This window comes from Vicugna pacos, unplaced genomic scaffold, assembly GCF_048564905.1.
Source record: "Vicugna pacos unplaced genomic scaffold, VicPac4 scaffold_203, whole genome shotgun sequence".
Classification (NCBI taxonomy): domain Eukaryota; kingdom Metazoa; phylum Chordata; class Mammalia; order Artiodactyla; family Camelidae; genus Vicugna; species Vicugna pacos.
The window spans coordinates 349,931-420,161 of record NW_027328882.1 but is presented as its reverse complement, the minus strand read 5'-3'; the positions used below and the strand labels follow the sequence as shown (position 1 = coordinate 420,161).

Below are 70,231 nucleotides of genomic sequence, written 5' to 3'. Positions count from 1 at the left end.
TTCAGGATAAAACCTCTTTTGCTCTCCCATACACACAAGCAGCTGCAGAACAGAAAGTAACATTTGTTTTGTTAGAGGTTTTACAGGGGCCCCATGGGCTGACCCACAACTGCAAAAACAAAGAATTCCTGCACCAAGGACTTTGCACCAACCACCCACAACCCCTCTCCTTTTTAGCGTAAAAGGAGCCTGAATTCTCACTCGGAGAAGGTGGCTCTCCAGGACATTAGCCTGCCATCTTCTCGGTCAGCTGGCTTTCCAAATCAACTCACTATTCTTTACCCCGACACCGCGTCTCCCGATTTCTTGGCCTGTCGTGCGACTTGCGGAATGAGTGTGGACTTGGAAACACAGGGAAGGAAAGCCAAGTCAGGACTCTCACCCTCTGCCTCTGCTCAGAATACCACCAACGGGTTGCTGGGACAGTGGACGGAAAACTGAGGCTGCAACACGACCATGAGCACTGGGCCTGGGTGGGAGAGATGGCGGGTGCTGTCCGAAGCGCACCCGGCCTCCTTCCGAGTCACATCACACCCACGTCCCCAGACCCAGGGAGGCCTGGAGCCCCACACAGCAGAGCGCCTCCAAACCTGCAGATGCCCAGTGACCGGTCCACTGTGCACCCTCTGGCGCCCTCCTCCCCGCTCCTCCTCCTTCTGCCCCGCTGGCTCAGCCCTGGTCCCACCACATCCTCACCCAGGGCCAGCACTGCTGCAGGAACACCCTCGGCAGGCCGCCCAGCCTCACGCCCTCAGGTCCGCACACCTGGTTGGTGCAGCTCTGCCCCTTTCCAGCCCTCACCACCGACTCTCCAACCGCCTGCTCTCCCGCCCTCCGCCCCCAGTCCTACAGAGCGCCTCCTCTGGTCACGGCATCCTGCCCTCCAGGGTCGACAGGGCCTGCACAATCCTGGGCCTGCACACAACTGGGCCTGCACACTCCTGGACCTGCGCACTCCTGGACCTACGCACACCTGGGCCTGCAGGAACCTGGGCCTGTACACTCCCGGGCCCGTTCCGTATTGTATCTGCACACTTCTGGGCCTGCACGCTCCTGGACCTGCGCACACCTGGGCCTGCACGAACTTTGGCCTGTACACTCCTGTATCTGCTCACTCTTGTGACTGCATACTCCTGGGCCTGTACAACCCTGGGCCTTCTCTCTCCTGGGCCTGCCCCAGTTCGGCCGGCACTCTCCTGGAGCTGCACACTCCTGGGCCTGACCTATCGTACGCCTGCACAGTCCTGGATCTGCACACTTCTGGACCTGCTCCCTCCTGTGCCATCACCCTTCTGGGACTGCACACTTGTGCGCCTGCACACCCCTGTGCCTGACACACCTGGGCCTGCACGCTCCTCGGCCTGCACACTCCTCTTGTCTGCACACTCCTGGGCCTCACCTATCCTACGCCTGCACAGTCCTGGATCTGCACACTTCTGGGCCTGCTCCCTCCTGTGCCATCACACTTCTGGGACTGCACACTTGTGCGCCTGCACACTCCTGTGCCTGACACACCTGGGCCCGTACGCTCCTGGGCCTGTACACTCCTGGGCCAGCCCTGGCCTGGGCCTGAATACTAATGGGCCTGCACACTCCTGGGACTGTACCCTCCTGGGCCAGCACACTCCTCTGTCTGCACACTCCTGGGCCTGCACAACCCAGAGCCTGCACACACCTGGGCTGAACACTCCTGTGCCAGTACACTCGTGTGCCTGCTCCCTCCCGTGTCTGCACATTCCTGGGCCTGTACAGTCCTGGGTCTGCACACTCTTTGGCCTGCACACTCCTTGGCCTGTTCCGTATTGTGTCTGCACACTACTGGGTCGGCACACCCTAGAGCCTGCACACTCCTGGGCATGCCCTCTCCTGGGCCTGCACTCTCTTCGGCCTGAACACTCCTAAGCTTGCACACTCCTGGACTTGTACACTCCTGGGCCTGCCCTGGCCTGGGCCTGCACACTAATAGGCCTGACACTCCTGGGAATGCACACTCCTGGGCCTGCACACTCCTCTGTCTGCACACTCCTGGGCCTGCCCCATTTGGCCCTGCCCTCTCCTGTGACGGCCCTCACCTGTCCTGCACACACCTGGGCCTGAACACTACAGGCCCTGCACACATCTGGCCCTCTACCCTCCAGGGCCTGCCTTCTACTGGGACCGAACAATCCCTCGTCTGCACACTCCTGGGGCCTGCACGCTCCTGGGCCTTTCCGTGCCTGGGCCTGCCCCCAATTCGGCTGGCCCTCTCCTGGACCTGCACACTCTTGGGCCTGCACACTCCTGGGACTGCACACTCCTGGGACTGCACTCTCCTTGGCCTGCACACTCTTGGGCCTTCTTCCTCCCGTGCCTGCACACTCATAGGCCTGTTCCAACCTGTGCCGGCACACCTCTGGGTCTGCACACTACTGTGATGCATACTCCTGGGCCTGCACACTCCTGGACTTGTACACTCCTGGGCCTGCCCACTAATGGGCCTGCACACTCCTGGAAATGTACCATCCTGGGCCTGCACACTCCTCTGTCTGCACACTCCTAGGCCTGCACACTCCTGGGCCTGCACATCCCAGAGCCTGCACACACCTGGGCCTCTACACTCCTGGGCCAGTACACTCGAGTACCTGCTCTACCCCGTGTTTGCACACCCCTGAGACTGCACAGTCCCAGGTCTGCACACTCTTTGGCCTGCACACTCCTAGGCCTGTTCCGTCTTGTGTCTGCAGACCTCTGGGGCTGCACACTCCAGGGCCTACACACACCTGGGCCTGCACGAATCTGGGCCTGTTCACTCCTGGGCCTGCACACTCCTGTCTCTGCACACTCCTGGCCTTGGATACTCCTGGGACAGTACACTCCTGGGACTGACCTGCCCTGGGCCTGCACTCTCCTGGCCCTGGACAAGCTTCTGTCTGCACACACCTGGGGCTGCACACTCCTGGGCCTGCACACTCCTGGGCCTGCCCTCTCCTGGGCCTACACTCTCCTTGGCCTGCACACTCCTGGGCCTGCTCCCTCCTGTGCCGGCACACTCCTGGGCCTACTCCCACTTGTGCCTGCACACTCCTAGGCCTGTTCCCACCTGTGCCGGCACACTCCTGGGACTACACACTCCTATGTCTGCACACCCCTGGGCCTGCACACTCCTGGACCTGTACACTCTTGGGCCTGCACAATAATGGGCCTGCACACTCCTGGAAATGCACCCTCCTGGGCCTGCACACTCCTCTGTCTGCACACTACTAGGCCTGCACACTCCAGGGCCTGCTGACTTCTGTGTCTGCACACTCTTGGGCCTGCCTTCTCCTGGGCCCGCACAATCCCTCGTCTGCACACTCCTGGGCCTGTACGTTCCTGGGCCTTTCCTCGCCTGGGCCGCCCCCAATTAGACCCGCCCTCTCCTTGACCTGCACACTCCTGGGCCTGCACACTCCTGGGCCTGCACACTCCTGGGCATGCCCTCTCTTCGGCCTGTACACTCCTGGACCTGCACACTCCTGGACTTGTACACACCTGGGCCTGCCCTGGCCTGGGCCTGCACACTAATGGGCCTGAACACTCCTGTGCCTGCACACTCCTGGGCCTTTCCTTGCCTGCACCTGCCCCCAATTTGGCAGAACCCGGTCCCAGTATCCATCCAACCTGCAGGGGACTGTGTGGGAATCACACAAGGATGTGTGACCAGAAGGCAAAAAAAAAGCAGGGAGCCACTGTGGGGCAGCGCACCCTAGAGGCCTAGATGGGGCACTGGGCCTGAATCTGACATGACAGAACGACCTAGGAGGTCGCATGCCAGAATGGACGATATCAGAGTTGTGTTTAATTTCAACCCGCCGACAGGGAGCTGGGAAGCAGGCGGCAAGGAGGGTGACTTTCCCCAGATCCCAGGGCAGACCCCGGCCTGTGTGGGGTGTGCCCTGCTCCCCACAAGCCCTCTGTGGGGCCCTTCCTTTGCTGAGTCTGTGCATGAGCTCCCTGTGATGCCAGCCCGCAGAGGTGACAGGTGCAGTAGGTGTTTGTGGTTCTAGAGACATGATGGCTTTCCTAGGAAGCAGGGTCCTGAATGATCCCCACTGGGCCAATGGGGGATTGGGGAGACCCTGAGAAGCAGGTGGCTTGTCCAGGGTGACAGCACTGCTGGCGGGGGAGCCGGGTCTGAACCCAGCTGTGTCGTCAGAGCTGTGACCCTGGCTGCATCCAGGCCTCCCCAGGGCAATAGGAGGGGCCGAGTTGGTGTCACTGGGTGGACATGGCATGGGGTGGGAAGTGAGCCATCAGCAGCCCAGAGAGGCCCTTGGGGAGCTTTGTGTAAGGAGGAAGCTTGGGGAAGGGGACCCCAGGAAGTGACCTCACTTCCCTGGCAACAGAGCCCAACAGAACTTGGGACCCAGGTCACCAGGCACCCGCTGTGTAGAGAAGGACACTTCTCAACTGACTTGGCTGGTGAACTCAGCTCAGCTCAGACATGTTTTGTTGCATCCCAAGATCCCGAGGTCGCGGCCCCCGGAAAGCCCGCAGCAACGGCCTTTGCCAACAGTGCCGACAGTGGGTCGGGTCTCACCCCAGGCGCCTCTGGCCTTTTGGCCAGAGGGACCGAAAGGTAACACAGGGAGGCCCAGGGCAGGCCCGCCCAGGCCGGGTCACCACTCAGACCCCACCCGGGTGGCCCCACGGCCCCTTCCTGACTGGTGGCGGTGGGGCAGTCATGTTGGGGGGGGGTCCTGCCTCAAGCAAGAGCAGGCTGAGGAAGGGTCAGAGGCCTGGGGGGCCGATCACGTCCCCAGCCTGGGTCCAAGTGGGCTGGCTGGGATGTGGAGAACCGGGGCAGGGCCCTGCTGCCCGAGGTGGCGCCCATGCCCTAGGGTGTGTCTCTTGCCTCCCGGGTGACTGAGATGACCAAGGTCCCAGTCGGATCTGGCAGCAGAGGGTCGAGTGGGGCAGAAGCAGGAGTGGTCCTGGCCGGGCAGGGCTCTGAGACCTCCGGACCGGGCCGGCTGCCGGTCACTGTCATTGCAGAGCCAGACACCGCAGGATCCGGGGAACCAGGACACTCATGCCACCTCTCCAAGTGAGGGGCTGGTGTGCCACACTGTGGAAGGCCAGCACAGGCTCCAGAAGAGTCTGGGTATGAAGGGCTCCCCACCACCACGGCCTCCTGCCCAGACATCGCCCAGGTCTCTCCCCAGGATCTTGCCCAGGGCTGAGGGGCAGCTCAGCACCCCCGGCTCTGACCTGGAGCACCGTGCCCACCTCCTGGGGATTCAGGTAGAGGACCAGGAGCCCCCCGAAGCAGAGCCCAAAGGTGAGAAGGGCGGGGCCGGTGTGGGTGTGTAGGTGAGGGAGGGCGGAGGGCTGGGCCACACAGGGAGGCATCCCCAAAGTCTGTAGTTGGGACCAGAGCAAAGACTGGCCTCAGACCACCTGTCTGGAAGAATTCAGTCACAGAACAAGTGCCTGTGGGCACTTGCTCAGTGGGAGCTGCCTGCAAAGCTCTGGGAAGATTTCTGTCCTTGAAAAGGCACGTGGAAAGGGAGGCATGTGGGTACCTTTTTCCAGGTTGTGCCTGAGCAGAACCACTAGACTTAAAGCTCTCTCCACGTCCAACAGTTACAGGTCCAGAGCAGGCAGAGGCAGGGGAAGACGCCAGAAAACAAAAACAGGACCACCAGGGTCCAGCACGAGACCGCGAACACCCTCCAGCTGCTCCTGCTGAACATGAAGATCCTGCTGCTCCAGCTGCATATGAAGAGCCTGCCGCTCCTGCTGATCTTGCCACTCCCGAAGAGCCTGCAGCTCCTACTGATCTTGCCGCTCCTGAACAGCCTGCAGCTCCTAAAGAGCCCGCCGCTCCTGAAGCGCCTGCCATTCCTGCTGATCTAGCTGCTCCTGAAGAGCCTGCTGCTCCTGCTCATCTAGCCGCTCCTGAACAGCCTGCAGCTCCTGAAAAGCCTGCAGCTCCTGAAGAGCCTGCCGCTCCTGCTGATCTTGCCACTCCTGAAGAGCCTGCTGCTCCTGCTGCTCTAGCCGCTCCTGAAGAGCCCGCCACTCCTGAAGAACCTGCCGCTCCTGCTGATCTAGCCGCTCCTGAAGAGCCCGCCATTCCTGCTGATCAAGCCGCTCCTGAAGAGCCTGCCGCTTCTGCTGATCTAGCCGCTCCTGAAGAGCCTGCCGCTCCTGAAGAGCCCGCCGATCCTGAAGAGCCTGCTGTTCCTGCTGATCTAGCCGCTCCTGAAGCGCCTGCCATTCCTGCTGATCTAGCCACTCCTGAAGAGCCCGCTGCTCCTGCTAATCTAGCCGCTCCTGAACAGCCTGCAGCTCCTGAAGAGCCTGCCGCTCCTGCTGATCTTGCCACTCCTGAAGAGCCTGCCGCTCCTGCTGCTCTAGCCGCTCCTGAAGAGCCCGCCACTCCTGAAGAACCTGCCGCTCCTGCTGATCTAGCCGCTCCTGAAGAGCCTGCCGCTCCTGCTGATCTTGCCACTCCTGAAGACCCTGCAGCTCCTGCTGATCTTGCCACTCCTGAAGAGCCTGCAGCTCCTGCTGATCTTGCCGCTCCTGAAGAGCCCGCTACTCCTGAAGAGCCCGCCGCTCCTGCTGATCTTGCCACTCCTGAAGAGCCTGCAGCTCCTACTGATCTTGCCGCTCCTGAACAGCCTGCAGCTACTGAAGAGCCCGACGCTCCTGAAGAACCTGCCGCTCCTGCAGATCTAGCCGCTCCTGAAGAGCCCGCCATTCCTGCTGATCTAGCCGCTCCTGAAGCGCCTGCCGCTCCTGCTGATCTAGCCACTCCAGAAGAGCCCGCTGCTCCTGATCATCTAGCCGCTCCAGAACAGCCTGCAGCTCTTGAAAAGCCTGCAGCTCCTGAAGAGCCTGCCGCTCCTGCTGCTCTAGCCGCTCCTGAAGAGCCCGCTGCTCCTGCTGATCTAGCCGCTCCTGAAGAGCCCGCCGCTCCTGAAGAGCCCGCCGGTCCTGCTGATCTAGCCGCTCCTGAAGAGCCTGAAGCTCCTGAAGAGCCTGCCGCTCCTGCTGATCTTGCCACCCCTGAAGAGCCTGCAGCTCCTGCTGATCTTGCCGCTCCTGAAGAGCCCGCCGCTCCTGAAGAACCTGCCGTTCCTGCTGATCTAGCCGCTCCTGAAGAGCCTGCCGCTCCTGCTGATCTTGCTGCTCCTGAAAAGCCTGCAGATCCTGCACCTGCACCTGCGCCGCTGGGCAGTGGAGAACCATTTCGGGCATCATCACCCCTTAGGGCTGAGCCCCCTCTGCCCCCTCCTACACCTTCTCCAAAATCCCACCATGAATCCCCTCCCCTACCCGAAGTTGACTTCCCTACCCCTGAATTTGCTTTTGTTTTGTTCTTCTTTAGTTTAGTTTATTTGTTTTACATCATTTATGGCATTCTATAGTTTTCCATTTCCCACTTCCTTTAATAAAATACAGATTTTTTCCCTTTTAAACTGCATTTCAGGAACATTAAGTGCATTCCCATGCTGTCCGACCATCACTACCATGTAGTTTTATGCTATTTATGCCCGTGAAGTACATCCCACCACGGCCTCAAACCCCTCATCTGAGGACGGACTGATGCCTGAAATGGTGGGAGATGACAGGTGTGGGCACGTTGCTGGGATCAGAGTTGATCCCAGGGAACCCACTGTATTGATGGGCAGCAGGTTCAGTGTCCAGGTGCTCTGTTCCGGGGAGGGCGGCTAGAGATGTGCAGAGTCCCCTCCCAGCGGTCCCCGTGCCTGTGTTGGGAACTGACCATCAAGGGGGGCCTGGTGAATGAACCGGACGCTAGAAAGGGACACCCCTAACTCCCCCAATTTGGAAGGCGGGGCTCCTTCTCCCTGCTGAGTGATGTGGCAACTGAGAATATCACACCCCCCACGCCCTAGCAGAAACTTCTCCTCTCACAGAGCCCACCCTCCCATGGGTCCCACTTTCCCCTGAACCCAGAGGCAGAGCCCCTCTGCCAGACAAGGGATGGGTAGGAGGGGTGGCTGCAACCTTACGGGAGTGGGCGTGCACCGTGCTTGACCCCTGAGCTCCCAGCTGTGCAGCAGAGGCCCAGGGAGGACTTGCCAGGGAGGGCCGCAGGGCAGGGGCAGGGCTGAGTTCTGCATGAATCCTGACTATGCGGGGGCCGAGGGACCTGGTTTTGAGCCACGTCCTGGGTCTGGGCACGATGCCTTGTGATCCCACAAGGGAGACCTCTCTGCTCTCATTGTTCAGATGGGAAGACTTGAGCCTGCCCACCTGAAGCGACGCCCTGCTTCCCCAATTGGGGAGGAGGCTGAGTTGGACTGGGCCCCACAATCTTCAAGGAAGATTGCTCTCCCCAAGGTTGGCTCTCTGGGTATAAACCTGGGCAAGGGAGTCCTGACTACCCCCTGCGCCTGCTCTGTGCTGGTAACCTCAGTACACAGAAGCCTTGAGTCTCAGTCCACCCAGGAACCAAACGTTCACCCGCCTACAGCAGAGACAACTGAGGCTCAAAGAGGAAGGTCTGCCCTGGAGATGGTGTGGAGGCCCAAGTCTCAGAAGACAGGTGAAGCCAGGGTCTCAAGGATACTGCACAAACAGGACTTCACTCTGAACTGGGAATGTTGTGGAAAGACCCTGGGGGCCAGGGTGGAGGAGATGGGAAGCAGACCAGAGCCCGGGGGAAGGCAGGGAGCCCCAGGAATGCCTCCATGCCCTCGGCACAGGGCAGGGGAGCAGCTCTGAAGATATGACAGCCGAGGCTGCCCAGGGGGCCTTCATCACTACCACTTTGCTCGGATGACCTCAACAGCCCCATGACCACACCCATTTGACAGATGCAGACAGACACCAAGTTAGCCACCAGGCTGACAAGGAGAGGAGCTGGGATCAAATCCAGGATCAGATTCCAAGTGCTCCGCTCGCTGGCCCCAGACTAAGCCTGCCTGCCAAAACCGACCCCAGGGCCTCCCGCCTGGCACTCTATATATACCTCAGTGGGCTCCCCTGCTGAGCCATCCCATCCCATCCCATCACACTGAGACAAAAGCACAGAGGCCTGGGGTCCAGGAGACAGGACTGGTAGCAGGGCCAGGGTGGGCACGTTCTGCCCACCCCCCTTTGCTGCCCCAGCCCAGGTGTCAAGTGGAAGCCTGACTGACGTGGAAACTGGCAGTGGGTGGGAGAGACAGGATGCCCCTTAGTTTCCCTGGCAACTGCTGCAGAACTGAGTCTTTCAGGATAAATTCAAGTTAGGCCTCAGCTGCTGAAACACCCATTATTTCAAGGCTGGTTACCTTGGTGACCCAGGTGGTGAGGACGTGGTGGGAGGAGGGGGTGGAGAGGCCAGGCAGGGGGCCACCGGCTCAGAGGACAGGCTGACCCTCAGACCTAGACATGACCCTGGTCACACACTGAGCCTTGAATTTCATCACAGACTGACCTCGGGTCCTGACACAGGGTGCCTGGCCCTTATCACAGACGAGCCCTGTTCCTGGTCCCAGACCGCCACCTGAGCTTGGCCGCGCAACCACCACGGAGGGACACTCAGCGAGTGGTGACTGCTACTTCTGTTATCATTGCTGTGCCGTTAACGTGCGTCCCACTCACAGCTGACACCTAACGAATGTCATTCAGACTAGCGTAACCGCAATGGGGGACTGTTCGCAAGGACTCCTGGGGCCCACAGTGCTCGGCAGAGGCTCGCAGGACCCCCTCTGCTGGGTGGCCACAGGGCTCCTGGGCTGGGTGGGCTGTGAGGGGGCAGCAGAGGAGTGGGCAAGGCTGGGGGGTGGGCTGCCCCTCCAGGCCCAGAAGGAAGCAGCCATTCTCCCCCGGCTCAACGCCCCCTCTGTCTGGAAGCCTCACTTTCATCTCATTACCTGATAAACTGAGCAAATGAACGGCAGCCAGGCAGCCTTGGCCACCCAGGAGACAGGGCACACGGTCAGGGGGCTCCCAGCCTCCTTCCCACCCTGGCGCCCCAGCCTGCAGGCTATGGCCTCTCTGGCCCACGGGGCCTCAGTCGGCCGGGATGAGGGCCCTGGGAGAGGCCCGCATCCTGCTAGGCCTTCCTGCTTCCTGGGCAGAGCTCTCCCCAGCCCAGCAGGTGAGGCAGCAGAGGCAGTGGGTCCGCCCCTGTCCATTCCTGCCCTGTCCTCGCCCACCAGGCCGGTTCCCCAGGCATCCAGGCCGTACTCCACGACCTGTGAAGTTAGGGCGTGTCCTGGGGCATGGAGTTCCTCCTCAGCCCAGTACATGGATGTGCAAATGAGGACCACAGGGGACAGGACAGCTCTCTGAATTCCCCCACCCAGTCCCCAGTCCCCTCCACCCTAGCCCCCATGGGTCCTGACTTGGGCCATCTGTCCAGAGGCAGGCAAACGCAGAGAAGACTACCATGAGAGGGAGAGGGATACAGAGCTAAGAGGCCAGGAGAGCAGGAGAGCAGCTGCAGAGGTGCAGCCAGGCAGGGACAGAGGTGGAGGACAGGGGACAGTTGCTCAGGCCCAACAAACACTTCCCACTTGAGCCTGCACATTCCTGGGCCTGCACACTGCTGGGCCTGCACAAACCTGGGCCTGCACGAACCTGGGACTCTTGACAGCCGTGCCTGCCCTCTCCTAGGCATTCACACTCCTGGAACTGCACACTCATTGGCCTGCACCCACCTGGAGCTGCACAATCATGAGCCTGCACATACTTGGGCCTGCACCCTGCTGGGCCTGCACATTTCTGGGCCTGCCTTCTCCTGGGCCCGCACAATCCCTCATCTGCACACTCCTGGGCCTGGACATTCCTGGGCCTGCAGAGTACTGGGCCTGTATACCCCTGGGCCTGCACACTCCTGTCTCTGCACACTCCGGGTTCTGCACACTCCTCGGTCTGTATACTCCTGGGCCTGTACACACCTGGGCCTGCACACTCCTCTGTCTGCACACTCCTGGGCCAGCACACCCATGGAACTGCACACTCTGGTGTCTTCACACTCCTGGGCCTGCACGCTCCTGGGCCTTTCCTCACCTGGGCCTGCCCCCAGTTCGGCCCGCCCTCTCCTGGACCTGCACACTCTTGGGCCTGCACACTCCTGGGCCTGTACACTCCTGTCTCTGCACACTCCGGGGTCTGCACACTCCTCGGTCTGTATACTCCTGGGCCTGTACACTCATGGGCCTGCCGTGGCCTTGGCCTGCACGCTCCTGGTCCTGCACACACCTCTGTCTGCACACTCCTGGGCCTGCATACCCCTGCATCTTCACACTCCTGGGCCTGCACAACCCAGAGCCTGCACAGATCGGGGCCTCTACACACCTGGGCCAGTACACACGTGTGCTTGCTCCCCCCCGTGTCTGCAAACTCCTGGGACTGCACATTCCTGGGTCTGCACACACCTTGGCCTGCACACTCATGGGCCTGTTCCGTCTTGTGTCTGCATACCTCTGGGCCTGCACACTCCAGGGCCTGCACACACCTGGGCCTGCACGAACCTGGGCCTCTTGACTCCTGGGCCTGCCCTTTCCTAGGCCTGCCCACACCTGTGCCTACACATTCCTGGGCCTGCACACTCCTGGACCTGTACACTCCTGGGCGTGCCCTGGCATGGGCCTGCACACAAATGGGCCTGCACTCTCCAGGGACTGCACCCTCCTGGGCCTGCACACTCCTCTGTCTGCACACTCCTGGGCCTGCCCCAAATTGCCCTGCCCTCTCCTGTGACGGCCCTCACAAGTCCTGCACACTCCTAGGCCTGCACACTCGTGTACCTCCTCCCTCCTGTGCCTGCACACTCCTGGCCATGTACACTCATGGGCCTGCCCTCTGCATGGCGTGCACGGTCCTAGGACTCCCCATTCCTGCGCCTGGACACCCTTGGGCCTGCCCTCTCCTGGGCCTGCACACTCTGGGGCCTGCCCTCACCTGGTTCTGCACACTACTGGGACTGTACACCCCTGGACCTGTACACTGCTGTGCCTTCCCTGGTCTGGGCCTTCCCTGGCCTGGGCCTGAAAACTACTGGGCCTGAAAACTGCTGGAACTGCACACTCATTGGCCTGCAAACTCCAGGACCTGCACAATCTTGGGCTTGAACACACCTGGGCCTGTATACTCCTGGGCCTGCACACTCCTGTCTCTGCACACTGTGGTGTTTGCACACGCCTGGGCCTGCACGAACGTGGGCCTGTACACTCCTGGGCCTGCACACACCTGAGTCTGCACACTCCGGGGTCTGCACACTCCTCGGTCTGTATACTCCTGGGTTGTACACTCCTGGGCCTGACCTGGCCTGGGCCTGCACGCTCCTGGGCCTGCACACTCCTCTGTCTGCACACTTCTGGGCATGCACAACCCTAGACCCTACACTCCTGGGCCTGCGCATCCCAGAGCCTGAACACACCTGGGCCTCTATACTCCTGGGCCACTACTCTCATGTGCCTGCTCCGCCCCGTGTCTACACACTCCTGGCACTGCACAGTCCTGGACCTGCACACTCCTGGGCCTGCCCTGGCCTGGGCCTGCACACTAATGGGCCTACACACACCTAGGAATGCACCCTCCTGGGCCTGCACACTCCTCTGTCTGCACACTCGTGGGCCTTCCCTGGTCTGGGCCTTCCCTGGCCTGGGCCTGCAAACTACTGGGCCTGCAAACTCCTGGAACTGCACACTCATTGGCCTGCACACTCCAGGACCTGCACAATCTTGGGCTTGAACACACCTAGGCCTGTATACTCCTGGACCTGCACACTCCTGTCTTGCACACTCTGGTGTTTGCACACGCCTGGGCCTGCACGAACTTTGGCCTGTACACACCTGGGCCTGCACACTCCTGTATCTGCTCACTTCTGAGACTGCATACACCTGGGCCTGCAAACTCCTGGGCCTGTACACTCCTGGGCCTGAACACTCCTGGACCTGTACACTCCTGGGCATGCCCTGGCCTGGGCCTGCACACTAATGGTGCTACACCCACCTAGGAATGCACACTCATGGGCCTGCACACTCCTGGGCCTGCCGACTCCTGAGCCTGCATTCTCCTGGTCCTTTCCTCGCCTGGGCCACCACCTATTAGGCCCGCCCTCTCTTTGACGTGCACACGCTTGGGCCTGCTCACTCCTCTGTCTGCACACCCCTGCGCCTTGACACCCCTGGACCTGCACACTCCGGGGCCTGCGCATCCCATGGCCTGCACACACCTGGGCCTCTACACTCCTGGGCCAGTACAGTCATGTGCCTGTTCCGCCCCGTGTCTGCACACTCTTGGGACCGCACAGTCCTGGCTATGCACACTCCTTGGCCTGCAGACTCCTAGGCCTGTTCGACTTCTGTCTGCACACCTCTGGGCCTGCACACTACAGGGCCTGCACATACCTGGGCCTGCACGAACCTGGGCCTCTTCACTGCTGGTCCTGCCCTCTCCTAGGCCTGCACACTCCTGGAACTGTACACTCATGGGCCTGCACACTCCTGGACCTGAACAATCTTGAGCCTGCACAATCCTGGGCCTGTACGCTCCTGGGCCTGCACACTCCTGTGCCTGCCCTCTCTTGGCCCTGCACTCTCCTTGGCCTGCACACTCCTGGCCTGTTCCCTCCTGTGCCGGCACACTCCTGGGACTGCACACTCCTGGGCCTGCCCTGGCCTGGGCCTGCACCCTCCTCTGTCTGCACACTCCTGGGACTGCACAGCCCTGAGCCTGTACACTCCTGGACCTGCACACTTCTGTCTCTGCACACTCTGGTGTCTGCACACTCCTGGACATGCACACTCCTGGGCCTGTACACTCCTAGGCCTGCCTTATCCTGGCCCTGGACACTCTTCTGTCTGCACACTCCTGGGGCTGCACACTCTTGGGCCTGCACACTCCTGGACCTGTACAATCCTGGGCCTTCCCTGGTCTGGGTCTTCCCTGGCCTGGTCCTGCACACTAATGGGCCTGAACACTCCTGGTCCTGTACACACCTCGGCCTGCACCCTACTGGTCCTGCACACTCCTCTGTTTGCACACACATGGAACTGCACACCCCTTGGCCTGCACACTCCCAGACCTGCACAATCTTGAGCCTGCACAATCCTGGGCCTGTACACTCCTGGGCCTACACACCCCCAGGCCTGCACACTGCTGGGCCTGCACACTCCTGAGCCTCCCTTCTCCTGGGCCTGCACAATCCCTCATCTGCACACTCCTAGGCCTGCACACCCTTGGGCCTGCACACTCCTGGGCCTGCACACTCCTGTCTCTGCACACTCCGGGGACTGCACAGTCCTCGGTCTGTATACTCCTGGGCCTGTACACTCCTGGGCCTGCCGTGGCCTGGGCCTGCACACTCCTCAGCCTGCACACTCCTCTGTCTGCACACTCCTGGGCCTGCACACACCTGGGCAGGCACACTCCAGGGCCCTCTGACACCTGTGCCTGCACACTCTTGGGCCTGTCTTCTCCTGGGCCCGCATGAACCTGGGCCTCTTCACTGCTGGTCCTGCCCTCTCCTAAGCCTGCACACTCCTGGAACTGCACACTCATGGGCCTGCAGACTCCTGGACCTGCACAATCTTGAGCCTGCACCATCCTGGGCCTGTACGCTCCTGGGCCTGCACACTCCTGTGCCTGCCCTCTCTTGGCCCTGCACTCTCCTGTGCCTGCACACTCCTGGGCCTGCTCCCACCTATGCCTGCACCCTCCTAGGCCTGTTCCCACGTGTGCCGGCACACTCCTGGGACTGCACACTCCTGGGCCTGCACACTCCTGTGCCTGCCCTCTCTTGGCCCTGCACTCTCCTTGGCCTGCACACTCCTGGCCTGTTCCCTCCTGTGCCTGCACACTCCTGGGCCTGCTCCCACCTATGCCTGCACACTCCTAGGCCTGTTCCCACGTGTGCCGGCACACTCCTGGGACTGCACACTCCTGGGCCTGCCCTGGCCTGGGCCTGCACCCTCCTCTGTCTGCACACTCCTGGGACTGCACAGCCCTGAGCCTGTACACTCCTGGACCTGCACACTTCTGTCTCTGCACACTCTGGTGTCTGCACACTCCTGGGCCTGTACACTCCTAGGCCTGCCCTATCCTGGCCCTGGACACTCTTCTGTCTGCACACTCCTGGGGCTGCACACTCCTGGGCCTGCACACCCCTGGGCATGCCCTCTCCTGGGCCTGCAAACTCCTGGGCCTGCACACTCCTCTGTCTGCACACTCCGGGGCCTTCCCTCTCCTGGGCCTGCCCCCAGTTCGGCCGGCACTCTCCTGGAGCTGCACACTCCTGGGCCTGACCTATCGTACGCCTGCACAGTCCTGGATCTGCACACTTCTGGACCTGCTCCCTCCTGTGCCATCACCCTTCTGGAACTGCACATTGGGCGCCTGCACACTCCTGTGCCTGACACACCTGGGCCTGCACGCTCCTCGGCCTGCACACTCCTCTTGTCTGCACACTCCTCTTGTCTGCACACTCCTGGGCCTGTTCCGTCTTGTGTCTTCACACCTCTCGGCCTGCGCACTCCAGGGCCTGAACACACCTGGGCCTGCACCAACCTGGGCCTGTTCACTCCTGGGCCTGCCCTCTCCTTGGCCGGCACGAACCTGGGCCTAAACACCCCTGGGCCTGCCCTGGCCTGGGCCTGCACACTAATGGGGCTGCACACACCTAGGAATGCACCCACCTGGGCCTACACACTCTTCTGTCTGTACACTCCTGGGCCTGCACACTCCTGGGCATGCACACTCCTCTGTCTGCACACTCCTCGGCCTACACACTCCTAGGCCTGCACACTCCTGGGCCTGCTGACCCCTGTGTCTGCACACTCTTGGGCCTGCACACACCTGGACCTGTACCATCCTGGGCCTTCCCTGGACTGGGTCTTCCCTGGCCTGGGCCTGCACACTACTGGGCCCGCACACTTCTGCAACTGCACACTCATCGGCCTGCAAAGGCACGACCTGCACAATATTGGGCCTGAACACACATAGGCCTTTATCCTCCTGGATCTGCACACTCCTGGGCCTGCACACTGCTGGACCTGCACAGCACTGGGCCTAAACACACCTGGGCCTGCACACTCCTTCTCTGCACACTCCTATCTCTGCACACTCTGGTGTCTACACACTCCAGGGCCTGCACGAACCTAGGCCTGCTCCCTCCTGTGCCTGCATACTCCTGGGCCTGCTCCCACCTGTGCCTGCACACTCCTAGCCCTGTTCCCACCTGTGCTGGCACATTCCTGGGACTGCACACTTCTGTGCCTGCACACTTTTGGGCCTGCACACCCCTGGGCCTGCACACTCCTGGACCTGTACACTCCTGGGCCTTCCCTGGTCTGGGCATTCCCTGGCCTGGGCCTGCAAACTCCTGGGCCTATACACTCCTGGGCCTGCACACTCCTGTACCTGTACACACCTGGGCCTGCCCTGGCCTGGGACTGCACACTAATGGGGCTGCACACACCTAGGAATGCACCCCCCTGGGCCTGCACACTCCTCTGTCTGCACACTCCTGGGCCTGCATAACCCTGGATCTGCACACTCCTGGGCCTGTGCATCCCAGAGCATGCACAGATCTGGGCCTCTACACACCTGGGCCAGTACACACGTGTGCTTGCTCCCCCCCGTGTCTGCAAACTCCTGGGACTGCACATTCCTGGGTCTGCAACACCTTGGCTTGCACACTCATGGGCCTGTTCCGTCTTGTGTCTGCATACCTGTGGGCCTGCACACCCCAGGGCCTGCACACACCTGGGCCTGCACGAACGTGGGCCTCTTGAATCCTGGGCCTGCCCTTTCCTAGGCCTGCCCACACCTGTGCCTACACATTCCTGGGCCTGCACACTCCTGGACCTGTACACTCCTGGGCGTACCCTGGCATGCGCCTGCACACTAATGGGCCTGCACTCTCCAGGGACTGCACCCTCCTGGGCCTGCACACTCCTCTGTCTGCACACTCCTGGGCCTGCCCCAAATTGCCCTGCCCTCTCCTGTGACGGCCCTCACAAGTCCTGCACACTCCTAGGCCTGCACACTCGTGTACCTCCTCCCTCCTGTGCCTGCACACTCCTGGCCATGTACACTCATGGGCCTGCCCTCTGCATGGCGTGCACGGTCCTAGGACTCCCCATTCCTGCGCCTAGACACCCTAGGGCCTGCCCTCTCCTGGGCCTGCACACTCTGGGGCCTGCCCTCACCTGGTTCTGCACACTACTGGGACTGTACACCCCTGGACCTGTACACTGCTGTGCCTTCCCTGGTCTGGGTCTTCCCTGGCTTGGGCCTGAAAACTACTGGGCCTGAAAACTGCTGGAACTGCACACTCATTGGCCTGTAAACTCCAGGACCTGCACAACCTTGGGCTTGAACACACCTGGGCCTGTATACTCCTGGGCCTGCACACTCCTGTCTCTGCCCACTGTGGTGTTAGCACACGCCTGGGCCTGCAAGAACGTGGGCCTGTACACTCCTGGGCCTGCACACACCTGACTTTGCACACTCCGGGGTCTGCACACTCCTCGGTCTGTATACTCCTGGGTTGTACACTCCTGGGCCTGACCTGGCCTGGGCCTGCACGCTCCTGGGCCTGCACACTCCTCTGTCTGCACACTTCTGGGCATGCACAACCCTAGACCCTACACTCCTGGGCCTGCGCATCCCAGAGCCTGAACACACCTGGGCCTCTATACTCCTGGGCCACTACTCTCATGTGCCTGCTCCGCCCCGTGTCTACACACTCCTGGCACTGCACAGTCCTGGACCTGCACACTCCTGGGCCTGCCCTGGCCTGGGCCTGCACACTAATGGGCCTACACACACCTAGGAATGCACCCTCCTGGGCCTGCACACTCCTCTGTCTGCACACTCGTGGGCCTTCCCTGGTCTGGGCCTTCCCTGGCCTGGGCCTGCAAACTATTGGGCCTGCAAACTCCTGGAACTGCACACTCATTGGCCTGCACACTCCAGGACCTGCACAATCTTGCGCTTGAACACACCTAGGCCTGTATACTCCTGGACCTGCCCACTCCTGTCTCTGCACACTCTGGAGTTTGCACACGCCTGGGCCTGCACGAACCTGGGCCTGTACACACCTGGGCCTGCACACTCCTTTATCTGCTCACTCCTGAGACTGCATACACCTGGGCCTGCACATTCCTGTATCTGCTCACTCCTGAGACTGCATACACCTGGGCCTGCACATTCCTGTATCTGCACACTCCTCTGTCTGCACACTCCTGGGCCTTCACACACCTGGACCCGCACACTCCTGGGCCTGCGCATCCCAGAGCCTGCACACACCTGGGCCTCTACACTCCTGGGCCAGTACAGTCGTGTGCCTGTTCCGCCCCGTGTCTGCACACTCTTGGGACCGCACAGTCCTGGCTATGCACACTCCTTGGCCTGCAGACTCCTAGGCCTGTTCGACTTCTGTCTGCACACCTCTGGGCCTGCACACTACAGGGCCTGCACATACCTGGGCCTGCACGAACCTGGGCCTCTTCACTGCTGGTCCTGCCCTCTCCTAGGCCTGCACACTCCTGGAACTGTACACTCATGGGCCTGCACACTCCTGGACCTGAACAATCTTGAGCCTGCACAATCCTGGGCCTGTACGCTCCTGGGCCTGCACACTCCTGTGCCTGCCCTCTCTTGGCCCTGCACTCTCCTTGGCCTGCACACTCCTGGCCTGTTCCCTCCTGTGCCGGCACACTCCTGGGACTGCACACTCCTGGGCCTGCCCTGGCCTGGGCCTGCACCCTCCTCTGTCTGCACACTCCTGGGACTGCACAGCCCTGAGCCTGTACACTCCTGGACCTGCACACTTCTGTCTCTGCACACTCTGGTGTCTGCACACTCCTGGACATGCACACTCCTGGGCCTGTACACTCCTAGGCCTGCCTTATCCTGGCCCTGGACACTCTTCTGTCTGCACACTCCTGGGGCTGCACACTCTTGGGCCTGCACACTCCTGGACCTGTACAATCCTGGGCCTTCCCTGGTCTGGGTCTTCCCTGGCCTGGTCCTGCACACTAATGGGCCTGAACACTCCTGGTCCTGTACACACCTCGGCCTGCACCCTACTGGTCCTGCACACTCCTCTGTTTGCACACACATGGAACTGCACACCCCTTGGCCTGCACACTCCCAGACCTGCACAATCTTGAGCCTGCACAATCCTGGGCCTGTACACTCCTGGGCCTACACACCCCCAGGCCTGCACACTGCTGGGCCTGCACACTCCTGAGCCTCCCTTCTCCTGGGCCTGCACAATCCCTCATCTGCACACTCCTAGGCCTGCACACCCTTGGGCCTGCACACTCCTGGGCCTGCACACTCCTGTCTCTGCACACTCCGGGGACTGCACAGTCCTCGGTCTGTATACTCCTGGGCCTGTACACTCCTGGGCCTGCCGTGGCCTGGGCCTGCACACTCCTCAGCCTGCACACTCCTCTGTCTGCACACTCCTGGGCCTGCACACACCTGGGCAGGCACACTCCAGGGCCCTCTGACACCTGTGCCTGCACACTCTTGGGCCTGTCTTCTCCTGGGCCCGCATGAACCTGGGCCTCTTCACTGCTGGTCCTGCCCTCTCCTAAGCCTGCACACTCCTGGAACTGCACACTCATGGGCCTGCAGACTCCTGGACCTGCACAATCTTGAGCCTGCACCATCCTGGGCCTGTACGCTCCTGGGCCTGCACACTCCTGTGCCTGCCCTCTCTTGGCCCTGCACTCTCCTGTGCCTGCACACTCCTGGGCCTGCTCCCACCTATGCCTGCACCCTCCTAGGCCTGTTCCCACGTGTGCCGGCACACTCCTGGGACTGCACACTCCTGGGCCTGCACACTCCTGTGCCTGCCCTCTCTTGGCCCTGCACTCTCCTTGGCCTGCACACTCCTGGCCTGTTCCCTCCTGTGCCTGCACACTCCTGGGCCTGCTCCCACCTATGCCTGCACACTCCTAGGCCTGTTCCCACGTGTGCCGGCACACTCCTGGGACTGCACACTCCTGGGCCTGCCCTGGCCTGGGCCTGCACCCTCCTCTGTCTGCACACTCCTGGGACTGCACAGCCCTGAGCCTGTACACTCCTGGACCTGCACACTTCTGTCTCTGCACACTCTGGTGTCTGCACACTCCTGGGCCTGTACACTCCTAGGCCTGCCCTATCCTGGCCCTGGACACTCTTCTGTCTGCACACTCCTGGGGCTGCACACTCCTGGGCCTGCACACCCCTGGGCATGCCCTCTCCTGGGCCTGCAAACTCCTGGGCCTGCACACTCCTCTGTCTGCACACTCCGGGGCCTTCCCTCTCCTGGGCCTGCCCCCAGTTCGGCCGGCACTCTCCTGGAGCTGCACACTCCTGGGCCTGACCTATCGTACGCCTGCACAGTCCTGGATCTGCACACTTCTGGACCTGCTCCCTCCTGTGCCATCACCCTTCTGGAACTGCACATTGGGCGCCTGCACACTCCTGTGCCTGACACACCTGGGCCTGCACGCTCCTCGGCCTGCACACTCCTCTTGTCTGCACACTCCTCTTGTCTGCACACTCCTGGGCCTGTTCCGTCTTGTGTCTTCACACCTCTCGGCCTGCGCACTCCAGGGCCTGAACACACCTGGGCCTGCACCAACCTGGGCCTGTTCACTCCTGGGCCTGCCCTCTCCTTGGCCGGCACGAACCTGGGCCTAAACACCCCTGGGCCTGCCCTGGCCTGGGCCTGCACACTAATGGGGCTGCACACACCTAGGAATGCACCCACCTGGGCCTACACACCCCTCTGTCTGTACACTCCTGGGCCTGCACACTCCTGGGCATGCACACTCCTCTGTCTGCACACTCCTCGGCCTACACACTCCTAGGCCTGCACACTCCTGGGCCTGCTGACCCCTGTGTCTGCACACTCTTGGGCCTGCACACACCTGGACCTGTACCATCCTGGGCCTTCCCTGGACTGGGTCTTCCCTGGCCTGGGCCTGCACACTACTGGGCCCGCACACTTCTGCAACTGCACACTCATCGGCCTGCAAAGGCACGACCTGCACAATATTGGGCCTGAACACACATAGGCCTTTATCCTCCTGGATCTGCACACTCCTGGGCCTGCACACTGCTGGACCTGCACAGCACTGGGCCTAAACACACCTGGGCCTGCACACTCCTTCTCTGCACACTCCTATCTCTGCACACTCTGGTGTCTACACACTCCAGGGCCTGCACGAACCTAGGCCTGCTCCCTCCTGTGCCTGCATACTCCTGGGCCTGCTCCCACCTGTGCCTGCACACTCCTAGCCCTGTTCCCACCTGTGCTGGCACATTCCTGGGACTGCACACTTCTGTGCCTGCACACTTTTGGGCCTGCACACCCCTGGGCCTGCACACTCCTGGACCTGTACACTCCTGGGCCTTCCCTGGTCTGGGCATTCCCTGGCCTGGGCCTGCAAACTCCTGGGCCTATACACTCCTGGGCCTGCACACTCCTGTACCTGTACACACCTGGGCCTGCCCTGGCCTGGGACTGCACACTAATGGGGCTGCACACACCTAGGAACGCACCCCCCTGGGCCTGCACACTCCTCTGTCTGCACACTCCTGGGCCTGCATAACCCTGGATCTGCACACTCCTGGGCCTGCGCATCCCAGAGCATGCACAGATCTGGGCCTCTACACACCTGGGCCAGTACACACGTGTGCTTGCTCCCCCCCGTGTCTGCAAACTCCTGGGACTGCACAATCCTGGGTCTGCAACACCTTGGCTTGCACACTCATGGGCCTGTTCCGTCTTGTGTCTGCATACCTGTGGGCCTGCACACCCCAGGGCCTGCACACACCTGGGCCTGCACGAACGTGGGCCTCTTGAATCCTGGGCCTGCCCTTTCCTAGGCCTGCCCACACCTGTGCCTACACATTCCTGGGCCTGCACACTCCTGGACCTGTACACTCCTGGGCGTACCCTGGCATGCGCCTGCACACTAATGGGCCTGCACTCTCCAGGGACTGCACCCTCCTGGGCCTGCACACTCCTCTGTCTGCACACTCCTGGGCCTGCCCCAAATTGCCCTGCCCTCTCCTGTGACGGCCCTCACAAGTCCTGCACACTCCTAGGCCTGCACACTCGTGTACCTCCTCCCTCCTGTGCCTGCACACTCCTGGCCATGTACACTCATGGGCCTGCCCTCTGCATGGCGTGCACGGTCCTAGGACTCCCCATTCCTGCGCCTAGACACCCTAGGGCCTGCCCTCTCCTGGGCCTGCACACTCTGGGGCCTGCCCTCACCTGGTTCTGCACACTACTGGGACTGTACACCCCTGGACCTGTACACTGCTGTGCCTTCCCTGGTCTGAGTCTTCCCTGGCCTGGGCCTGAAAACTACTGGGCCTGAAAACTGCTGGAACTGCACACTCATTGGCCTGTAAACTCCAGGACCTGCACAACCTTGGGCTTGAACACACCTGGGCCTGTATACTCCTGGGCCTGCACACTCCTGTCTCTGCCCACTGTGGTGTTAGCACACGCCTGGGCCTGCAAGAACGTGGGCCTGTACACTCCTGGGCCTGCACACACCTGACTTTGCACACTCCGGGGTCTGCACACTCCTCGGTCTGTATACTCCTGGGTTGTACACTCCTGGGCCTGACCTGGCCTGGGCCTGCACGCTCCTGGGCCTGCACACTCCTCTGTCTGCACACTTCTGGGCATGCACAACCCTAGACCCTACACTCCTGGGCCTGCGCATCCCAGAGCCTGAACACACCTGGGCCTCTATACTCCTGGGCCACTACTCTCATGTGCCTGCTCCGCCCCGTGTCTACACACTCCTGGCACTGCACAGTCCTGGACCTGCACACTCCTGGGCCTGCCCTGGCCTGGGCCTGAACACTAATGGGCCTACACACACCTAGGAATGCACCCTCCTGGGCCTGCACACTCCTCTGTCTGCACACTCGTGGGCCTTCCCTGGTCTGGGCCTTCCCTGGCCTGGGCCTGCAAACTACTGGGCCTGCAAACTCCTGGAACTGCACACTCATTGGCCTGCACACTCCAGGACCTGCACAATCTTGGGCTTGAACACACCTAGGCCTGTATACTCCTGGACCTGCACACTCCTGTCTCTGCACACTCTGGAGTTTGCACACGCCTGGGCCTGCACGAACCTGGGCCTGTACACACCTGGGCCTGCACACTCCTTTATCTGCTCACTCCTGAGACTGCATACACCTGGGCCTGCACATTCCTGTATCTGCTCACTCCTGAGACTGCATACTCCTGGGCCTGCAAACTCCTGGGCATGTACAATCCTGGGCCTGCACACTCCTGGACCTGTACACTCCTGGGCCTGCCCTGGCCTGGGCCTGCACACTAATGGGGCTGCACACACCTAGGAATGCACCCTCCTGGGCCTACACACTCCTCTGTGTGCACACTCCTGAGCCTGCACACCCTTGGGCCTGCACACTCCTCTGTCTGCACATTCCTCGGCCTACACACTCCTAGGCCTGCACACTCCAGGGCCTGCTGACTCCTGTGTCTGCACACTCTTGGGCCTGCACACTCCTGGACCTGTACAATCCTGGGCCTTCCCTGGTCTGGGTCTTCCCTGGCCTGGGCCTGCACACTACTGGGCCCGCACACTTCTGCAACTTCACACTCATCGGCCTGCACAGTCCACGACCTGCACAATATTGGGCCTGAACACAACTAGGCCTGTATCCTCCTGGATCTGCACACTCCTGGGCCTGCACACTCCTCTGTCTGCACACTCCTGGGCCTTCACACACCTGGGCCCGCACACTCCTGGGCCTGCGCATCCCAGAGCCTGCACACACCTGGGCCTCTACACTCCTGGGCCAGTACAGTCGTGTGCCTGTTCCGCCCCGTGTCTGCACACTCTTGGGACCGCACAGTCCTGGCTATGCACACTCCTTGGCCTGCAGACTCCTAGGCCTGTTCGACTTCTGTCTGCACACCTCTGGGCCTGCACACTACAGGGCCTGCACATACCTGGGCCTGCACGAACCTGGGCCTCTTCACTGCAGGTCCTGCCCTCTCCTAGGCCTGCACACTCCTGGAACTGCACACTCATGGGCCTGCCGTCTCCTGGGCCTGCACACCCCTGTCTCTGCACACTCCGGGGACTGCACACTCCTCGCTCTGTATACTCCTGGGCGTTTACACTCCTGGGCCTGCCGTGGCCTGGGCCTGCACGCTCCTGGGCCTGCACTCTCCTCTGTCTGCACACTCCTGGGCCTTCACACCCCTGGACCTGCACACTCCTGGGCCTGCGCATCCCAGAGCCTGCACACACTTTAGCCTCTACACTCCTGGGCCAGTACATTCGTGTGACTGCTCCGCCCCGTGTCTGCACACTCCTGGGACTGCACAGTCCTGGCTATGCACACTTCTTGGCCTGCAGACTCCTGGAGTTGTTCGACTTGTGTCTGCACACCTCTGGGCCTGCACACTCCAGGACCTGCAAATCCTGGGCCTGCACACAACTGGGCCTGCACACTACTGGGACTCCACACTCTCTGTCTGCACTCTCCTGGGCCTGCACACACCTGGGCCAGCACACTCCAGGGCCTGCTGACTCCTGTGTCTGCACACTCTTGGGCCTGCCTTCTCCTGGGCCCGCACAATCCCTCGTCTGCACACTCCTGGGCCGCACGCTCCTGGGCTTTTCCTCGCCTGGGCCTGCCCCCAGTTCGGCCCGCCCTCTCCTGGACCTGCACACTCTTGGGCCTGCACACTCCTCGGCCTGCCCTCTCCTGGGCCTGCACTCTCCTTGGCCTGCACACTCCTGGGCTTGCACACTCCTGGACCTGCACACTACTGGGCCTGCTGAATCCTGTGTCTGCCCACTCCTGCGTCTGCACACTCGTGTGCCTCCTCCCTCCTGTGCCTGAACACTCCTAGGCATGCACACACCTGGGCCTGCCCTCTCTTGGCCCTGCACTCTCCTTGGCCTGCACACTCCTGGCCTGTTCCCTCCTGCGCCTGAACACCCTTAGGCCTCCCCTACCTGGTTCTGCACACTCCTGGGTTGCACACTCCTGGGCCTGCTCCCACCTATGCCTGCACACTCCTAGGCCTGTTGCCACGTGTGCCGGCACACTCCTGGGACTGCACACTCCTGGGCCTGCCATGGCCTGGGCCTGCACCCTCCACTCTCTGCACACTCCTGGGACTGCTCAGGCCTGAGCCTGTACACTCCTGGGCCTGCACACTTCTGTCTCTGCACACTCTGGTGTCTGCACACTCCTGGACATGCACACTCCTGGGCCTGTACACTCCTAGGCCTGCCCTGGCCTGGGCCTGCACCCTACTGAGCCTGCACACTCCTCTGTATGCACACTCCTGGGCCTGCACACTACTGGGCCTGCACACTCCTGGGCCTCCTCCCACCTATGCCTGCACACTCCTAGGCCTGTTCCCACCTGTGCCAGCAATCTCCTGGGCCTACACACTCCTGCACCTGCACAGTCCTGTGTCTGCACAACCCTGGGCAAGCACACTCTGGGCCTGCACACCCCTGGCCATGCCCTATCCCGGGCCAGCCCCCACTTCGCCCGACCCTCTCATGGACCTGCACACTCCAGGGTCTGCTCACATCTGTCCCTGCACACTCCTGGGCCGGCCCTCTCCAGTGTCTCCACACTCCTGGGCCCGCACACTCCTGGGCCTGCATACTCCTGGACCTGCCCTGTCCCTGGCACCAGCCTCCTTCACCCCAACGGTGCCACTCACACGGCTGTGGCGTCTAGCCAGGAGCCCCCAACCGAAACCCCTCCCGAGGGACCCCCTTGCCGGTCCCCAGGGAAGCAGCGGGGCTCCTCTTACCTGCGAGGCGGAGACGTAGTCCAGCTGCAGCCTGACGTCCAGCTGCCGGGCGTGCAGGGCCAGCGTGCATGAGGACAGCAGGATGGCCGTGATCGGCTGGAAGCTGCCCCCGGAGCCACTACCGCCCCTTGGGGAAGAGGAGGAGGAAAATCCACGTCAGTGCCAAGAACACAGGACCCGTCCACAGAGGGCCCCTCAGGTGTGACAACCCCAGAGGCGCCCGCAGCCGACCTGGGCTGAGAGCCACTTCTCTCGCGGAAGCTCAAGGACCTATGCTGAGCCTCCCTCTCCCTCCCTAAAGAGGGAAAACCCAGAGGTTTTCTAACTTTGCACTCACTGTCCATGTATCAGCCATGTCTAGTTTACCTCCCCAGCACGGCAGACCCCCTCCCTGCCTTCCCCACCCCCTGCAGGCGGCTCTCGGGGGCTGGGGGGGGCGCCCTTCCTCCCTGAGGCCAGCCCTGCTGGGGCAGCAGGTGTAATAGAAAAGACCAGATCTGACTGCCTATTAGATCTGTTCTTTTTCCTTTAACCCTCTGCTGTTTTCCAGGCTGTCTTACCAGCTCTGCACCTTTTGGAAATCAATGTTGCCTTCAGCCTGAAATTGACAGAAGAGCCTGTTCTCAAGGCTCTCAGCCTTCAGGATAAAACCTCTTTTGCTCTCCCATACACACAAGCAGCTGCAGAACAGAAAGTAACATTTGTTTTGTTAGAGGTTTTACAGGGGCCCCATGAGCTGAACCACAACTGCAAAAACAAAGAATTCCTGCACCAAGGACTTTGCACCAACCACCCACAAGCCCTCTCCTTTTTAGCGTAAAAGGAGCCTGAATTCTCACTCGGAGAAGGTGGCTCTCCAGGACATTAGCCTGCCATCTTCTCGGTCAGCTGGCTTTCCAAATCAACTCACTATTCTTTACCCCGACACCGCGTCTCCCGATTTCTTGGCCTGTCGTGCGACTTGCGGAATGAGTGTGGACTTGGAAACACAGGGAAGGAAAGCCAAGTCAGGACTCTCACCCTCTGCCTCTGCTCAGAATACCACCAACGGGTTGCTGGGACAGTGGACGGAAAACTGAGGCTGCAACACGACCATGAGCACTGGGCCTGGGTGGGAGAGATGGCGGGTGCTGTCCGAAGCGCACCCGGCCTCCTTCCGAGTCACATCACACCCACGTCCCCAGACCCAGGGAGGCCTGGAGCCCCACACAGCAGAGCGCCTCCAAACCTGCAGATGCCCAGTGACCGGTCCACTGTGCACCCTCTGGCGCCCTCCTCCCCGCTCCTCCTCCTTCTGCCCCGCTGGCTCAGCCCTGGTCCCACCACATCCTCACCCAGGGCCAGCACTGCTGCAGGAACACCCTCGGCAGGCCGCCCAGCCTCACGCCCTCAGGTCCGCACACCTGGTTGGTGCAGCTCTGCCCCTTTCCAGCCCTCACCACCGACTCTCCAACCGCCTGCTCTCCCGCCCTCCGCCCCCAGTCCTACAGAGCGCCTCCTCTGGTCACGGCATCCTGCCCTCCAGGGTCGACAGGGCCTGCACAATCCTGGGCCTGCACACAACTGGGCCTGCACACTCCTGGACCTGCGCACTCCTGGACCTACGCACACCTGGGCCTGCAGGAACCTGGGCCTGTACACTCCCGGGCCCGTTCCGTATTGTATCTGCACACTTCTGGGCCTGCACGCTCCTGGACCTGCGCACACCTGGGCCTGCACGAACTTTGGCCTGTACACTCCTGTATCTGCTCACTCTTGTGACTGCATACTCCTGGGCCTGTACAACCCTGGGCCTTCTCTCTCCTGGGCCTGCCCCAGTTCGGCCGGCACTCTCCTGGAGCTGCACACTCCTGGGCCTGACCTATCGTACGCCTGCACAGTCCTGGATCTGCACACTTCTGGACCTGCTCCCTCCTGTGCCATCACCCTTCTGGGACTGCACACTTGTGCGCCTGCACACCCCTGTGCCTGACACACCTGGGCCTGCACGCTCCTCGGCCTGCACACTCCTCTTGTCTGCACACTCCTGGGCCTCACCTATCCTACGCCTGCACAGTCCTGGATCTGCACACTTCTGGGCCTGCTCCCTCCTGTGCCATCACACTTCTGGGACTGCACACTTGTGCGCCTGCACACTCCTGTGCCTGACACACCTGGGCCTGTACGCTCCTGGGCCTGTACACTCCTGGGCCAGCCCTGGCCTGGGCCTGAATACTAATGGGCCTGCACACTCCTGGGACTGTACCCTCCTGGGCCAGCACACTCCTCTGTCTGCACACTCCTGGGCCTGCACAACCCAGAGCCTGCACACACCTGGGCTGAACACTCCTGTGCCAGTACACTCGTGTGCCTGCTCCCTCCCGTGTCTGCACATTCCTGGGCCTGTACAGTCCTGGGTCTGCACACTCTTTGGCCTGCACACTCCTTGGCCTGTTCCGTATTGTGTCTGCACACTACTGGGTCGGCACACCCTAGAGCCTGCACACTCCTGGGCATGCCCTCTCCTGGGCCTGCACTCTCTTCGGCCTGAACACTCCTAAGCTTGCACACTCCTGGACTTGTACACTCCTGGGCCTGCCCTGGCCTGGGCCTGCACACTAATAGGCCTGACACTCCTGGGAATGCACACTCCTGGGCCTGCACACTCCTCTGTCTGCACACTCCTGGGCCTGCCCCATTTGGCCCTGCCCTCTCCTGTGACGGCCCTCACCTGTCCTGCACACACCTGGGCCTGAACACTACAGGCCCTGCACACATCTGGCCCTCTACCCTCCAGGGCCTGCCTTCTACTGGGACCGAACAATCCCTCGTCTGCACACTCCTGGGCCTGCACGCTCCTGGGCCTTTCCGTGCCTGGGCCTGCCCCCAATTCGGCTGGCCCTCTCCTGGACCTGCACACTCTTCGGCCTGCACACTCCTGGGACTGCACTCTCCTTGGCCTGCACACTCTTGGGCCTTCTCCCTCCTGTGCCTGCACACTCATAGGCCTGTTCCAACCTGTGCCGGCACACCTCTGGGTCTGCACACTACTGTGATGCATACTCCTGGGCCTGCACACTCCTGGACTTGTACACTCCTGGGCCTGCACACTAATGGGCCTGCACACTCCTGGAAATGTACCATCCTGGGCCTGCACACTCCTCTGTCTGCACACTCCTAGGCCTGCACACTCCTGGGCCTGCACATCCCAGAGCCTGCACACACCTGGGCCTCTACACTCCTGGGCCAGTACACTCGAGTACCTGCTCTACCCCGTGTTTGCACACCCCTGAGACTGCACAGTCCCAGGTCTGCACACTCTTTGGCCTGCACACTCCTAGGCCTGTTCCGTCTTGTGTCTGCAGACCTCTGGGGCTGCACACTCCAGGGCCTACACACACCTGGGCCTGCACGAATCTGGGCCTGTTCACTCCTGGGCCTGCACACTCCTGTCTCTGCACACTCCTGGCCTTGGATACTCCTGGGACAGTACACTCCTGGGACTGACCTGCCCTGGGCCTGCACTCTCCTGGCCCTGGACAAGCTTCTGTCTGCACACACCTGGGGCTGCACACTCCTGGGCCTGCACACTCCTGGGCCTGCCCTCTCCTGGGCCTACACTCTCCTTGGCCTGCACACTCCTGGGCCTGCTCCCTCCTGTGCCGGCACACTCCTGGGCCTACTCCCACTTGTGCCTGCACACTCCTAGGCCTGTTCCCACCTGTGCCGGCACACTCCTGGGACTACACACTCCTATGTCTGCACACCCCTGGGCCTGCACACTCCTGGACCTGTACACTCTTGGGCCTGCACAATAATGGGCCTGCACACTCCTGGAAATGCACCCTCCTGGGCCTGCACACTCCTCTGTCTGCACACTACTAGGCCTGCACACTCCAGGGCCTGCTGACTTCTGTGTCTGCACACTCTTGGGCCTGCCTTCTCCTGGGCCCGCACAATCCCTCGTCTGCACACTCCTGGGCCTGCCCCATTTGGCCCTGCCCTCTCCTGTGACGGCCCTCACCTGTCCTGCACACACCTGGGCCTGAACACTACAGGCCCTGCACACATCTGGCCCTCTACCCTCCAGGGCCTGCCTTCTACTGGGACCGAACAATCCCTCGTCTGCACACTCCTGGGGCCTGCACGCTCCTGGGCCTTTCCGTGCCTGGGCCTGCCCCCAATTCGGCTGGCCCTCTCCTGGACCTGCACACTCTTGGGCCTGCACACTCCTGGGACTGCACACTCCTGGGACTGCACTCTCCTGGGACTGCACACTCTTGGGCCTGCACACTCCTGGGCCTGCACACTCCTGGGCATGCCCTCTCTTCGGCCTGTACACTCCTGGACCTGCACACTCCTACACTTGTACACACCTGGGCCTGCCCTGGCCTGGGCCTGCACACTAATGGGCCTGAACACTCCTGTGCCTGCACACTCCTGGGCCTTTCCTTGCCTGCACCTGCCCCCAATTTGGCAGAACCCGGTCCCAGTATCCATCCAACCTGCAGGGGACTGTGTGGGAATCACACAAGGGTGTGTGACCAGAAGGCAAAAAAAAAGCAGGGAGCCACTGTGGGGCAGCGCACCCTAGAGGCCTAGATGGGGCACTGGGCCTGAATCTGACATGACAGAACGACCTAGGAGGTCGCATGCCAGAATGGACGATATCAGAGTTGTGTTTAATTTCAACCCGCCGACAGGGAGCTGGGAAGCAGGCGGCAAGGAGGGTGACTTTCCCCAGATCCCAGGGCAGACCCCGGCCTGTGTGGGGTGTGCCCTGCTCCCCACAAGCCCTCTGTGGGGCCCTTCCTTTGCTGAGTCTGTGCATGAGCTCCCTGTGATGCCAGCCCGCAGAGGTGACAGGTGCAGTAGGTGTTTGTGGTTCTAGAGACATGATGGCTTTCCTAGGAAGCAGGGTCCTGAATGATCCCCACTGGGCCAATGGGGGATTGGGGAGACCCTGAGAAGCAGGTGGCTTGTCCAGGGTGACAGCACTGCTGGCGGGGGAGCCGGGTCTGAACCCAGCTGTGTCGTCAGAGCTGTGACCCTGGCTGCATCCAGGCCTCCCCAGGGCAATAGGAGGGGCCGAGTTGGTGTCACTGGGTGGACATGGCATGGGGTGGGAAGTGAGCCATCAGCAGCCCAGAGAGGCCCTTGGGGAGCTTTGTGTAAGGAGGAAGCTTGGGGAAGGGGACCCCAGGAAGTGACCTCACTTCCCTGGCAACAGAGCCCAACAGAACTTGGGACCCAGGTCACCAGGCACCCGCTGTGTAGAGAAGGACACTTCTCAACTGACTTGGCTGGTGAACTCAGCTCAGCTCAGACATGTTTTGTTGCATCCCAAGATCCCGAGGTCGCGGCCCCCGGAAAGCCCGCAGCAACGGCCTTTGCCAACAGTGCCGACAGTGGGTCGGGTCTCACCCCAGGCGCCTCTGGCCTTTTGGCCAGAGGGACCGAAAGGTAACACAGGGAGGCCCAGGGCAGGCCCGCCCAGGCCGGGTCACCACTCAGACCCCACCCGGGTGGCCCCACGGCCCCTTCCTGACTGGTGGCGGTGGGGCAGTCATGTTGGGGGGGGGTCCTGCCTCAAGCAAGAGCAGGCTGAGGAAGGGTCAGAGGCCTGGGGGGCCGATCACGTCCCCAGCCTGGGTCCAAGTGGGCTGGCTGGGATGTGGAGAACCGGGGCAGGGCCCTGCTGCCCGAGGTGGCGCCCATGCCCTAGGGTGTGTCTCTTGCCTCCCGGGTGACTGAGATGACCAAGGTCCCAGTCTGATCTGGCAGCAGAGGGTCGAGTGGGGCAGAAGCAGGAGTGGTCCTGGCCGGGCAGGGCTCTGAGACCTCCGGACCGGGCCGGCTGCCGGTCACTGTCATTGCAGAGCCAGACACCGCAGGATCCGGGGAACCAGGACACTCATGCCACCTCTCCAAGTGAGGGGCTGGTGTGCCACACTGTGGAAGGCCAGCACAGGCTCCAGAAGAGTCTGGGTATGAAGGGCTCCCCACCACCATGGCCTCCTGCCCAGACATCGCCCAGGTCTCTCCCCAGGATCTTGCCCAGGGCTGAGGGGCAGCTCAGCACCCCCGGCTCTGACCTGGAGCACCGTGCCCACCTCCTGGGGATTCAGGTAGAGGACCAGGAGCCCCCCGAAGCAGAGCCCAAAGGTGAGAAGGGCGGGGCCGGTGTGGGTGTGTAGGTGAGGGAGGGCGGAGGGCTGGGCCACACAGGGAGGCATCCCCAAAGTCTGTAGTTGGGACCAGAGCAAAGACTGGCCTCAGACCACCTGTCTGGAAGAATTCAGTCACAGAACAAGTGCCTGTGGGCACTTGCTCAGTGGGAGCTGCCTGCAAAGCTCTGGGAAGATTTCTGTCCTTGAAAAGGCACGTGGAAAGGGAGGCATGTGGGTACCTTTTTCCAGGTTGTGCCTGAGCAGAACCACTAGACTTAAAGCTCTCTCCACGTCCAACAGTTACAGGTCCAGAGCAGGCAGAGGCAGGGGAAGACGCCAGAAAACAAAAACAGGACCACCAGGGTCCAGCACGAGACCGCGAACACCCTCCAGCTGCTCCTGCTGAACATGAAGATCCTGCTGCTCCAGCTGCATATGAAGAGCCTGCCGCTCCTGCTGATCTTGCCACTCCCGAAGAGCCTGCAGCTCCTACTGATCTTGCCGCTCCTGAACAGCCTGCAGCTCCTGAAGAGCCCGCCGCTCCTGAAGCGCCTGCCATTCCTGCTGATCTAGCTGCTCCTGAAGAGCCTGCTGCTCCTGCTCATCTAGCCGCTCCTGAACAGCCTGCAGCTCCTGAAAAGCCTGCAGCTCCTGAAGAGCCTGCCGCTCCTGCTGATCTTGCCACTCCTGAAGAGCCTGCTGCTCCTGCTGCTCTAGCCGCTCCTGAAGAGCCCGCCACTCCTGAAGAACCTGCCGCTCCTGCTGATCTAGCCGCTCCTGAAGAGCCCGCCATTCCTGCTGATCAAGCCGCTCCTGAAGAGCCTGCCGCTTCTGCTGATCTAGCCGCTCCTGAAGAGCCTGCCGCTCCTGAAGAGCCCGCCGATCCTGAAGAGCCTGCTGTTCCTGCTGATCTAGCCGCTCCTGAAGCGCCTGCCATTCCTGCTGATCTAGCCACTCCTGAAGAGCCCGCTGCTCCTGCTAATCTAGCCGCTCCTGAACAGCCTGCAGCTCCTGAAGAGCCTGCCGCTCCTGCTGATCTTGCCACTCCTGAAGAGCCTGCCGCTCCTGCTGCTCTAGCCGCTCCTGAAGAGCCCGCCACTCCTGAAGAACCTGCCGCTCCTGCTGATCTAGCCGCTCCTGAAGAGCCTGCCGCTCCTGCTGATCTTGCCACTCCTGAAGACCCTGCAGCTCCTGCTGATCTTGCCACTCCTGAAGAGCCTGCAGCTCCTGCTGATCTTGCCGCTCCTGAAGAGCCCGCTACTCCTGAAGAGCCCGCCGCTCCTGCTGATCTTGCCACTCCTGAAGAGCCTGCAGCTCCTACTGATCTTGCCGCTCCTGAACAGCCTGCAGCTACTGAAGAGCCCGACGCTCCTGAAGAACCTGCCGCTCCTGCAGATCTAGCCGCTCCTGAAGAGCCCGCCATTCCTGCTGATCTAGCCGCTCCTGAAGCGCCTGCCGCTCCTGCTGATCTAGCCACTCCAGAAGAGCCCGCTGCTCCTGATCATCTAGCCGCTCCAGAACAGCCTGCAGCTCTTGAAAAGCCTGCAGCTCCTGAAGAGCCTGCCGCTCCTGCTGCTCTAGCCGCTCCTGAAGAGCCCGCTGCTCCTGCTGATCTAGCCGCTCCTGAAGAGCCCGCCGCTCCTGAAGAGCCCGCCGGTCCTGCTGATCTAGCCGCTCCTGAAGAGCCTGAAGCTCCTGAAGAGCCTGCCGCTCCTGCTGATCTTGCCACCCCTGAAGAGCCTGCAGCTCCTGCTGATCTTGCCGCTCCTGAAGAGCCCGCCGCTCCTGAAGAACCTGCCGTTCCTGCTGATCTAGCCGCTCCTGAAGAGCCTGCCGCTCCTGCTGATCTTGCTGCTCCTGAAAAGCCTGCAGATCCTGCACCTGCACCTGCGCCGCTGGGCAGTGGAGAACCATTTCGGGCATCATCACCCCTTAGGGCTGAGCCCCCTCTGCCCCCTCCTACACCTTCTCCAAAATCCCAACATGTATCCCCTCCCCTACCCGAAGTTGACTTCCCTACCCCTGAATTTGCTTTTGTTTTCTTCTTCTTTAGTTTAGTTTATTTGTTTTACATCATTTATGGCATTCTATAATTTTCCATTTCCCACTTCCTTTAATAAAATACAGATTTTTTCCCTTTTAAACTGCATTTCAGGAACATTAAGTGCATTCCCATGCTGTCCGACCATCACTACCATGTAGTTTTATGCTATTTATGCCCGTGAAGTACATCCCACCACGGCCTCAAACCCCTCATCTGAGGACGGACTGATGCCTGAAATGGTGGGAGATGACAGGTGTGGGCACGTTGCTGGGATCAGAGTTGATCCCAGGGAACCCACTGTATTGATGGGCAGCAGGTTCAGTGTCCAGGTGCTCTGTTCCGGGGAGGGCGGCTAGAGATGTGCAGAGTCCCCTCCCAGCGGTCCCCGTGCCTGTGTTGGGAACTGACCATCAAGGGAAGCCTGGTGAATGAACCGGACGCTAGAAAGGGACACCCCTAACTCCCCCAATTTGGAAGGCGGGGCTCCTTCTCCCTGCTGAGTGATGTGGCAACTGAGAATATCACACCCCCCACGCCCTAGCAGAAACTTCTCCTCTCACAGAGCCCACCCTCCCATGGGTCCCACTTTCCCCTGAACCCAGAGGCAGAGCCCCTCTGCCAGACAAGGGATGGGTAGGAGGGGTGGCTGCAACCTTACGGGAGTGGGCGTGCACCGTGCTTGACCCCTGAGCTCCCAGCTGTGCAGCAGAGGCCCAGGGAGGACTTGCCAGGGAGGGCCGCAGGGCAGGGGCAGGGCTGAGTTCTGCATGAATCCTGACTATGCGGGGGCCGAGGGACCTGGTTTTGAGCCACGTCCTGGGTCTGGGCACGATGCCTTGTGATCCCACAAGGGAGACCTCTCTGCTCTCATTGTTCAGATGGGAAGACTTGAGCCTGCCCACCTGAAGCGACGCCCTGCTTCCCCAATTGGGGAGGAGGCTGAGTTGGACTGGGCCCCACAATCTTCAAGGAAGATTGCTCTCCCCAAGGTTGGCTCTCTGGGTATAAACCTGGGCAAGGGAGTCCTGACTACCCCCTGCGCCTGCTCTGTGCTGGTAACCTCAGTACACAGAAGCCTTGAGTCTCAGTCCACCCAGGAACCAAACGTTCACCCGCCTACAGCAGAGACAACTGAGGCTCAAAGAGGAAGGTCTGCCCTGGAGATGGTGTGGAGGCCCAAGTCTCAGAAGACAGGTGAAGCCAGGGTCTCAAGGATACTGCACAAACAGGACTTCACTCTGAACTGGGAATGTTGTGGAAAGACCCTGGGGGCCAGGGTGGAGGAGATGGGAAGCAGACCAGAGCCCGGGGGAAGGCAGGGAGCCCCAGGAATGCCTCCATGCCCTCGGCACAGGGCAGGGGAGCAGCTCTGAAGATATGACAGCCGAGGCTGCCCAGGGGGCCTTCATCACTACCACTTTGCTCGGATGACCTCAACAGCCCCATGACCACACCCATTTGACAGATGCAGACAGACACCAAGTTAGCCACCAGGCTGACAAGGAGAGGAGCTGGGATCAAATCCAGGATCAGATTCCAAGTGCTCCGCTCGCTGGCCCCAGACTAAGCCTGCCTGCCAAAACCGACCCCAGGGCCTCCCGCCTGGCACTCTATATATACCTCAGTGGGCTCCCCTGCTGAGCCATCCCATCCCATCCCATCACACTGAGACAAAAGCACAAGAGGCCTGGGGTCCAGGAGACAGGACTGGTAGCAGGGCCAGGGTGGGCACGTTCTGCCCACCCCCCTTTGCTGCCCCAGCCCAGGTGTCAAGTGGAAGCCTGACTGACGTGGAAACTGGCAGTGGGTGGGAGAGACAGGATGCCCCTTAGTTTCCCTGGCAACTGCTGCAGAACTGAGTCTTTCAGGATAAATTCAAGTTAGGCCTCAGCTGCTGAAACACCCATTATTTCAAGGCTGGTTACCTTGGTGACCCAGGTGGTGAGGACGTGGTGGGAGGAGGGGGTGGAGAGGCCAGGCAGGGGGCCACCGGCTCAGAGGACAGGCTGACCCTCAGACCTAGACATGACCCTGGTCACACACTGAGCCTTGAATTTCATCACAGACTGACCTCGGGTCCTGACACAGGGTGCCTGGCCCTTATCACAGACGAGCCCTGTTCCTGGTCCCAGACCGCCACCTGAGCTTGGCCGCGCAACCACCACGGAGGGACACTCAGCGAGTGGTGACTGCTACTTCTGTTATCATTGCTGTGCCGTTAACGTGCGTCCCACTCACAGCTGACACCTAACGAATGTCATTCAGACTAGCGTAACCGCAATGGGGGACTGTTCGCAAGGACTCCTGGGGCCCACAGTGCTCGGCAGAGGCTCGCAGGACCCCCTCTGCTGGGTGGCCACAGGGCTCCTGGGCTGGGTGGGCTGTGAGGGGGCAGCAGAGGAGTGGGCAAGGCTGGGGGGTGGGCTGCCCCTCCAGGCCCAGAAGGAAGCAGCCATTCTCCCCCGGCTCAACGCCCCCTCTGTCTGGAAGCCTCACTTTCATCTCATTACCTGATAAACTGAGCAAATGAACGGCAGCCAGGCAGCCTTGGCCACCCAGGAGACAGGGCACACGGTCAGGGGGCTCCCAGCCTCCTTCCCACCCTGGCGCCCCAGCCTGCAGGCTATGGCCTCTCTGGCCCACGGGGCCTCAGTCGGCCGGGATGAGGGCCCTGGGAGAGGCCCGCATCCTGCTAGGCCTTCCTGCTTCCTGGGCAGAGCTCTCCCCAGCCCAGCAGGTGAGGCAGCAGAGGCAGTGGGTCCGCCCCTGTCCATTCCTGCCCTGTCCTCGCCCACCAGGCCGGTTCCCCAGGCATCCAGGCCGTACTCCACGACCTGTGAAGTTAGGGCGTGTCCTGGGGCATGGAGTTCCTCCTCAGCCCAGTACATGGATGTGCAAATGAGGACCACAGGGGACAGGACAGCTCTCTGAATTCCCCCACCCAGTCCCCAGTCCCCTCCACCCTAGCCCCCATGGGTCCTGACTTGGGCCATCTGTCCAGAGGCAGGCAAACGCAGAGAAGACTACCATGAGAGGGAGAGGGATACAGAGCTAAGAGGCCAGGAGAGCAGGAGAGCAGCTGCAGAGGTGCAGCCAGGCAGGGACAGAGGTGGAGGACAGGGGACAGTTGCTCAGGCCCAACAAACACTTCCCACTTGAGCCTGCACATTCCTGGGCCTGCACACTGCTGGGCCTGCACAAACCTGGGCCTGCACGAACCTGGGACTCTTGACAGCCGTGCCTGCCCTCTCCTAGGCATTCACACTCCTGGAACTGCACACTCATTGGCCTGCACCCACCTGGAGCTGCACAATCATGAGCCTGCACATACTTGGGCCTGCACCCTGCTGGGCCTGCACATTTCTGGGCCTGCCTTCTCCTGGGCCCGCACAATCCCTCATCTGCACACTCCTGGGCCTGGACATTCCTGGGCCTGCAGAGTACTGGGCCTGTATACCCCTGGGCCTGCACACTCCTGTCTCTGCACACTCCGGGTTCTGCACACTCCTCGGTCTGTATACTCCTGGGCCTGTACACACCTGGGCCTGCACACTCCTCTGTCTGCACACTCCTGGGCCAGCACACCCATGGAACTGCACACTCTGGTGTCTTCACACTCCTGGGCCTGCACGCTCCTGGGCCTTTCCTCACCTGGGCCTGCCCCCAGTTCGGCCCGCCCTCTCCTGGACCTGCACACTCTTGGGCCTGCACACTCCTGGGCCTGCACACTCCTGTCTCTGCACACTCCGGGGTCTGCACACTCCTCGGTCTGTATACTCCTGGGCCTGTACACTCCTGGGCCTGCCCTCTCCTTGGCCGGCACGAACCTGGGCCTAAACACCCCTGGGCCTGCCCTGGCCTGGGCCTGCACACTAATGGGGCTGCACACACCTAGGAATGCACCCACCTGGGCCTACACACTCTTCTGTCTGTACACTCCTGGGCCTGCACACTCCTGGGCATGCACACTCCTCTGTCTGCACACTCCTCGGCCTACACACTCCTAGGCCTGCACACTCCTGGGCCTGCTGACCCCTGTGTCTGCACACTCTTGGGCCTGCACACACCTGGACCTGTACCATCCTGGGCCTTCCCTGGACTGGGTCTTCCCTGGCCTGGGCCTGCACACTACTGGGCCCGCACACTTCTGCAACTGCACACTCATCGGCCTGCAAAGGCACGACCTGCACAATATTGGGCCTGAACACACATAGGCCTTTATCCTCCTGGATCTGCACACTCCTGGGCCTGCACACTGCTGGACCTGCACAGCACTGGGCCTAAACACACCTGGGCCTGCACACTCCTTCTCTGCACACTCCTATCTCTGCACACTCTGGTGTCTACACACTCCAGGGCCTGCACGAACCTAGGCCTGCTCCCTCCTGTGCCTGCATACTCCTGGGCCTGCTCCCACCTGTGCCTGCACACTCCTAGCCCTGTTCCCACCTGTGCTGGCACATTCCTGGGACTGCACACTTCTGTGCCTGCACACTTTTGGGCCTGCACACCCCTGGGCCTGCACACTCCTGGACCTGTACACTCCTGGGCCTTCCCTGGTCTGGGCATTCCCTGGCCTGGGCCTGCAAACTCCTGGGCCTATACACTCCTGGGCCTGCACACTCCTGTACCTGTACACACCTGGGCCTGCCCTGGCCTGGGACTGCACACTAATGGGGCTGCACACACCTAGGAATGCACCCCCCTGGGCCTGCACACTCCTCTGTCTGCACACTCCTGGGCCTGCATAACCCTGGATCTGCACACTCCTGGGCCTGCGCATCCCAGAGCATGCACAGATCTGGGCCTCTACACACCTGGGCCAGTACACACGTGTGCTTGCTCCCCCCCGTGTCTGCAAACTCCTGGGACTGCACATTCCTGGGTCTGCAACACCTTGGCTTGCACACTCATGGGCCTGTTCCGTCTTGTGTCTGCATACCTGTGGGCCTGCACACCCCAGGGCCTGCACACACCTGGGCCTGCACGAACGTGGGCCTCTTGAATCCTGGGCCTGCCCTTTCCTAGGCCTGCCCACACCTGTGCCTACACATTCCTGGGCCTGCACACTCCTGGACCTGTACACTCCTGGGCGTACCCTGGCATGCGCCTGCACACTAATGGGCCTGCACTCTCCAGGGACTGCACCCTCCTGGGCCTGCACACTCCTCTGTCTGCACACTCCTGGGCCTGCCCCAAATTGCCCTGCCCTCTCCTGTGACGGCCCTCACAAGTCCTGCACACTCCTAGGCCTGCACACTCGTGTACCTCCTCCCTCCTGTGCCTGCACACTCCTGGCCATGTACACTCATGGGCCTGCCCTCTGCATGGCGTGCACGGTCCTAGGACTCCCCATTCCTGCGCCTAGACACCCTAGGGCCTGCCCTCTCCTGGGCCTGCACACTCTGGGGCCTGCCCTCACCTGGTTCTGCACACTACTGGGACTGTACACCCCTGGACCTGTACACTGCTGTGCCTTCCCTGGTCTGAGTCTTCCCTGGCCTGGGCCTGAAAACTACTGGGCCTGAAAACTGCTGGAACTGCACACTCATTGGCCTGCAAACTCCAGGACCTGCACAACCTTGGGCTTGAACACACCTGGGCCTGTATACTCCTGGGCCTGCACACTCCTGTCTCTGCCCACTGTGGTGTTAGCACACGCCTGGGCCTGCAAGAACGTGGGCCTGTACACTCCTGGGCCTGCACACACCTGACTTTGCACACTCCGGGGTCTGCACACTCCTCGGTCTGTATACTCCTGGGTTGTACACTCCTGGGCCTGACCTGGCCTGGGCCTGCACGCTCCTGGGCCTGCACACTCCTCTGTCTGCACACTTCTGGGCATGCACAACCCTAGACCCTACACTCCTGGGCCTGCGCATCCCAGAGCCTGAACACACCTGGGCCTCTATACTCCTGGGCCACTACTCTCATGTGCCTGCTCCGCCCCGTGTCTACACACTCCTGGCACTGCACAGTCCTGGACCTGCACACTCCTGGGCCTGCCCTGGCCTGGGCCTGAACACTAATGGGCCTACACACACCTAGGAATGCACCCTCCTGGGCCTGCACACTCCTCTGTCTGCACACTCGTGGGCCTTCCCTGGTCTGGGCCTTCCCTGGCCTGGGCCTGCAAACTATTGGGCCTGCAAACTCCTGGAACTGCACACTCATTGGCCTGCACACTCCAGGACCTGCACAATCTTGGGCTTGAACACACCTAGGCCTGTATACTCCTGGACCTGCACACTCCTGTCTCTGCACACTCTGGAGTTTGCACACGCCTGGGCCTGCACGAACCTGGGCCTGTACACACCTGGGCCTGCACACTCCTTTATCTGCTCACTCCTGAGACTGCATACACCTGGGCCTGCACATTCCTGTATCTGCTCACTCCTGAGACTGCATACTCCTGGGCCTGCAAACTCCTGGGCATGTACAATCCTGGGCCTGCACACTCCTGGACCTGTACACTCCTGGGCCTGCCCTGGCCTGGGCCTGCACACTAATGGGGCTGCACACACCTAGGAATGCACCCTCCTGGGCCTACACACTCCTCTGTGTGCACACTCCTGAGCCTGCACACCCCTGGGCCTGCACACTCCTCTGTCTGCACATTCCTCGGCCTACACACTCCTAGGCCTGCACACTCCAGGGCCTGCTGACTCCTGTGTCTGCACACTCTTGGGCCTGCACACTCCTGGACCTGTACAATCCTGGGCCTTCCCTGGTCTGGGTCTTCCCTGGCCTGGGCCTGCACACTACTGGGCCCGCACACTTCTGCAACTTCACACTCATCGGCCTGCACAGTCCACGACCTGCACAATATTGGGCCTGAACACAACTAGGCCTGTATCCTCCTGGATCTGCACACTCCTGGGCCTGCACACTCCTCTGTCTGCACACTCCTGGTCCTTCACACACCTCGACCCGCACACTCCTGGGCCTGCGCATCCCAGAGCCTGCACACACCTGGGCCTCTACACTCCTGGGCCAGTACAGTCGTGTGCCTGTTCCGCCCCGTGTCTGCACACTCTTGGGACCGCACAGTCCTGGCTATGCACACTCCTTGGCCTGCAGACTCCTAGGCCTGTTCGACTTCTGTCTGCACACCTCTGGGCCTGCACACTACAGGGCCTGCACATACCTGGGCCTGCACGAACCTGGGCCTCTTCACTGCAGGTCCTGCCCTCTCCTAGGCCTGCACACTCCTGGAACTGCACACTCATGGGCCTGCCGTCTCCTGGGCCTGCACACCCCTGTCTCTGCACACTCCGGGGACTGCACACTCCTCGCTCTGTATACTCCTGGGCCTTTACACTCCTGGGCCTGCCGTGGCCTGGGCCTGCACGCTCCTGGGCCTGCACTCTCCTCTGTCTGCACACTCCTGGGCCTTCACACCCCTGGACCTGCACACTCCTGGGCCTGCGCATCCCAGAGCCTGCACACACTTTAGCCTCTACACTCCTGGGCCAGTACATTCGTGTGACTGCTCCGCCCCGTGTCTGCACACTCCTGGGACTGCACAGTCCTGGCTATGCACACTTCTTGGCCTGCAGACTCCTGGGGTTGTTCGACTTGTGTCTGCACACCTCTGGGCCTGCACACTCCAGGACCTGCAAATCCTGGGCCTGCACACAACTGGGCCTGCACACTACTGGGACTCCACACTCTCTGTCTGCACTCTCCTGGGCCTGCACACACCTGGGCCAGCACACTCCAGGGCCTGCTGACTCCTGTGTCTGCACACTCTTGGGCCTGCCTTCTCCTGGGCCCGCACAATCCCTCGTCTGCACACTCCTGGGCCGCACGCTCCTGGGCTTTTCCTCGCCTGGGCCTGCCCCCAGTTCGGCCCGCCCTCTCCTGGACCTGCACACTCTTGGGCCTGCACACTCCTCGGCCTGCCCTCTCCTGGGCCTGCACTCTCCTTGGCCTGCACACTCCTGGGCTTGCACACTCCTGGACCTGCACACTACTGGGCCTGCTGAATCCTGTGTCTGCCCACTCCTGCGTCTGCACACTCGTGTGCCTCCTCCCTCCTGTGCCTGAACACTCCTAGGCATGCACACACCTGGGCCTGCCCTCTCTTGGCCCTGCACTCTCCTTGGCCTGCACACTCCTGGCCTGTTCCCTCCTGCGCCTGAACACCCTTAGGCCTCCCCTACCTGGTTCTGCACACTCCTGGGTTGCACACTCCTGGGCCTGCTCCCACCTATGCCTGCACACTCCTAGGCCTGTTGCCACGTGTGCCGGCACACTCCTGGGACTGCACACTCCTGGGCCTGCCATGGCCTGGGCCTGCACCCTCCACTCTCTGCACACTCCTGGGACTGCTCAGGCCTGAGCCTGTACACTCCTGGGCCTGCACACTTCTGTCTCTGCACACTCTGGTGTCTGCACACTCCTGGACATGCACACTCCTGGGCCTGTACACTCCTAGGCCTGCCCTGGCCTGGGCCTGCACCCTACTGAGCCTGCACACTCCTCTGTATGCACACTCCTGGGCCTGCACACTACTGGGCCTGCACACTCCTGGGCCTCCTCCCACCTATGCCTGCACACTCCTAGGCCTGTTCCCACCTGTGCCAGCAATCTCCTGGGCCTACACACTCCTGCACCTGCACAGTCCTGTGTCTGCACAACCCTGGGCAAGCACACTCTGGGCCTGCACACCCCTGGCCATGCCCTATCCCGGGCCAGCCCCCACTTCGCCCGACCCTCTCATGGACCTGCACACTCCAGGGTCTGCTCACATCTGTCCCTGCACACTCCTGGGCCGGCCCTCTCCAGTGTCTCCACACTCCTGGGCCCGCACACTCCTGGGCCTGCATACTCCTGGACCTGCCCTGTCCCTGGCACCAGCCTCCTTCACCCCAACGGTGCCACTCACACGGCTGTGGCGTCTAGCCAGGAGCCCCCAACCGAAACCCCTCCCGAGGGACCCCCTTGCCGGTCCCCAGGGAAGCAGCGGGGCTCCTCTTACCTGCGAGGCGGAGACGTAGTCCAGCTGCAGCCTGACGTCCAGCTGCCGGGCGTGCAGGGCCAGCGTGCATGAGGACAGCAGGATGGCCGTGATCGGCTGGAAGCTGCCCCCGGAGCCACTACCGCCCCTTGGGGAAGAGGAGGAGGAAAATCCACGTCAGTGCCAAGAACACAGGACCCGTCCACAGAGGGCCCCTCAGGTGTGACAACCCCAGAGGCGCCCGCAGCCGACCTGGGCTGAGAGCCACTTCTCTCGCGGAAGCTCAAGGACCTATGCTGAGCCTCCCTCTCCCTCCCTAAAGAGGGAAAACCCAGAGGTTTTCTAACTTTGCACTCACTGTCCATGTATCAGCCATGTCTAGTTTACCTCCCCAGCACGGCAGACCCCCTCCCTGCCTTCCCCACCCCCTGCAGGCGGCTCTCGGGGGCTGGGGGGGGCGCCCTTCCTCCCTGAGGCCAGCCCTGCTGGGGCAGCAGGTGTAATAGAAAAGACCAGATCTGACTGCCTATTAGATCTGTTCTTTTTCCTTTAACCCTCTGCTGTTTTCCAGGCTGTCTTACCAGCTCTGCACCTTTTGGAAATCAATGTTGCCTTCAGCCTGAAATTGACAGAAGAGCCTGTTCTCAAGGCTCTCAGCCTTCAGGATAAAACCTCTTTTGCTCTCCCATACACACAAGCAGCTGCAGAACAGAAAGTAACATTTGTTTTGTTAGAGGTTTTACAGGGGCCCCATGAGCTGAACCACAACTGCAAAAACAAAGAATTCCTGCACCAAGGACTTTGCACCAACCACCCACAAGCCCTCTCCTTTTTAGCGTAAAAGGAGCCTGAATTCTCACTCGGAGAAGGTGGCTCTCCAGGACATTAGCCTGCCATCTTCTCGGTCAGCTGGCTTTCCAAATCAACTCACTATTCTTTACCCCGACACCGCGTCTCCCGATTTCTTGGCCTGTCGTGCGACTTGCGGAATGAGTGTGGACTTGGAAACACAGGGAAGGAAAGCCAAGTCAGGACTCTCACCCTCTGCCTCTGCTCAGAATACCACCAACGGGTTGCTGGGACAGTGGACGGAAAACTGAGGCTGCAACACGACCATGAGCACTGGGCCTGGGTGGGAGAGATGGCGGGTGCTGTCCGAAGCGCACCCGGCCTCCTTCCGAGTCACATCACACCCACGTCCCCAGACCCAGGGAGGCCTGGAGCCCCACACAGCAGAGCGCCTCCAAACCTGCAGATGCCCAGTGACCGGTCCACTGTGCACCCTCTGGCGCCCTCCTCCCCGCTCCTCCTCCTTCTGCCCCGCTGGCTCAGCCCTGGTCCCACCACATCCTCACCCAGGGCCAGCACTGCTGCAGGAACACCCTCGGCAGGCCGCCCAGCCTCACGCCCTCAGGTCCGCACACCTGGTTGGTGCAGCTCTGCCCCTTTCCAGCCCTCACCACCGACTCTCCAACCGCCTGCTCTCCCGCCCTCCGCCCCCAGTCCTACAGAGCGCCTCCTCTGGTCACGGCATCCTGCCCTCCAGGGTCGACAGGGCCTGCACAATCCTGGGCCTGCACACAACTGGGCCTGCACACTCCTGGACCTGCGCACTCCTGGACCTACGCACACCTGGGCCTGCAGGAACCTGGGCCTGTACACTCCCGGGCCCGTTCCGTATTGTATCTGCACACTTCTGGGCCTGCACGCTCCTGGACCTGCGCACACCTGGGCCTGCACGAACTTTGGCCTGTACACTCCTGTATCTGCTCACTCTTGTGACTGCATACTCCTGGGCCTGTACAACCCTGGGCCTTCTCTCTCCTGGGCCTGCCCCAGTTCGGCCGGCACTCTCCTGGAGCTGCACACTCCTGGGCCTGACCTATCGTACGCCTGCACAGTCCTGGATCTGCACACTTCTGGACCTGCTCCCTCCTGTGCCATCACCCTTCTGGGACTGCACACTTGTGCGCCTGCACACCCCTGTGCCTGACACACCTGGGCCTGCACGCTCCTCGGCCTGCACACTCCTCTTGTCTGCACACTCCTGGGCCTCACCTATCCTACGCCTGCACAGTCCTGGATCTGCACACTTCTGGGCCTGCTCCCTCCTGTGCCATCACACTTCTGGGACTGCACACTTGTGCGCCTGCACACTCCTGTGCCTGACACACCTGGGCCTGTACGCTCCTGGGCCTGTACACTCCTGGGCCAGCCCTGGCCTGGGCCTGAATACTAATGGGCCTGCACACTCCTGGGACTGTACCCTCCTGGGCCAGCACACTCCTCTGTCTGCACACTCCTGGGCCTGCACAACCCAGAGCCTGCACACACCTGGGCTGAACACTCCTGTGCCAGTACACTCGTGTGCCTGCTCCCTCCCGTGTCTGCACATTCCTGGGCCTGTACAGTCCTGGGTCTGCACACTCTTTGGCCTGCACACTCCTTGGCCTGTTCCGTATTGTGTCTGCACACTACTGGGTCGGCACACCCTAGAGCCTGCACACTCCTGGGCATGCCCTCTCCTGGGCCTGCACTCTCTTCGGCCTGAACACTCCTAAGCTTGCACACTCCTGGACTTGTACACTCCTGGGCCTGCCCTGGCCTGGGCCTGCACACTAATAGGCCTGACACTCCTGGGAATGCACACTCCTGGGCCTGCACACTCCTCTGTCTGCACACTCCTGGGCCTGCCCCATTTGGCCCTGCCCTCTCCTGTGACGGCCCTCACCTGTCCTGCACACACCTGGGCCTGAACACTACAGGCCCTGCACACATCTGGCCCTCTACCCTCCAGGGCCTGCCTTCTACTGGGACCGAACAATCCCTCGTCTGCACACTCCTGGGGCCTGCACGCTCCTGGGCCTTTCCGTGCCTGGGCCTGCCCCCAATTCGGCTGGCCCTCTCCTGGACCTGCACACTCTTGGGCCTGCACACTCCTGGGACTGCACACTCCTGGGACTGCACTCTCCTGGGACTGCACACTCTTGGGCCTGCACACTCCTGGGCCTGCACACTCCTGGGCATGCCCTCTCTTCGGCCTGTACACTCCTGGACCTGCACACTCCTACACTTGTACACACCTGGGCCTGCCCTGGCCTGGGCCTGCACACTAATGGGCCTGAACACTCCTGTGCCTGCACACTCCTGGGCCTTTCCTTGCCTGCACCTGCCCCCAATTTGGCAGAACCCGGTCCCAGTATCCATCCAACCTGCAGGGGACTGTGTGGGAATCACACAAGGATGTGTGACCAGAAGGCAAAAAAAAAGCAGGGAGCCACTGTGGGGCAGCGCACCCTAGAGGCCTAGATGGGGCACTGGGCCTGAATCTGACATGACAGAACGACCTAGGAGGTCGCATGCCAGAATGGACGATATCAGAGTTGTGTTTAATTTCAACCCGCCGACAGGGAGCTGGGAAGCAGGCGGCAAGGAGGGTGACTTTCCCCAGATCCCAGGGCAGACCCCGGCCTGTGTGGGGTGTGCCCTGCTCCCCACAAGCCCTCTGTGGGGCCCTTCCTTTGCTGAGTCTGTGCATGAGCTCCCTGTGATGCCAGCCCGCAGAGGTGACAGGTGCAGTAGGTGTTTGTGGTTCTAGAGACATGATGGCTTTCCTAGGAAGCAGGGTCCTGAATGATCCCCACTGGGCCAATGGGGGATTGGGGAGACCCTGAGAAGCAGGTGGCTTGTCCAGGGTGACAGCACTGCTGGCGGGGGAGCCGGGTCTGAACCCAGCTGTGTCATCAGAGCTGTGACCCTGGCTGCATCCAGGCCTCCCCAGGGCAATAGGAGGGGCCGAGTTGGTGTCACTGGGTGGACATGGCATGGGGTGGGAAGTGAGCCATCAGCAGCCCAGAGAGGCCCTTGGGGAGCTTTGTGTAAGGAGGAAGCTTGGGGAAGGGGACCCCAGGAAGTGACCTCACTTCCCTGGCAACAGAGCCCAACAGAACTTGGGACCCAGGTCACCAGGCACCCGCTGTGTAGAGAAGGACACTTCTCAACTGACTTGGCTGGTGAACTCAGCTCAGCTCAGACATGTTTTGTTGCATCCCAAGATCCCGAGGTCGCGGCCCCCGGAAAGCCCGCAGCAACGGCCTTTGCCAACAGTGCCGACAGTGGGTCGGGTCTCACCCCAGGCGCCTCTGGCCTTTTGGCCAGAGGGACCGAAAGGTAACACAGGGAGGCCCAGGGCAGGCCCGCCCAGGCCGGGTCACCACTCAGACCCCACCCGGGTGGCCCCACGGCCCCTTCCTGACTGGTGGCGGTGGGGCAGTCATGTTGGGGGGGGGTCCTGCCTCAAGCAAGAGCAGGCTGAGGAAGGGTCAGAGGCCTGGGGGGCCGATCACGTCCCCAGCCTGGGTCCAAGTGGGCTGGCTGGGATGTGGAGAACCGGGGCAGGGCCCTGCTGCCCGAGGTGGCGCCCATGCCCTAGGGTGTGTCTCTTGCCTCCCGGGTGACTGAGATGACCAAGGTCCCAGTCGGATCTGGCAGCAGAGGGTCGAGTGGGGCAGAAGCAGGAGTGGTCCTGGCCGGGCAGGGCTCTGAGACCTCCGGACCGGGCCGGCTGCCGGTCACTGTCATTGCAGAGCCAGACACCGCAGGATCCGGGGAACCAGGACACTCATGCCACCTCTCCAAGTGAGGGGCTGGTGTGCCACACTGTGGAAGGCCAGCACAGGCTCCAGAAGAGTCTGGGTATGAAGGGCTCCCCACCACCACGGCCTCCTGCCCAGACATCGCCCAGGTCTCTCCCCAGGATCTTGCCCAGGGCTGAGGGGCAGCTCAGCACCCCCGGCTCTGACCTGGAGCACCGTGCCCACCTCCTGGGGATTCAGGTAGAGGACCAGGAGCCCCCCGAAGCAGAGCCCAAAGGTGAGAAGGGCGGGGCCGGTGTGGGTGTGTAGGTGAGGGAGGGCGGAGGGCTGGGCCACACAGGGAGGCATCCCCAAAGTCTGTAGTTGGGACCAGAGCAAAGACTGGCCTCAGACCACCTGTCTGGAAGAATTCAGTCACAGAACAAGTGCCTGTGGGCACTTGCTCAGTGGGAGCTGCCTGCAAAGCTCTGGGAAGATTTCTGTCCTTGAAAAGGCACGTGGAAAGGGAGGCATGTGGGTACCTTTTTCCAGGTTGTGCCTGAGCAGAACCACTAGACTTAAAGCTCTCTCCACGTCCAACAGTTACAGGTCCAGAGCAGGCAGAGGCAGGGGAAGACGCCAGAAAACAAAAACAGGACCACCAGGGTCCAGCACGAGACCGCGAACACCCTCCAGCTGCTCCTGCTGAACATGAAGATCCTGCTGCTCCAGCTGCATATGAAGAGCCTGCCGCTCCTGCTGATCTTGCCACTCCCGAAGAGCCTGCAGCTCCTACTGATCTTGCCGCTCCTGAACAGCCTGCAGCTCCTGAAGAGCCCGCCGCTCCTGAAGCGCCTGCCATTCCTGCTGATCTAGCTGCTCCTGAAGAGCCTGCTGCTCCTGCTCATCTAGCCGCTCCTGAACAGCCTGCAGCTCCTGAAAAGCCTGCAGCTCCTGAAGAGCCTGCCGCTCCTGCTGATCTTGCCACTCCTGAAGAGCCTGCTGCTCCTGCTGCTCTAGCCGCTCCTGAAGAGCCCGCCACTCCTGAAGAACCTGCCGCTCCTGCTGATCTAGCCGCTCCTGAAGAGCCCGCCATTCCTGCTGATCAAGCCGCTCCTGAAGAGCCTGCCGCTTCTGCTGATCTAGCCGCTCCTGAAGAGCCTGCCGCTCCTGAAGAGCCCGCCGATCCTGAAGAGCCTGCTGTTCCTGCTGATCTAGCCGCTCCTGAAGCGCCTGCCATTCCTGCTGATCTAGCCACTCCTGAAGAGCCCGCTGCTCCTGCTAATCTAGCCGCTCCTGAACAGCCTGCAGCTCCTGAAGAGCCTGCCGCTCCTGCTGATCTTGCCACTCCTGAAGAGCCTGCCGCTCCTGCTGCTCTAGCCGCTCCTGAAGAGCCCGCCACTCCTGAAGAACCTGCCGCTCCTGCTGATCTAGCCGCTCCTGAAGAGCCTGCCGCTCCTGCTGATCTTGCCACTCCTGAAGACCCTGCAGCTCCTGCTGATCTTGCCACTCCTGAAGAGCCTGCAGCTCCTGCTGATCTTGCCGCTCCTGAAGAGCCCGCTACTCCTGAAGAGCCCGCCGCTCCTGCTGATCTTGCCACTCCTGAAGAGCCTGCAGCTCCTACTGATCTTGCCGCTCCTGAACAGCCTGCAGCTACTGAAGAGCCCGACGCTCCTGAAGAACCTGCCGCTCCTGCAGATCTAGCCGCTCCTGAAGAGCCCGCCATTCCTGCTGATCTAGCCGCTCCTGAAGCGCCTGCCGCTCCTGCTGATCTAGCCACTCCAGAAGAGCCCGCTGCTCCTGATCATCTAGCCGCTCCAGAACAGCCTGCAGCTCTTGAAAAGCCTGCAGCTCCTGAAGAGCCTGCCGCTCCTGCTGCTCTAGCCGCTCCTGAAGAGCCCGCTGCTCCTGCTGATCTAGCCGCTCCTGAAGAGCCCGCCGCTCCTGAAGAGCCCGCCGGTCCTGCTGATCTAGCCGCTCCTGAAGAGCCTGAAGCTCCTGAAGAGCCTGCCGCTCCTGCTGATCTTGCCACCCCTGAAGAGCCTGCAGCTCCTGCTGATCTTGCCGCTCCTGAAGAGCCCGCCGCTCCTGAAGAACCTGCCGTTCCTGCTGATCTAGCCGCTCCTGAAGAGCCTGCCGCTCCTGCTGATCTTGCTGCTCCTGAAAAGCCTGCAGATCCTGCACCTGCACCTGCGCCGCTGGGCAGTGGAGAACCATTTCGGGCATCATCACCCCTTAGGGCTGAGCCCCCTCTGCCCCCTCCTACACCTTCTCCAAAATCCCAACATGTATCCCCTCCCCTACCCGAAGTTGACTTCCCTACCCCTGAATTTGCTTTTGTTTTCTTCTTCTTTAGTTTAGTTTATTTGTTTTACATCATTTATGGCATTCTATAATTTTCCATTTCCCACTTCCTTTAATAAAATACAGATTTTTTCCCTTTTAAACTGCATTTCAGGAACATTAAGTGCATTCCCATGCTGTCCGACCATCACTACCATGTAGTTTTATGCTATTTATGCCCGTGAAGTACATCCCACCACGGCCTCAAACCCCTCATCTGAGGACGGACTGATGCCTGAAATGGTGGGAGATGACAGGTGTGGGCACGTTGCTGGGATCAGAGTTGATCCCAGGGAACCCACTGTATTGATGGGCAGCAGGTTCAGTGTCCAGGTGCTCTGTTCCGGGGAGGGCGGCTAGAGATGTGCAGAGTCCCCTCCCAGCGGTCCCCGTGCCTGTGTTGGGAACTGACCATCAAGGGGGGCCTGGTGAATGAACCGGACGCTAGAAAGGGACACCCCTAACTCCCCCAATTTGGAAGGCGGGGCTCCTTCTCCCTGCTGAGTGATGTGGCAACTGAGAATATCACACCCCCCACGCCCTAGCAGAAACTTCTCCTCTCACAGAGCCCACCCTCCCATGGGTCCCACTTTCCCCTGAACCCAGAGGCAGAGCCCCTCTGCCAGACAAGGGATGGGTAGGAGGGGTGGCTGCAACCTTACGGGAGTGGGCGTGCACCGTGCTTGACCCCTGAGCTCCCAGCTGTGCAGCAGAGGCCCAGGGAGGACTTGCCAGGGAGGGCCGCAGGGCAGGGGCAGGGCTGAGTTCTGCATGAATCCTGACTATGCGGGGGCCGAGGGACCTGGTTTTGAGCCACGTCCTGGGTCTGGGCACGATGCCTTGTGATCCCACAAGGGAGACCTCTCTGCTCTCATTGTTCAGATGGGAAGACTTGAGCCTGCCCACCTGAAGCGACGCCCTGCTTCCCCAATTGGGGAGGAGGCTGAGTTGGACTGGGCCCCACAATCTTCAAGGAAGATTGCTCTCCCCAAGGTTGGCTCTCTGGGTATAAACCTGGGCAAGGGAGTCCTGACTACCCCCTGCGCCTGCTCTGTGCTGGTAACCTCAGTACACAGAAGCCTTGAGTCTCAGTCCACCCAGGAACCAAACGTTCACCCGCCTACAGCAGAGACAACTGAGGCTCAAAGAGGAAGGTCTGCCCTGGAGATGGTGTGGAGGCCCAAGTCTCAGAAGACAGGTGAAGCCAGGGTCTCAAGGATACTGCACAAACAGGACTTCACTCTGAACTGGGAATGTTGTGGAAAGACCCTGGGGGCCAGGGTGGAGGAGATGGGAAGCAGACCAGAGCCCGGGGGAAGGCAGGGAGCCCCAGGAATGCCTCCATGCCCTCGGCACAGGGCAGGGGAGCAGCTCTGAAGATATGACAGCCGAGGCTGCCCAGGGGGCCTTCATCACTACCACTTTGCTCGGATGACCTCAACAGCCCCATGACCACACCCATTTGACAGATGCAGACAGACACCAAGTTAGCCACCAGGCTGACAAGGAGAGGAGCTGGGATCAAATCCAGGATCAGATTCCAAGTGCTCCGCTCGCTGGCCCCAGACTAAGCCTGCCTGCCAAAACCGACCCCAGGGCCTCCCGCCTGGCACTCTATATATACCTCAGTGGGCTCCCCTGCTGAGCCATCCCATCCCATCCCATCACACTGAGACAAAAGCACAGAGGCCTGGGGTCCAGGAGACAGGACTGGTAGCAGGGCCAGGGTGGGCACGTTCTGCCCACCCCCCTTTGCTGCCCCAGCCCAGGTGTCAAGTGGAAGCCTGACTGACGTGGAAACTGGCAGTGGGTGGGAGAGACAGGATGCCCCTTAGTTTCCCTGGCAACTGCTGCAGAACTGAGTCTTTCAGGATAAATTCAAGTTAGGCCTCAGCTGCTGAAACACCCATTATTTCAAGGCTGGTTACCTTGGTGACCCAGGTGGTGAGGACGTGGTGGGAGGAGGGGGTGGAGAGGCCAGGCAGGGGGCCACCGGCTCAGAGGACAGGCTGACCCTCAGACCTAGACATGACCCTGGTCACACACTGAGCCTTGAATTTCATCACAGACTGACCTCGGGTCCTGACACAGGGTGCCTGGCCCTTATCACAGACGAGCCCTGTTCCTGGTCCCAGACCGCCACCTGAGCTTGGCCGCGCAACCACCACGGAGGGACACTCAGCGAGTGGTGACTGCTACTTCTGTTATCATTGCTGTGCCGTTAACGTGCGTCCCACTCACAGCTGACACCTAACGAATGTCATTCAGACTAGCGTAACCGCAATGGGGGACTGTTCGCAAGGACTCCTGGGGCCCACAGTGCTCGGCAGAGGCTCGCAGGACCCCCTCTGCTGGGTGGCCACAGGGCTCCTGGGCTGGGTGGGCTGTGAGGGGGCAGCAGAGGAGTGGGCAAGGCTGGGGGGTGGGCTGCCCCTCCAGGCCCAGAAGGAAGCAGCCATTCTCCCCCGGCTCAACGCCCCCTCTGTCTGGAAGCCTCACTTTCATCTCATTACCTGATAAACTGAGCAAATGAACGGCAGCCAGGCAGCCTTGGCCACCCAGGAGACAGGGCACACGGTCAGGGGGCTCCCAGCCTCCTTCCCACCCTGGCGCCCCAGCCTGCAGGCTATGGCCTCTCTGGCCCACGGGGCCTCAGTCGGCCGGGATGAGGGCCCTGGGAGAGGCCCGCATCCTGCTAGGCCTTCCTGCTTCCTGGGCAGAGCTCTCCCCAGCCCAGCAGGTGAGGCAGCAGAGGCAGTGGGTCCGCCCCTGTCCATTCCTGCCCTGTCCTCGCCCACCAGGCCGGTTCCCCAGGCATCCAGGCCGTACTCCACGACCTGTGAAGTTAGGGCGTGTCCTGGGGCATGGAGTTCCTCCTCAGCCCAGTACATGGATGTGCAAATGAGGACCACAGGGGACAGGACAGCTCTCTGAATTCCCCCACCCAGTCCCCAGTCCCCTCCACCCTAGCCCCCATGGGTCCTGACTTGGGCCATCTGTCCAGAGGCAGGCAAACGCAGAGAAGACTACCATGAGAGGGAGAGGGATACAGAGCTAAGAGGCCAGGAGAGCAGGAGAGCAGCTGCAGAGGTGCAGCCAGGCAGGGACAGAGGTGGAGGACAGGGGACAGTTGCTCAGGCCCAACAAACACTTCCCACTTGAGCCTGCACATTCCTGGGCCTGCACACTGCTGGGCCTGCACAAACCTGGGCCTGCACGAACCTGGGACTCTTGACAGCCGTGCCTGCCCTCTCCTAGGCATTCACACTCCTGGAACTGCACACTCATTGGCCTGCACCCACCTGGAGCTGCACAATCATGAGCCTGCACATACTTGGGCCTGCACCCTGCTGGGCCTGCACATTTCTGGGCCTGCCTTCTCCTGGGCCCGCACAATCCCTCATCTGCACACTCCTGGGCCTGGACATTCCTGGGCCTGCAGAGTACTGGGCCTGTATACCCCTGGGCCTGCACACTCCTGTCTCTGCACACTCCGGGTTCTGCACACTCCTCGGTCTGTATACTCCTGGGCCTGTACACACCTGGGCCTGCACACTCCTCTGTCTGCACACTCCTGGGCCAGCACACCCATGGAACTGCACACTCTGGTGTCTTCACACTCCTGGGCCTGCACGCTCCTGGGCCTTTCCTCACCTGGGCCTGCCCCCAGTTCGGCCCGCCCTCTCCTGGACCTGCACACTCTTGGGCCTGCACACTCCTGGGCCTGCACACTCCTGTCTCTGCACACTCCGGGGTCTGCACACTCCTCGGTCTGTATACTCCTGGGCCTGTACACTCATGGGCCTGCCGTGGCCTTGGCCTGCACGCTCCTGGTCCTGCACACACCTCTGTCTGCACACTCCTGGGCCTGCATACCCCTGCATCTTCACACTCCTGGGCCTGCACAACCCAGAGCCTGCACAGATCTGGGCCTCTACACACCTGGGCCAGTACACACGTGTGCTTGCTCCCCCCCGTGTCTGCAAACTCCTGGGACTGCACATTCCTGGGTCTGCACACACCTTGGCCTGCACACTCATGGGCCTGTTCCGTCTTGTGTCTGCATACCTCTGGGCCTGCACACTCCAGGGCCTGCACACTCCTAGGCCTGCCTTATCCTGGACCTGGACACTCTTCTGTCTGCACACTCCTGGGGCTGCACACTCTTGGGCCTGCACACTCCTGGACCTGTACAATCCTGGGCCTGCCTTATCCTGGCCCTGGACACTCTTCTGTCTGCACACTCCTGGGGCTGCACACTCTTGGGCCTGCACACTCCTGGACCTGTACAATCCTGGGCCTTCCCTGGTCTGGGTCTTCCCTGGCCTGGTCCTGCACACTAATGGGCCTGAACACTCCTGGTCCTGTACACACCTCGGCCTGCACCCTACTGGTCCTGCACACTCCTCTGTTTGCACACACATGGAACTGCACACCCCTTGGCCTGCACACTCCCAGACCTGCACAATCTTGAGCCTGCACAATCCTGGGCCTGTACACTCCTGGGCCTACACACCCCCAGGCCTGCACACTGCTGGGCCTGCACACTCCTGAGCCTCCCTTCTCCTGGGCCTGCACAATCCCTCATCTGCACACTCCTAGGCCTGCACACCCTTGGGCCTGCACACTCCTGGGTCTGCACACTCCTGTCTCTGCACACTCCGGGGACTGCACAGTCCTCGGTCTGTATACTCCTGGGCCTGTACACTCCTGGGCCTGAACACTCCTGGACCTGTACACTCCTGGGCATGCCCTGGCCTGGGCCTGCACACTAATGGTGCTACACCCACCTAGGAATGCACACTCATGGGCCTGCACACTCCTGGGCCTGCCGACTCCTGAGCCTGCATTCTCCTGGTCCTTTCCTCGCCTGGGCCACCACCTATTAGGCCCGCCCTCTCTTTGACGTGCACACGCCTGGGCCTGCTCACTCCTCTGTCTGCACACCCCTGCGCCTTGACACCCCTGGACCTGCACACTCCGGGGCCTGCGCATCCCATGGCCTGCACACACCTGGGCCTCTACACTCCTGGGCCAGTACAGTCATGTGCCTGTTCCGCCCCGTGTCTGCACACTCTTGGGACCGCACAGTCCTGGCTATGCACACTCCTTGGCCTGCAGACTCCTAGGCCTGTTCGACTTCTGTCTGCACACCTCTGGGCCTGCACACTACAGGGCCTGCACATACCTGGGCCTGCACGAACCTGGGCCTCTTCACTGCTGGTCCTGCCCTCTCCTAGGCCTGCACACTCCTGGAACTGTACACTCATGGGCCTGCACACTCCTGGACCTGAACAATCTTGAGCCTGCACAATCCTGGGCCTGTACGCTCCTGGGCCTGCACACTCCTGTGCCTGCCCTCTCTTGGCCCTGCACTCTCCTTGGCCTGCACACTCCTGGCCTGTTCCCTCCTGTGCCGGCACACTCCTGGGACTGCACACTCCTGGGCCTGCCCTGGCCTGGGCCTGCACCCTCCTCTGTCTGCACACTCCTGGGACTGCACAGCCCTGAGCCTGTACACTCCTGGACCTGCACACTTCTGTCTCTGCACACTCTGGTGTCTGCACACTCCTGGACATGCACACTCCTGGGCCTGTACACTCCTAGGCCTGCCTTATCCTGGCCCTGGACACTCTTCTGTCTGCACACTCCTGGGGCTGCACACTCTTGGGCCTGCACACTCCTGGACCTGTACAATCCTGGGCCTTCCCTGGTCTGGGTCTTCCCTGGCCTGGTCCTGCACACTAATGGGCCTGAACACTCCTGGTCCTGTACACACCTCGGCCTGCACCCTACTGGTCCTGCACACTCCTCTGTTTGCACACACATGGAACTGCACACCCCTTGGCCTGCACACTCCCAGACCTGCACAATCTTGAGCCTGCACAATCCTGGGCCTGTACACTCCTGGGCCTACACACCCCCAGGCCTGCACACTGCTGGGCCTGCACACTCCTGAGCCTCCCTTCTCCTGGGCCTGCACAATCCCTCATCTGCACACTCCTAGGCCTGCACACCCTTGGGCCTGCACACTCCTGGGCCTGCACACTCCTGTCTCTGCACACTCCGGGGACTGCACAGTCCTCGGTCTGTATACTCCTGGGCCTGTACACTCCTGGGCCTGCCGTGGCCTGGGCCTGCACACTCCTCAGCCTGCACACTCCTCTGTCTGCACACTCCTGGGCCTGCACACACCTGGGCAGGCACACTCCAGGGCCCTCTGACACCTGTGCCTGCACACTCTTGGGCCTGTCTTCTCCTGGGCCCGCATGAACCTGGGCCTCTTCACTGCTGGTCCTGCCCTCTCCTAAGCCTGCACACTCCTGGAACTGCACACTCATGGGCCTGCAGACTCCTGGACCTGCACAATCTTGAGCCTGCACCATCCTGGGCCTGTACGCTCCTGGGCCTGCACACTCCTGTGCCTGCCCTCTCTTGGCCCTGCACTCTCCTGTGCCTGCACACTCCTGGGCCTGCTCCCACCTATGCCTGCACCCTCCTAGGCCTGTTCCCACGTGTGCCGGCACACTCCTGGGACTGCACACTCCTGGGCCTGCACACTCCTGTGCCTGCCCTCTCTTGGCCCTGCACTCTCCTTGGCCTGCACACTCCTGGCCTGTTCCCTCCTGTGCCTGCACACTCCTGGGCCTGCTCCCACCTATGCCTGCACACTCCTAGGCCTGTTCCCACGTGTGCCGGCACACTCCTGGGACTGCACACTCCTGGGCCTGCCCTGGCCTGGGCCTGCACCCTCCTCTGTCTGCACACTCCTGGGACTGCACAGCCCTGAGCCTGTACACTCCTGGACCTGCACACTTCTGTCTCTGCACACTCTGGTGTCTGCACACTCCTGGGCCTGTACACTCCTAGGCCTGCCCTATCCTGGCCCTGGACACTCTTCTGTCTGCACACTCCTGGGGCTGCACACTCCTGGGCCTGCACACCCCTGGGCATGCCCTCTCCTGGGCCTGCAAACTCCTGGGCCTGCACACTCCTCTGTCTGCACACTCCGGGGCCTTCCCTCTCCTGGGCCTGCCCCCAGTTCGGCCGGCACTCTCCTGGAGCTGCACACTCCTGGGCCTGACCTATCGTACGCCTGCACAGTCCTGGATCTGCACACTTCTGGACCTGCTCCCTCCTGTGCCATCACCCTTCTGGAACTGCACATTGGGCGCCTGCACACTCCTGTGCCTGACACACCTGGGCCTGCACGCTCCTCGGCCTGCACACTCCTCTTGTCTGCACACTCCTCTTGTCTGCACACTCCTGGGCCTGTTCCGTCTTGTGTCTTCACACCTCTCGGCCTGCGCACTCCAGGGCCTGAACACACCTGGGCCTGCACGAACCTGGGCCTGTTCACTCCTGGGCCTGCCCTCTCCTTGGCCGGCACGAACCTGGGCCTAAACACCCCTGGGCCTGCCCTGGCCTGGGCCTGCACACTAATGGGGCTGCACACACCTAGGAATGCACCCACCTGGGCCTACACACTCTTCTGTCTGTACACTCCTGGGCCTGCACACTCCTGGGCATGCACACTCCTCTGTCTGCACACTCCTCGGCCTACACACTCCTAGGCCTGCACACTCCTGGGCCTGCTGACCCCTGTGTCTGCACACTCTTGGGCCTGCACACACCTGGACCTGTACCATCCTGGGCCTTCCCTGGACTGGGTCTTCCCTGGCCTGGGCCTGCACACTACTGGGCCCGCACACTTCTGCAACTGCACACTCATCGGCCTGCAAAGGCACGACCTGCACAATATTGGGCCTGAACACACATAGGCCTTTATCCTCCTGGATCTGCACACTCCTGGGCCTGCACACTGCTGGACCTGCACAGCACTGGGCCTAAACACACCTGGGCCTGCACACTCCTTCTCTGCACACTCCTATCTCTGCACACTCTGGTGTCTACACACTCCAGGGCCTGCACGAACCTAGGCCTGCTCCCTCCTGTGCCTGCATACTCCTGGGCCTGCTCCCACCTGTGCCTGCACACTCCTAGCCCTGTTCCCACCTGTGCTGGCACATTCCTGGGACTGCACACTTCTGTGCCTGCACACTTTTGGGCCTGCACACCCCTGGGCCTGCACACTCCTGGACCTGTACACTCCTGGGCCTTCCCTGGTCTGGGCATTCCCTGGCCTGGGCCTGCAAACTCCTGGGCCTATACACTCCTGGGCCTGCACACTCCTGTACCTGTACACACCTGGGCCTGCCCTGGCCTGGGACTGCACACTAATGGGGCTGCACACACCTAGGAATGCACCCCCCTGGGCCTGCACACTCCTCTGTCTGCACACTCCTGGGCCTGCATAACCCTGGATCTGCACACTCCTGGGCCTGCGCATCCCAGAGCATGCACAGATCTGGGCCTCTACACACCTGGGCCAGTACACACGTGTGCTTGCTCCCCCCCGTGTCTGCAAACTCCTGGGACTGCACATTCCTGGGTCTGCAACACCTTGGCTTGCACACTCATGGGCCTGTTCCGTCTTGTGTCTGCATACCTGTGGGCCTGCACACCCCAGGGCCTGCACACACCTGGGCCTGCACGAACGTGGGCCTCTTGAATCCTGGGCCTGCCCTTTCCTAGGCCTGCCCACACCTGTGCCTACACATTCCTGGGCCTGCACACTCCTGGACCTGTACACTCCTGGGCGTACCCTGGCATGCGCCTGCACACTAATGGGCCTGCACTCTCCAGGGACTGCACCCTCCTGGGCCTGCACACTCCTCTGTCTGCACACTCCTGGGCCTGCCCCAAATTGCCCTGCCCTCTCCTGTGACGGCCCTCACAAGTCCTGCACACTCCTAGGCCTGCACACTCGTGTACCTCCTCCCTCCTGTGCCTGCACACTCCTGGCCATGTACACTCATGGGCCTGCCCTCTGCATGGCGTGCACGGTCCTAGGACTCCCCATTCCTGCGCCTAGACACCCTAGGGCCTGCCCTCTCCTGGGCCTGCACACTCTGGGGCCTGCCCTCACCTGGTTCTGCACACTACTGGGACTGTACACCCCTGGACCTGTACACTGCTGTGCCTTCCCTGGTCTGAGTCTTCCCTGGCCTGGGCCTGAAAACTACTGGGCCTGAAAACTGCTGGAACTGCACACTCATTGGCCTGTAAACTCCAGGACCTGCACAACCTTGGGCTTGAACACACCTGGGCCTGTATACTCCTGGGCCTGCACACTCCTGTCTCTGCCCACTGTGGTGTTAGCACACACCTGGGCCTGCAAGAACGTGGGCCTGTACACTCCTGGGCCTGCACGCACCTGACTTTGCACACTCCGGGGTCTGCACACTCCTCGGTCTGTATACTCCTGGGTTGTACACTCCTGGGCCTGACCTGGCCTGGGCCTGCACGCTCCTGGGCCTGCACACTCCTCTGTCTGCACACTTCTGGGCATGCACAACCCTAGACCCTACACTCCTGGGCCTGCGCATCCCAGAGCCTGAACACACCTGGGCCTCTATACTCCTGGGCCACTACTCTCATGTGCCTGCTCCGCCCCGTGTCTACACACTCCTGGCACTGCACAGTCCTGGACCTGCACACTCCTGGGCCTGCCCTGGCCTGGGCCTGCACACTAATGGGCCTACACACACCTAGGAATGCACCCTCCTGGGCCTGCACACTCCTCTGTCTGCACACTCGTGGGCCTTCCCTGGTCTGGGCCTTCCCTGGCCTGGGCCTGCAAACTACTGGGCCTGCAAACTCCTGGAACTGCACACTCATTGGCCTGCACACTCCAGGACCTGCACAATCTTGGGCTTGAACACACCTAGGCCTGTATACTCCTGGACCTGCACACTCCTGTCTTGCACACTCTGGTGTTTGCACACGCCTGGGCCTGCACGAACTTTGGCCTGTACACACCTGGGCCTGCACACTCCTGTATCTGCTCACTTCTGAGACTGCATACACCTGGGCCTGCAAACTCCTGGGCCTGTACACTCCTGGGCCTGAACACTCCTGGACCTGTACACTCCTGGGCATGCCCTGGCCTGGGCCTGCACACTAATGGTGCTACACCCACCTAGGAATGCACACTCATGGGCCTGCACACTCCTGGGCCTGCCGACTCCTGAGCCTGCATTCTCCTGGTCCTTTCCTCGCCTGGGCCACCACCTATTAGGCCCGCCCTCTCTTTGACGTGCACACGCTTGGGCCTGCTCACTCCTCTGTCTGCACACCCCTGCGCCTTGACACCCCTGGACCTGCACACTCCGGGGCCTGCGCATCCCATGGCCTGCACACACCTGGGCCTCTACACTCCTGGGCCAGTACAGTCATGTGCCTGTTCCGCCCCGTGTCTGCACACTCTTGGGACCGCACAGTCCTGGCTATGCACACTCCTTGGCCTGCAGACTCCTAGGCCTGTTCGACTTCTGTCTGCACACCTCTGGGCCTGCACACTACAGGGCCTGCACATACCTGGGCCTGCACGAACCTGGGCCTCTTCACTGCTGGTCCTGCCCTCTCCTAGGCCTGCACACTCCTGGAACTGTACACTCATGGGCCTGCACACTCCTGGACCTGAACAATCTTGAGCCTGCACAATCCTGGGCCTGTACGCTCCTGGGCCTGCACACTCCTGTGCCTGCCCTCTCTTGGCCCTGCACTCTCCTTGGCCTGCACACTCCTGGCCTGTTCCCTCCTGTGCCGGCACACTCCTGGGACTGCACACTCCTGGGCCTGCCCTGGCCTGGGCCTGCACCCTCCTCTGTCTGCACACTCCTGGGACTGCACAGCCCTGAGCCTGTACACTCCTGGACCTGCACACTTCTGTCTCTGCACACTCTGGTGTCTGCACACTCCTGGACATGCACACTCCTGGGCCTGTACACTCCTAGGCCTGCCTTATCCTGGCCCTGGACACTCTTCTGTCTGCACACTCCTGGGGCTGCACACTCTTGGGCCTGCACACTCCTGGACCTGTACAATCCTGGGCCTTCCCTGGTCTGGGTCTTCCCTGGCCTGGTCCTGCACACTAATGGGCCTGAACACTCCTGGTCCTGTACACACCTCGGCCTGCACCCTACTGGTCCTGCACACTCCTCTGTTTGCACACACATGGAACTGCACACCCCTTGGCCTGCACACTCCCAGACCTGCACAATCTTGAGCCTGCACAATCCTGGGCCTGTACACTCCTGGGCCTACACACCCCCAGGCCTGCACACTGCTGGGCCTGCACACTCCTGAGCCTCCCTTCTCCTGGGCCTGCACAATCCCTCATCTGCACACTCCTAGGCCTGCACACCCTTGGGCCTGCACACTCCTGGGCCTGCACACTCCTGTCTCTGCACACTCCGGGGACTGCACAGTCCTCGGTCTGTATACTCCTGGGCCTGTACACTCCTGGGCCTGCCGTGGCCTGGGCCTGCACACTCCTCAGCCTGCACACTCCTCTGTCTGCACACTCCTGGGCCTGCACACACCTGGGCAGGCACACTCCAGGGCCCTCTGACACCTGTGCCTGCACACTCTTGGGCCTGTCTTCTCCTGGGCCCGCATGAACCTGGGCCTCTTCACTGCTGGTCCTGCCCTCTCCTAAGCCTGCACACTCCTGGAACTGCACACTCATGGGCCTGCAGACTCCTGGACCTGCACAATCTTGAGCCTGCACCATCCTGGGCCTGTACGCTCCTGGGCCTGCACACTCCTGTGCCTGCCCTCTCTTGGCCCTGCACTCTCCTGTGCCTGCACACTCCTGGGCCTGCTCCCACCTATGCCTGCACCCTCCTAGGCCTGTTCCCACGTGTGCCGGCACACTCCTGGGACTGCACACTCCTGGGCCTGCACACTCCTGTGCCTGCCCTCTCTTGGCCCTGCACTCTCCTTGGCCTGCACACTCCTGGCCTGTTCCCTCCTGTGCCTGCACACTCCTGGGCCTGCTCCCACCTATGCCTGCACACTCCTAGGCCTGTTCCCACGTGTGCCGGCACACTCCTGGGACTGCACACTCCTGGGCCTGCCCTGGCCTGGGCCTGCACCCTCCTCTGTCTGCACACTCCTGGGACTGCACAGCCCTGAGCCTGTACACTCCTGGACCTGCACACTTCTGTCTCTGCACACTCTGGTGTCTGCACACTCCTGGGCCTGTACACTCCTAGGCCTGCCCTATCCTGGCCCTGGACACTCTTCTGTCTGCACACTCCTGGGGCTGCACACTCCTGGGCCTGCACACCCCTGGGCATGCCCTCTCCTGGGCCTGCAAACTCCTGGGCCTGCACACTCCTCTGTCTGCACACTCCGGGGCCTTCCCTCTCCTGGGCCTGCCCCCAGTTCGGCCGGCACTCTCCTGGAGCTGCACACTCCTGGGCCTGACCTATCGTACGCCTGCACAGTCCTGGATCTGCACACTTCTGGACCTGCTCCCTCCTGTGCCATCACCCTTCTGGAACTGCACATTGGGCGCCTGCACACTCCTGTGCCTGACACACCTGGGCCTGCACGCTCCTCGGCCTGCACACTCCTCTTGTCTGCACACTCCTCTTGTCTGCACACTCCTGGGCCTGTTCCGTCTTGTGTCTTCACACCTCTCGGCCTGCGCACTCCAGGGCCTGAACACACCTGGGCCTGCACGAACCTGGGCCTGTTCACTCCTGGGCCTGCCCTCTCCTTGGCCGGCACGAACCTGGGCCTAAACACCCCTGGGCCTGCCCTGGCCTGGGCCTGCACACTAATGGGGCTGCACACACCTAGGAATGCACCCACCTGGGCCTACACACTCTTCTGTCTGTACACTCCTGGGCCTGCACACTCCTGGGCATGCACACTCCTCTGTCTGCACACTCCTCGGCCTACACACTCCTAGGCCTGCACACTCCTGGGCCTGCTGACCCCTGTGTCTGCACACTCTTGGGCCTGCACACACCTGGACCTGTACCATCCTGGGCCTTCCCTGGACTGGGTCTTCCCTGGCCTGGGCCTGCACACTACTGGGCCCGCACACTTCTGCAACTGCACACTCATCGGCCTGCAAAGGCACGACCTGCACAATATTGGGCCTGAACACACATAGGCCTTTATCCTCCTGGATCTGCACACTCCTGGGCCTGCACACTGCTGGACCTGCACAGCACTGGGCCTAAACACACCTGGGCCTGCACACTCCTTCTCTGCACACTCCTATCTCTGCACACTCTGGTGTCTACACACTCCAGGGCCTGCACGAACCTAGGCCTGCTCCCTCCTGTGCCTGCATACTCCTGGGCCTGCTCCCACCTGTGCCTGCACACTCCTAGCCCTGTTCCCACCTGTGCTGGCACATTCCTGGGACTGCACACTTCTGTGCCTGCACACTTTTGGGCCTGCACACCCCTGGGCCTGCACACTCCTGGACCTGTACACTCCTGGGCCTTCCCTGGTCTGGGCATTCCCTGGCCTGGGCCTGCAAACTCCTGGGCCTATACACTCCTGGGCCTGCACACTCCTGTACCTGTACACACCTGGGCCTGCCCTGGCCTGGGACTGCACACTAATGGGGCTGCACACACCTAGGAATGCACCCCCCTGGGCCTGCACACTCCTCTGTCTGCACACTCCTGGGCCTGCATAACCCTGGATCTGCACACTCCTGGGCCTGCGCATCCCAGAGCATGCACAGATCTGGGCCTCTACACACCTGGGCCAGTACACACGTGTGCTTGCTCCCCCCCGTGTCTGCAAACTCCTGGGACTGCACATTCCTGGGTCTGCAACACCTTGGCTTGCACACTCATGGGCCTGTTCCGTCTTGTGTCTGCATACCTGTGGGCCTGCACACCCCAGGGCCTGCACACACCTGGGCCTGCACGAACGTGGGCCTCTTGAATCCTGGGCCTGCCCTTTCCTAGGCCTGCCCACACCTGTGCCTACACATTCCTGGGCCTGCACACTCCTGGACCTGTACACTCCTGGGCGTACCCTGGCATGCGCCTGCACACTAATGGGCCTGCACTCTCCAGGGACTGCACCCTCCTGGGCCTGCACACTCCTCTGTCTGCACACTCCTGGGCCTGCCCCAAATTGCCCTGCCCTCTCCTGTGACGGCCCTCACAAGTCCTGCACACTCCTAGGCCTGCACACTCGTGTACCTCCTCCCTCCTGTGCCTGCACACTCCTGGCCATGTACACTCATGGGCCTGCCCTCTGCATGGCGTGCACGGTCCTAGGACTCCCCATTCCTGCGCCTAGACACCCTAGGGCCTGCCCTCTCCTGGGCCTGCACACTCTGGGGCCTGCCCTCACCTGGTTCTGCACACTACTGGGACTGTACACCCCTGGACCTGTACACTGCTGTGCCTTCCCTGGTCTGAGTCTTCCCTGGCCTGGGCCTGAAAACTACTGGGCCTGAAAACTGCTGGAACTGCACACTCATTGGCCTGCAAACTCCAGGACCTGCACAACCTTGGGCTTGAACACACCTGGGCCTGTATACTCCTGGGCCTGCACACTCCTGTCTCTGCCCACTGTGGTGTTAGCACACGCCTGGGCCTGCAAGAACGTGGGCCTGTACACTCCTGGGCCTGCACACACCTGACTTTGCACACTCCGGGGTCTGCACACTCCTCGGTCTGTATACTCCTGGGTTGTACACTCCTGGGCCTGACCTGGCCTGGGCCTGCACGCTCCTGGGCCTGCACACTCCTCTGTCTGCACACTTCTGGGCATGCACAACCCTAGACCCTACACTCCTGGGCCTGCGCATCCCAGAGCCTGAACACACCTGGGCCTCTATACTCCTGGGCCACTACTCTCATGTGCCTGCTCCGCCCCGTGTCTACACACTCCTGGCACTGCACAGTCCTGGACCTGCACACTCCTGGGCCTGCCCTGGCCTGGGCCTGAACACTAATGGGCCTACACACACCTAGGAATGCACCCTCCTGGGCCTGCACACTCCTCTGTCTGCACACTCGTGGGCCTTCCCTGGTCTGGGCCTTCCCTGGCCTGGGCCTGCAAACTATTGGGCCTGCAAACTCCTGGAACTGCACACTCATTGGCCTGCACACTCCAGGACCTGCACAATCTTGGGCTTGAACACACCTAGGCCTGTATACTCCTGGACCTGCACACTCCTGTCTCTGCACACTCTGGAGTTTGCACACGCCTGGGCCTGCACGAACCTGGGCCTGTACACACCTGGGCCTGCACACTCCTTTATCTGCTCACTCCTGAGACTGCATACACCTGGGCCTGCACATTCCTGTATCTGCTCACTCCTGAGACTGCATACTCCTGGGCCTGCAAACTCCTGGGCATGTACAATCCTGGGCCTGCACACTCCTGGACCTGTACACTCCTGGGCCTGCCCTGGCCTGGGCCTGCACACTAATGGGGCTGCACACACCTAGGAATGCACCCTCCTGGGCCTACACACTCCTCTGTGTGCACACTCCTGAGCCTGCACACCCCTGGGCCTGCTCACTCCTCTGTCTGCACATTCCTTGGCCTACACACTCCTAGGCCTGCACACTCCAGGGCCTGCTGACTCCTGTGTCTGCACACTCTTGGGCCTGCACACTCCTGGACCTGTACAATCCTGGGCCTTCCCTGGTCTGGGTCTTCCCTGGCCTGGGCCTGCACACTACTGGGCCCGCACACTTCTGCAACTTCACACTCATCGGCCTGCACAGTCCACGACCTGCACAATATTGGGCCTGAACACAACTAGGCCTGTATCCTCCTGGATCTGCACACTCCTGGGCCTGCACACTCCTCTGTCTGCACACTCCTGGGCCTTCACACACCTGGGCCCGCACACTCCTGGGCCTGCGCATCCCAGAGCCTGCACACACCTGGGCCTCTACACTCCTGGGCCAGTACAGTCGTGTGCCTGTTCCGCCCCGTGTCTGCACACTCTTGGGACCGCACAGTCCTGGCTATGCACACTCCTTGGCCTGCAGACTCCTAGGCCTGTTCGACTTCTGTCTGCACACCTCTGGGCCTGCACACTACAGGGCCTGCACATACCTGGGCCTGCACGAACCTGGGCCTCTTCACTGCAGGTCCTGCCCTCTCCTAGGCCTGCACACTCCTGGAACTGCACACTCATGGGCCTGCCGTCTCCTGGGCCTGCACACCCCTGTCTCTGCACACTCCGGGGACTGCACACTCCTCGCTCTGTATACTCCTGGGCCTTTACACTCCTGGGCCTGCCGTGGCCTGGGCCTGCACGCTCCTGGGCCTGCACTCTCCTCTGTCTGCACACTCCTGGGCCTTCACACCCCTGGACCTGCACACTCCTGGGCCTGCGCATCCCAGAGCCTGCACACACTTTAGCCTCTACACTCCTGGGCCAGTACATTCGTGTGACTGCTCCGCCCCGTGTCTGCACACTCCTGGGACTGCACAGTCCTGGCTATGCACACTTCTTGGCCTGCAGACTCCTGGGGTTGTTCGACTTGTGTCTGCACACCTCTGGGCCTGCACACTCCAGGACCTGCAAATCCTGGGCCTGCACACAACTGGGCCTGCACACTACTGGGACTCCACACTCTCTGTCTGCACTCTCCTGGGCCTGCACACACCTGGGCCAGCACACTCCAGGGCCTGCTGACTCCTGTGTCTGCACACTCTTGGGCCTGCCTTCTCCTGGGCCCGCACAATCCCTCGTCTGCACACTCCTGGGCCGCACGCTCCTGGGCTTTTCCTCGCCTGGGCCTGCCCCCAGTTCGGCCCGCCCTCTCCTGGACCTGCACACTCTTGGGCCTGCACACTCCTCGGCCTGCCCTCTCCTGGGCCTGCACTCTCCTTGGCCTGCACACTCCTGGGCTTGCACACTCCTGGACCTGCACACTACTGGGCCTGCTGAATCCTGTGTCTGCCCACTCCTGCGTCTGCACACTCGTGTGCCTCCTCCCTCCTGTGCCTGAACACTCCTAGGCATGCACACACCTGGGCCTGCCCTCTCTTGGCCCTGCACTCTCCTTGGCCTGCACACTCCTGGCCTGTTCCCTCCTGCGCCTGAACACCCTTAGGCCTCCCCTACCTGGTTCTGCACACTCCTGGGTTGCACACTCCTGGGCCTGCTCCCACCTATGCCTGCACACTCCTAGGCCTGTTGCCACGTGTGCCGGCACACTCCTGGGACTGCACACTCCTGGGCCTGCCATGGCCTGGGCCTGCACCCTCCACTCTCTGCACACTCCTGGGACTGCTCAGGCCTGAGCCTGTACACTCCTGGGCCTGCACACTTCTGTCTCTGCACACTCTGGTGTCTGCACACTCCTGGACATGCACACTCCTGGGCCTGTACTCTCCTAGGCCTGCCCTGGCCTGGGCCTGCACCCTACTGAGCCTGCACACTCCTCTGTATGCACACTCCTGGGCCTGCACACTACTGGGCCTGCACACTCCTGGGCCTCCTCCCACCTATGCCTGCACACTCCTAGGCCTGTTCCCACCTGTGCCAGCAATCTCCTGGGCCTACACACTCCTGCACCTGCACAGTCCTGTGTCTGCATAACCCTGGGCAAGCACACTCTGGGCCTGCACACCCCTGGCCATGCCCTATCCCGGGCCAGCCCCCACTTCGCCCGACCCTCTCATGGACCTGCACACTCCAGGGTCTGCTCACATCTGTCCCTGCACACTCCTGGGCCGGCCCTCTCCAGTGTCTCCACACTCCTGGGCCCGCACACTCCTGGGCCTGCATACTCCTGGACCTGCCCTGTTCCTGGCACCAGCCTCCTTCACCCCAACGGTGCCACTCACACGGCTGTGGCGTCTAGCCAGGAGCCCCCAACCGAAACCCCTCCCGAGGGACCCCCTTGCCGGTCCCCAGGGAAGCAGCGGGGCTCCTCTTACCTGCGAGGCGGAGACGTAGTCCAGCTGCAGCCTGACGTCCAGCTGCCGGGCGTGCAGGGCCAGCGTGCATGAGGACAGCAGGATGGCCGTGATCGGCTGGAAGCTGCCCCCGGAGCCACTACCGCCCCTTGGGGAAGAGGAGGAGGAAAATCCACGTCAGTGCCAAGAACACAGGACCCGTCCACAGAGGGCCCCTCAGGTGTGACAACCCCAGAGGCGCCCGCAGCCGACCTGGGCTGAGAGCCACTTCTCTCGCGGAAGCTCAAGGACCTATGCTGAGCCTCCCTCTCCCTCCCTAAAGAGGGAAAACCCAGAGGTTTTCTAACTTTGCACTCACTGTCCATGTATCAGCCATGTCTAGTTTACCTCCCCAGCACGGCAGACCCCCTCCCTGCCTTCCCCACCCCCTGCAGGCGGCTCTCGGGGGCTGGGGGGGGCGCCCTTCCTCCCTGAGGCCAGCCCTGCTGGGGCAGCAGGTGTAATAGAAAAGACCAGATCTGACTGCCTATTAGATCTGTTCTTTTTCCTTTAACCCTCTGCTGTTTTCCAGGCTGTCTTACCAGCTCTGCACCTTTTGGAAATCAATGTTGCCTTCAGCCTGAAATTGACAGAAGAGCCTGTTCTCAAGGCTCTCAGCCTTCAGGATAAAACCTCTTTTGCTCTCCCATACACACAAGCAGCTGCAGAACAGAAAGTAACATTTGTTTTGTTAGAGGTTTTACAGGGGCCCCATGGGCTGACCCACAACTGCAAAAACAAAGAATTCCTGCACCAAGGACTTTGCACCAACCACCCACAACCCCTCTCCTTTTTAGCGTAAAAGGAGCCTGAATTCTCACTCGGAGAAGGTGGCTCTCCAGGACATTAGCCTGCCATCTTCTCGGTCAGCTGGCTTTCCAAATCAACTCACTATTCTTTACCCCGACACCGCGTCTCCCGATTTCTTGGCCTGTCGTGCGACTTGCGGAATGAGTGTGGACTTGGAAACACAGGGAAGGAAAGCCAAGTCAGGACTCTCACCCTCTGCCTCTGCTCAGAATACCACCAACGGGTTGCTGGGACAGTGGACGGAAAACTGAGGCTGCAACACGACCATGAGCACTGGGCCTGGGTGGGAGAGATGGCGGGTGCTGTCCGAAGCGCACCCGGCCTCCTTCCGAGTCACATCACACCCACGTCCCCAGACCCAGGGAGGCCTGGAGCCCCACACAGCAGAGCGCCTCCAAACCTGCAGATGCCCAGTGACCGGTCCACTGTGCACCCTCTGGCGCCCTCCTCCCCGCTCCTCCTCCTTCTGCCCCGCTGGCTCAGCCCTGGTCCCACCACATCCTCACCCAGGGCCAGCACTGCTGCAGGAACACCCTCGGCAGGCCGCCCAGCCTCACGCCCTCAGGTCCGCACACCTGGTTGGTGCAGCTCTGCCCCTTTCCAGCCCTCACCACCGACTCTCCAACCGCCTGCTCTCCCGCCCTCCGCCCCCAGTCCTACAGAGCGCCTCCTCTGGTCACGGCATCCTGCCCTCCAGGGTCGACAGGGCCTGCACAATCCTGGGCCTGCACACAACTGGGCCTGCACACTCCTGGACCTGCGCACTCCTGGACCTACGCACACCTGGGCCTGCAGGAACCTGGGCCTGTACACTCCCGGGCCCGTTCCGTATTGTATCTGCACACTTCTGGGCCTGCACGCTCCTGGACCTGCGCACACCTGGGCCTGCACGAACTTTGGCCTGTACACTCCTGTATCTGCTCACTCTTGTGACTGCATACTCCTGGGCCTGTACAACCCTGGGCCTTCTCTCTCCTGGGCCTGCCCCAGTTCGGCCGGCACTCTCCTGGAGCTGCACACTCCTGGGCCTGACCTATCGTACGCCTGCACAGTCCTGGATCTGCACACTTCTGGACCTGCTCCCTCCTGTGCCATCACCCTTCTGGGACTGCACACTTGTGCGCCTGCACACCCCTGTGCCTGACACACCTGGGCCTGCACGCTCCTCGGCCTGCACACTCCTCTTGTCTGCACACTCCTGGGCCTCACCTATCCTACGCCTGCACAGTCCTGGATCTGCACACTTCTGGGCCTGCTCCCTCCTGTGCCATCACACTTCTGGGACTGCACACTTGTGCGCCTGCACACTCCTGTGCCTGACACACCTGGGCCCGTACGCTCCTGGGCCTGTACACTCCTGGGCCAGCCCTGGCCTGGGCCTGAATACTAATGGGCCTGCACACTCCTGGGACTGTACCCTCCTGGGCCAGCACACTCCTCTGTCTGCACACTCCTGGGCCTGCACAACCCAGAGCCTGCACACACCTGGGCTGAACACTCCTGTGCCAGTACACTCGTGTGCCTGCTCCCTCCCGTGTCTGCACATTCCTGGGCCTGTACAGTCCTGGGTCTGCACACTCTTTGGCCTGCACACTCCTTGGCCTGTTCCGTATTGTGTCTGCACACTACTGGGTCGGCACACCCTAGAGCCTGCACACTCCTGGGCATGCCCTCTCCTGGGCCTGCACTCTCTTCGGCCTGAACACTCCTAAGCTTGCACACTCCTGGACTTGTACACTCCTGGGC

The 70,231-nt window shown here is 61.6% G+C and overlaps 3 protein-coding genes across 3 annotated transcripts; all 3 read left to right on the top strand.

Annotated features, from left to right (window-relative positions):
* The first annotated feature begins 26,903 nt into the window (after positions 1-26,903).
* On the top strand, positions 26,904-29,322 carry LOC140695415 (uncharacterized). The gene is made up of 3 exons (XM_072958112.1): positions 26,904-26,910; positions 27,026-28,197; positions 28,882-29,322. The coding sequence occupies exons 1-3, from the start codon at positions 26,904-26,906 to the stop codon at positions 29,053-29,055; spliced, it is 1,353 nt and encodes a 450-aa protein (XP_072814213.1). The 3' UTR covers positions 29,056-29,322.
* Positions 29,323-30,819: 1,497 nt separating this feature from the next.
* On the top strand, positions 30,820-34,267 carry LOC140695403 (uncharacterized). The gene is made up of 3 exons (XM_072958100.1): positions 30,820-31,225; positions 31,642-31,927; positions 32,233-34,267. The coding sequence occupies exons 1-3, from the start codon at positions 31,091-31,093 to the stop codon at positions 34,023-34,025; spliced, it is 2,214 nt and encodes a 737-aa protein (XP_072814201.1). The 5' UTR covers positions 30,820-31,090; the 3' UTR covers positions 34,026-34,267.
* A 12,433-nt stretch (positions 34,268-46,700) lies between these two features.
* Positions 46,701-50,150, top strand: LOC140695399 (uncharacterized). The gene is made up of 3 exons (XM_072958096.1): positions 46,701-47,108; positions 47,525-47,810; positions 48,116-50,150. Exons 1-3 carry the CDS (start codon positions 46,974-46,976, stop codon positions 49,906-49,908), a joined length of 2,214 nt encoding a protein of 737 aa, XP_072814197.1. The 5' UTR covers positions 46,701-46,973; the 3' UTR covers positions 49,909-50,150.
* The last annotated feature ends 20,081 nt before the right edge of the window (positions 50,151-70,231 follow it).

What these genes read in the sequence shown, in the direction of transcription:
- LOC140695415 (XM_072958112.1), top strand. An exon ending in GGGTCTGCACACTCTTTGGC is followed by an intron (nt 28,198 to 28,881) that starts CTGCACACTCCT and finishes ACACTAATGGGC; the next exon opens with CTGCACACTCCTGGAAATGT.
- LOC140695399 (XM_072958096.1), top strand. Translation starts at nt 46,974, where the DNA reads ATGTTTTGTTGCATCCCAAGATCCCGAGGTCGCGGCCCCCGGAAAGCC. An exon ending in TTGGCCAGAGGGACCGAAAG is followed by an intron (nt 47,109 to 47,524) that starts GTAACACAGGGA and finishes CTGTCATTGCAG; the next exon opens with AGCCAGACACCGCAGGATCC. An exon ending in CCCCGAAGCAGAGCCCAAAG is followed by an intron (nt 47,811 to 48,115) that starts GTGAGAAGGGCG and finishes CACGTCCAACAG; the next exon opens with TTACAGGTCCAGAGCAGGCA.
- LOC140695403 (XM_072958100.1), top strand. Translation starts at nt 31,091, where the DNA reads ATGTTTTGTTGCATCCCAAGATCCCGAGGTCGCGGCCCCCGGAAAGCC. An exon ending in TTGGCCAGAGGGACCGAAAG is followed by an intron (nt 31,226 to 31,641) that starts GTAACACAGGGA and finishes CTGTCATTGCAG; the next exon opens with AGCCAGACACCGCAGGATCC. An exon ending in CCCCGAAGCAGAGCCCAAAG is followed by an intron (nt 31,928 to 32,232) that starts GTGAGAAGGGCG and finishes CACGTCCAACAG; the next exon opens with TTACAGGTCCAGAGCAGGCA.